We start from the raw sequence: 72,089 nt of genomic DNA, 5'->3' as shown, positions 1-72,089 counted from the left end.
GGGAGCATTTTGATGATGTAAAATACCCAGGGAGGTGATTTGTTTTTGCGAGGCTGATGGTAACGGCCCATAATTTAGGATAATGCTCCATGTTTAGCTGTAGTGTCTCCAACTTCTCCTTAGAGTGGGAAGTAATCACCAGATCATCCGCATTCATAATATGGTTTAACAATAGAGAGCCATACCATGACCGAACTGGGGCATCGATCAGCCTCCCATTATATCTATACGAGATATAGATTCTACTGGTACATCCATGGAAATCGTCTCAAACTACGTAGTCAAAAAAAATGTTAAGTCGTGAAAGGGCCAGAGGACACCCGTGTCGCACCTTACTCACATATTCTATCATCCCTTAACTCCATTACGTCGATTTCCCATGTGACGCATCAGTTGTTTTGTATTATTTATATTTGCTTTCATTACTGTAACTCTGTGTGTTTATTTAGCTTTGGTCATTTGGGTGATCCAGGTCTCTCTTGCAAATGAGACTCATCCTGGTCGCTTTAGTTCTCGCCTTGTTCAACTAAATAAACTGGTACTCACTCACTCCATTATGAACTCACCCACTTCCCTTACTCTATGACTTACATAAATGCTCCCTCTCCCTCCTCATGAGTCATATATTTACCTGATCATTCACACAATCACCTGATCATTCACTGTGTCAACCTCACTCACGCACTTTTTCATGCTCTCAAGAATGACCCACCCATCCTATCACTCACTACCTTAATCACCATCCCCTTATCTCATTGACCCACTGGTAAAATGAAAATACTCTACAGCAACAACACGTGAGATTGTACTCAGGCTTACACTCACATGTGTAAAGAAGCTCCTTTGCAGGTTCCAATTTCTTGATGATTTATTTCACAATAAAGTATTTTCAACGCAGGAGTACGACTTTTACGAACCTTCCCCCATAAAGTACCCTGTACCTGTCTCCACCCATCAACACTGACACCACTATAACCTTTGCCATCGAAGAGAAGGGAAGTAGATGACGATAGAGTTTGCTGATAGAATCTACCGGGGGCAAGTGCTGGAAGTTACCAGGGCGTGGCCGTAGGGGTATATAAGGGGGAGCAAGGCCCGCGAATGGGTTGATTCCTTGGGGACTGAAGAACAACTGCAGGTGGACGACATCGGGGCCGACTGTTGGAGATCTACATGGGAGAAACCATCAACAAAGACTGTTCGATATTACTCTATTAGAAACCACCAGGACTGCGGTAGTTATAGCCTTGTGAAACGTGTGAGTCGTACTCTCGCCTGTAAATATGTTATTGCGAAATAAATCATCATGAAAATGTACCCTGTGAATGAGCTTCTTTACACATGTCGGAATAGAGGACATGTTTCATCGCAGGCCGTTTTTTGTCTACAACAGACCTAAACACACGAAATATGAAAAATGGCATTTGATTAGGATTGCCACCTGCTACCCATTCTGAGATCGCCCAATTAGCAAAACCCTTCTTTCCATTATACCTAAGACTTTAGATTTGTACATTCCGTAATTTCAAGACGACGAGTTGACCAAAGTGGCAATGTTATTTTGTCATTTTATTCACAGTAACAAAAATGGTATAGTTTTTTTCCCTGTTAACTTATGCATACGAGTGTAACAGTGGCACAATGGTTGGCCATTGCAATATGAATCAGACCACTTTAGTTTGATTCTCAGTCATAGTTACCATCAAGCAAACTGGCCTTGAGCCTTCTCGTCATCAACCCACGTTGACAAGCATGATGGAGTATGGTCAAGCAATCTCCACGACTTATCCAGTATGGAAAGACTTCACCCATAAGTGGTATGACAAAGGGTAACAATTATTATTATTGTTGTTGTTTATTACCACCGAAGGAATAACTTCATATCTGTCAGCCAGCCTATATATACTCATAGATAAATGCTCTCCTAAACACCACCATTGGGTTGAAGCTGATTTGGTATCTTCCACTTTGAGAGCCTCGCCACAAGGACCATCCTACTCGATCCAGCGGTGTATCAGCGCTTTGTCAGGAGCGAAGCAGTCGGCAGCATTCCGGCTGTGAGACGTGAACAACGTTAGAGCGTTATATCATCCCCATTAATAGTTCAGTCATGCTATCAGTCAAGAAGGCATGAAAACAGTAGCCAGGCAGCTCCAAGGGCAGAGCGCGAAGCTGGTACTGCCAATGTCCTTCATCAGCTTCCTGTTATTGAGCGACTTTTCTAGTGCAGATATTTCATGACCTCAGCCAGGTCATCAATGACTGCACAAATAATGAAATTACATTTGAATCTGCACTTGATCTTACTAAATGTCACATATACGAATAAAACATTGGCTTGCCGATGGTATAATGTGCATTGCTCTCTGTAGCAGCCTCGTTGAGCGTGAAATTTTCAACGAGATTCAAGGCAGGACGCATTCTCTTTTGAGCTAAAATTGGACAAAGAATGGAACTGACCAACGGCAAAAAAAAAAATTTCCGTAAAAATCCTATATATAAAACTAGCTAGATAATCACCTGCCAACTAGAGTTGGCAGGTGATTATCTAGCACATCAGATGTAAGGTCAACATTAACAATGCAATGGTGGCCAAATTATGGAAGGGAAAAAGGAAGCAGATGAAAAAAATTAGTTGAGATGAGAAGATTTAGTGGAACACAGTGAATGAAGGTTGACAAGAGATTTATGCATTCTCTAAATTATTCATCTGTTGTCTTCAGAAATGTTTCCAGTGGGCAGTTATTCGTTTGAACCATGTCATATTGTTCCAAATGATTTTGATGGCCATTGTCAATAGTTTTTGGAGGGTGAGGGGTCCAATAAGACAGAGAGCTAGCATTAAAGATCATAACTTAATATCTCGATAAGGTACTGAATCATCCTTTCATCCCTCTGGAGTTGATGAGTACCTCTTTGTGGGACATTAACATGAGCTATTCCTTGGAAAGTGCCAACAATGATAGGCATTCATAATTGCCATTGACCTGGTGCCACTGCCGCAGGCTCTTTTAAACAAAGACATTTCATTTTTAATATTTACGAGATGGTTACCCCTCCGATTGCCTTTTTTTCTCAATTACTGTATTTTACAGTATTGAACTGATACAATGTGTTTTTCTGTTCACTAAAAGAAAGGCCATGATCATCATGAACGTCATCAGTCGGATGTCACAAGTCCTCCAACATGATAATGTCAGATTAGACATGAGCCTGATAACATCATGCATAGTACTGGCTTCCCTCTACTTTAGAAATGGATGAGTTCTGGAAAAAACACGAGTCAAACAAAATTTCGTGATCAGAAAATATTTTCCCATTATATTCAACACAAAAAAATTAGGGATGAGTTTCAGACAATCATTCCACCCCACTCCTAACCAAAAATTGTTCACATATTGACAAATCAGAAATAATAAGAAAGTACATAAATATTCTTAGTTTTTTCTCTTCAACGTGACTTTACCGAAAAAACTAAGAATATGGATTACTGCAGTCACGAAAGCTTTAAATCAAAAGTACATAAATGTTAAGAAGATTGAATAACAACTAATTTAAGACGAATAATTAATTCTAGATTTCAAGCTTTCGCGACTGCAAGGATCCATACTTTTAAGGGAACTCACCAAACGATCTGCATGTTGGAATGCCTAGAAAGGCGATGTGAGGCGTTACTGGTGAGCTGTAGGGATATACTGTGACAGTGTCGCGGATGGATGACGCATCCTCCTGGGTGCTTCTTCTTTGATGCTTTCATGGCGTGTGCCGTGTAAAATTTCGTTAACATGGAAATTCGATTTCGTAAATAGAAAAATGTCCATCATTTGTCAATTGCATGAACGCGAAATTCCGAAATCCGAACGTCTGTAAATCTATGGATATCTGTAGAGCCAACATCTGGAATACTCAGAATTTAATTGTTTCATCAGTTGGAGGCACTATCTACTTCAACACCGTAGGAAAAATGTCACTGCTGTATTAAGGTGATGAATTTGCAATGATTATTTGACGGTGGTACCATGGATCCAGGTTGGTGCAAGTGCACAGAGAAATATACAATTGTTAATGGCATTACCTGAACAGGATCAGGAAAATAATTTATCACAACAAGGCTGGGAGAGGGTTTTTCAATGCCAAGTGAGTGGTCGAATGTTGCTTTTTCATCATAATTCACGTTGCTGGTGAGTATGGATTGGAGAATGCAGAAGGAATATATGTGAGAGGATAGAAGATGTGTTGACTATAAGCAGTGACATTGTATTTGTGTAGGGGACTGTAAAGAGAAAGGGCTAGAGCGTACACGTTGAGATAATTAGAAACAGGTGGCCGGAAGGTACTGTATTGATGATAATAAATTATCCAATAAACAATACACTTGCCACAGTGGAGTGGGGGCACTGTCTGATAGGGGCGGGGCCAAGGGGGTATATTAGGGGAGCGAGGCCCGCGATCTCCGCACTTGCCCGGGGATGCACAAAGAACAAGGTGGACGAGATTGGGACAGACTAATTGTGGAGCGATAAGGTGGAAACCATCAGGGCTGACTGATAGCCGTAGTAATAACGCTCTAAGTTGTAAATGTGTAGTGAGTTCAACTGAGTCGCAGACGTAGACTTGGAGGCAACATATTTATTTAACTCCAACACACAGGGTAACTTCCCCTTAGAATAACAACCTATGGTGGTGACCACCAGGCTAACTACACTAATTACAACGTAACTAGCTACTGCAGACCGAGACCAACAGCTCGGGTCCAGGTACACGTGTTGGAGACTCGTTGAACGGAGAACGTAGATCATAGAACGTAGACCGTCGACGAATGTTTCTTCCAGGATGAAAAACAACAACAACAACAACCCTGGTCCCTCTCGGGACCCGGCTTATATTCTCTGCGGCATGGCTGGCTCCACCCTTGGTCACGACCACCTTACAGAATCCTAGAGCAGGATCAAGATCCCAACCACGTGACCCCCCCTAGCCCTCACTTAGTGCCCCTTTGTCAACTCCCCCTTCAATAAAAGAACAAAACGAACAACCCGTTAGTGTGCATCAACAAATAAATACTTCAACCCATCTATACAATATATACAATATATACAAAAACCGAAGAGTCTTTGATCGAGTCCTTGTGGCCAGGCTCCCAGGAGAGGTGGGCGTACTCTCCTCGGGGGTCCCAGGGGGAATTTCAAAATGTCCCATCGAGCAAAGAGCAGTCGGCCGGGCAGACGAGCCTTCCGCTCCCGAAGCTTGTGAAGACGGCGCAGGTGGCGGCTTGGGGGATGTTAAAACGTGCGGCATCTGAGGATGGGATCACATGACTCCCCTGAGAACCAACCTCAGTGAGTACACACCTCAGCTCGCCAGACACATCTGACACTTGGCCCCTGTGTAGTGTAGATGGGATGAATTCACGCAGCGTGTTGAAAGGCTTGAGGCGAGAGGGATGTACAAACCAACTCCGCCGACCCAAGCAAATTTTTTTCACACTGGAGCCAAACGACCCAAATCACGCCAAACGGCCCCCTCCAGGGTTTAAACAATTTCAGTGAAGTACCCACCAGTATGTGGGGACAGTGCAGCCAGGCTCTGTCGCCTGAAGGCCACTCATGTCCGGAAAGATGGAGACCCCTCATTTGACAATTGGCACGAATTGGAATTCTCTCTGTAAGCCTCGCGTGCTTCTGAAAGCCTCTGATGGGTAAAGCGCATGGACTCCGAAATTTTAGATTTAGCCTTGTTTGGCTCGGCTCATAATTGGACATCAATCTTGGGGTCGTGTTCTCTTCCATACATTTAAAAAATGGTGAGAAGCCGGTGGATGGGTGAGGGGCCATTCTATAGGCAGCCAGGACCCCGGTAACATGCAAGTCCCAGTCAAGCTGGGACTCACTGACCTGATGGCTCAACATGGAGGTCAGAGTCCTCTGCAGCCGCTCCACCATTCCATCCGTCTGGGGGTGGTATGGTGACGTGCGTATTTTCTTTGTTCCCAACAAGTCGTACACCTCCCGCAGCAATTTTGAAGAAAATTCCTTGCCCTGATCGGTCAGAAGATGCTCAGGGCCCCCCTTGTCCATCACATAGCAATCAAGGAATGCCTCGGTGATGGCCAAATCCGATTGGTTGGGCGGCGGCCAAGCCATCGGCTAAAATATTCGACGCCCACCAGTAAATACTTATTGCCACGAGGGGTGGTAGGAAATGGACCAAGGATAACAAGAGCGACCAGCTCATTTATGCGGGAAACCTGAATGGATTGCAATGGTGGACAGCAGAGTTTGGACGGGGGTTTCCGCCGTGCACACTGCACACACCCCTTGAATACAATAGCGACATCTTCCACCATGCCAGGCCAGAAGAAGTCGAGCTTAAGTGTGGCTAGCATCTTATGCACCCCAAGGTGCAACAGTCGCTCATGCACAGCCCAGATGACTTTACTCCGTAGGGCAGTAGGCACGACAATGTTGTAACGTGTCAATCCTCCATTCCAATGCATGAGCAATCTGCCTCTGAGGATGACAGAGGCTACACCCCGTCGATTCCCACCCCCGTCCACCTCCTTGACACGGCGTTGTAACTTGAACAGGGAAGCGTCTTCCACCTGAAGGCGTCCGAAGTCTGCATGGTTCATGCCAATAACGGCGTCATGCGCCACAGGACCGTCGGCTTTCCTCAGAGATGTCAACCTCAGCCAATGCCAGAAGGGGACGAGGCGAGTCTTCAGCAGGTGCCTTACAGCGCCCCGGCCCGAGAAACACGTTCACCCGTCGCTCGTTGGTAATCGCGAAAGGGCATCCGCGTTCGTGTGTTGGGTACCTTTACAAAAGGAAACAGTAATGGAATAGTCCTGGTGGACTTCCAACCAACATGAAAATTGGTCAGATGGTTGCTCAATATGCAGAGCATACTGTAGCGCTGCATGGTCAGAGAGCATCTCAAAGCGTCTGCCATAAAGATAGGCGCGATACTGTTGCACAAAAAAAAACAGTTGCCAAAAGTTCCGCCGGAGACATCACTCTGCTGCCATATGCTACAACACTTTCCATGCCATAACGACTTGAGACAGAACAGCGCCAATTCCGGTGTTGCTAGCATACGTATCAAGGATGAACGGCAAGGAAAAGTCGGGGTAGTGGAGGGGAGGGGCGTTCACCAAGCCATCCCAGAGCACAACAAATGTGGCCTCCTCCTACTGCCCCCAATGGAACTTCTGACCTTTTGCCGTCAGGGTGTGGAGAGGTTTGGCGATCGTGGCAAACCCGGTGACAAAACGGTGGTAATAGGATGCAAATCCAATGAAACTCCGCACCTCCTTCCCCACCGACGTGGGGGTCAGCCAAGTATGGACACATGTGGTTTTGTTCAGGTCCATCGCTATCCCTGATTTACTGACTATGTGGCCAAGATACCGAACCCATTTTTAGAGCAGGTTGACACTTCTGCAGTTTAAATTTGAGATTCGCCGCAGGCATGTTAAGAAAGACAGCACGTAACCATTCCAGATGTTTTTTAAACGTACGGCTAAAAACGATAACATCGTCCAGATATATTAGGCATGAGTCCCACTGAAGGCCTGCCAGAACTAGTTGCGTCAATCGCTGGAACGTAGCCGAGTGGAGTGAAGACCCATTGTAAGCTGATTTAATTCAAATAAGCCTTGTGATGTGCGAAAAGCTGTCTTCGGTTTAGAGGATTCATCCAAGGGCAACTGCGAAAATCAAGATAGGTCAAGAGTCGAAAAATAATATGCCCCTGCGAGAGCGTCCAAGGAATCGTCCATCCGAGGAAGAGGGTACGGGTCAGCTACAGAGATCTTATTAAGCTTACAGAAGTCAACACAGAAGTGCAAACTACCATCCTGCCTTTTTAACAAGAGCAATCGGGGCTCCCCACGGGCTGGTGGATGGTGAGATAATATCGGCGGCCAACGTTTCATCAACTACCAGCTGTACGTGTTCTTTTTCCATAGGGCTCAGCCGGTAGGGGTTCTGCTGGATGGGAGCGGCGTCGCCCATATCGATGTGGTGACTCTGGGACTCGAACAATTCCGAATTTTCGGAACAAAGCGTATCCATCCACTTTTCATCAAAAACCTGTTGCGGCTTCGTATTCAACGTGACCCCCTACACCGCCAATGATGTTTCCCTCGTGAAGCATGGACGACACGTAAGCTAGCACGGTGCCCTCCTGAATGACAAACATGTCTAACCCTGCATTCAGGACTTGAATGAGCGGTTCCTGGTAATTGGCTATGATAGTTTGGGCCCCCACCAACGGCAAACCACAAATGTCTTTGTTTGAGGATCCTAGAAGAATTCCCCCCTCAGTCGCCTCCTGGTCTAGCGGCTTGGGCAATCGTAAAGGAACCAACATTTGCGTGCTGGGGGGAATCTTTACGGTCTTACTTGCAAGCGCTTGTACAGTAGCGTTGGCAAAGAACAATCGAGTGGGAGAAGGCAAAAGGCCATTCGATGGCCCAATGGTAACTCAAGGGAACCTTGATCGATCAAAATTTTCAGGGGCATCTGCCTCAAGAAGTCAGTCCTGAGCAAGCAAGGAACAGCAAGGGACGTTGATACAAGAACTGGCCTCATCAATTTAATATCTCCAATACACACCTCCGCTGTTATTTTCCCAGTGAGGCCCAATGAGCAGCCATTTGCATAAAAGGGGACAGAATGATAAAAATCAACTTGGAAATGATAGTCGCGGATGCACCAGTATCGACGAACATTCTGATTTCAACCCCCTCTATCAATCCAATAACAGCGGATGAACCTGCGGTCACAGCAATCGCTCTATGGACCAACTCCAATCACGACCCGGTCGGAGCAGCCAGTCAGCCTGAGCAATATCTGAACCCTCATGCACCGACACACGACGGGAATGAAAACCGACCGAACGTGATGAGTGAGGTGGATTCAGGGGCCGAAGGCAACTCGCCTTCGGGTGCAGTGGAGTGGTGGACAGTCAGGTGGATGACTGTGGTGCCCGCTCTCAGAATGAGGAGAGGTATCTTGCCATCGAAGTTGTTCATCCTGTCACACCATGCCATCTCCCCCCCGCCAGCCTCCGCCTTGGGTTGAAGCACAGGCTTGGATGGGCTCCACATCTTCGGGTGTATCTCGCATCTCACTAGGCACAGTATACGCCGCCAACCCCTCATATCGTTGCAAGAGCAGGTGCGCCTGGATGCATCTTGCAACTTTGAGAGAAGACAAGTCGTCTTTGTCGACGGATGGCAGGACGATGTCGAGGTTGTTGTATACGTGGGTTATGAAAATTTGATGAAAATAATAATATTAAATGAAGTTTGAAATTTGCATAATTTATCCGCAATTATGTTAATTTGGGTAATCATGCATATAAATTATGCTAATTCGTATTAATTTATGCGAGTGGGTGTGGTTATGGTAATGACAGCCTTTATGATAATCAGGCCCTGCCTCGTTGACGAGGGTCAGTTATCAATCGGGATAATACAATTAATCGTATGCAGTTATGCTAGTATGATGCGAGTATGCCAGAGTCAACTCGGCTTCATTGTTAACTTCGTATTATCGATCAGTATAATACAATTATTCTTGCTTTAACATTTACTGAGTATGGGTTAGAGTGTGTATGTAAGGTCACCAAGTTCATATCTCAACGCAGAACCAGTTCTAATGCATAGATTTCAGGAAAGAATCACACAATCACTTTTGCGTTAATCAATTTTTTTTTCTAATTAAACTTTAATTCTAATATAATATGCGAACTCTCGATCTTAGAATTTCAACACAGTATCATCACAGTAACCATCACGACTGCGTTGTTTCACTTTGACAACAGCACCTGTGGTTAATTCCGCTGCATAACGCGAGCTCAGTTGGTGAGAGAGAGAGAGTCGTTAAACATCTAAACAAAACAAACCTTGATACTCTATTATGAAAGATTATACTGGAATTTGCACACACAGTACGGCGTTCATTCAGAGATCATAAGAAACCCTTATCACGTTGTTAGCACATTGGGTCATGGAACAGTTGAGTATTCTGTAGAGTACGCGGCGATCATTAACAAAGGTGCTTAAAGATTATATGACGAAATTCATACGAAAAGGCGATCAAAACAGTGATTATTCCCAAAGGCACAAATATATCAATAGATCCATCGGCAAGATCAGATGATTACAGAAATGGCTTGGATTGAGGTTGTGTGGTGGGATGCATGCTGTCTCACGGGAGATTATTTAATTCGTGGACGGAATTGTATAAGGAAACCGGTTTAATACGATTTCTCCCCGTGAGCGAAGCTCCATGGCGAAGGTGTCAGGAATTAATTCGGATTGATGGATCTGTTGGTAATTTATGCGATTAGAAGTACAATCCAAGACAAAATAGTTAAGATGGAAAAATTATTACTATACTTATAAACGACGGATGGTTATCACTCGGTCTGTCACGATACCTTCACGCCCACTGATGGTTCCCGTCTTGAGAATTAGGCCTTTGTCAATGACTCGTGTGTTTTTAGTGATATGGATGGTGTACAGTAGGCCAGTGTTCGGAACGAATTCTTTGCGTCAAGCAGACGCCAGACTGGTCGTGTGGTGGGGGGCAGAGTACATCATACGTATCGTTTATTTCTTCTTTCACGGCAGTCGGTTCGGGTTCGGCTGACGTAGGTTGACGAGTTGACACGTTATTGTAGTTGCGATGGTCGTCGGTAGATTGCTGGCTGCTGGCACGGTGGTGTCGTTGGCGTGATGACCACTGGTTGCACTATCGGGCGCTGGCGATACGCGTTCGTTGCGATGCTACTATTGATGGTGCGACTCGCACCGTGTAGCCCCGTCACTAAACAGTGAGTCCCGCCATTCTGGCGGCGGTAGAGACTTCTTCTGCGTCGGTGGTGGTGGATCTTCTGTAGGGATGAGTTGAGCTGGTAAGCTGGTCTTGTCCGCTTGCCGATGAGCTGCTCTGCCAGCAACAACAGCGGCTGCTGTATGTGTATGCTCTGACTTTAACGTAGCTATTTCTGCAGCAGGTACAAGCTCTATTTCTGCAGCAGGTACAAGCTAATCACTCAGCTTTCTCAATGCTAAATTCTATGCTAATTCCATTGTCAAGATGTGTAGGCCTTAACTTAGCTATTTCAATGCTAAATTCTATGCTAATCCCTTTAACAATGGGTGCCTCTGCGGGTGTGTATGCTTTAACTTTTAACATAGCTATTTCTGTGACCAGTCACAAGCTAATCATTCAGCCATTTCAATGCTAAATTATATGCTAATTCCTTTGTCAAGGCGCTTTGTTCCTCTCACACAGCTTAAAGGCCGTATCTGAACGTGGCTCTTTCACTCCAGCGCTGTCCTACCAGACAGTCTCGCCCCCTTCACCTGATGAAGGCCGCTTGTGTTGTGGCCGAAACGTCGTGAGAATATTATTGTGTTATTTTATTTTATCAATTTATTATTTTATTATCATTCTACGTGACTTTACCGAAAGAACCAAAGAAGATGAATCATTGCAGTCACGAAAGCTTTAAATCGAAAAATTTATATTGGTGTTGTGAAAATTGATGCAAAATAATAAAAAAAAATGGCAATTGTAATTTACATAATTAATCCGAAATTATGTTAATGTGTGCAATTATGCACATAATTTATGCTAAATCGGTAGATAATCATCTTAATTTATGCAAGTGGGTGTGGTTATGTTAATGATGGCCTTTATGATAATTAGGTCCCGGTTCGTTGTTTAGGGTTGTGTCATCAACGGAATTAATACAATTATTCTTATGCAGTTACGCTAGTGTGATGCTAGTACGCTAGATTGGTCAATTCGGCTTCATTGTTTATCTTCGTATTGTCGATCAGTATAATACATTTATTCTCGCTTTAATGTTTACTGAGTGTGTATTAGAGTGTTTATGTAATAGGTCACCAAGTTCATATCTCAATCGCAGAACCAGTCTTATGCAGCAATTTGGAAAGAAATCACACAACTACTTCTGCGTTAATCAATTTTATTTTCTAACTAAACATTAACTTTATAATTTATTAAACCATGCAAATGCTATGCTAAACAAAAGATTACACATTATAATATGAACGATTATTATGCTTGAAATCGTCAGCACAGTATCACAGGCGATTGATTAACATGCAACGATATTCATATAAAAACACGATAAAAACAGTGATTATTTCCAAAGGCATAAATGTAACAACAGATCCACCGGACAGATTATAGGATTACCGAAATGGCTTAGAGTGAAGGTGTGTGGTGGGACGTGCTAACTTACGGGAGATTAATTAATTCGTGAACAAGATCAGTGTAATAATTCAGTGGGTTCACATGACATTGACTTCTCCAAGACGGAGGTTCTTTGCCAGCCAACCGGCTACCATGAGAGATTCGTTCATGAGGCCATCCACATATACAAGCACAGAGACAATTTCATGCGAGAAGATGGATTCTGGTTTAGCAACCATTGGAAAGATGTTTTAAACCATTTCGGTTCTAAATTAATTGTATTTTACGGTGACCGTCAGACCGCAGCTCTTTCGCTGGCATTGTGACTGTTTCTCTCACCCCCTCCTCCCTTCCGAGCATGGAATGACTCGTCTGCCTGAATGTAGCTGTCCGTGGTGCTGGTGTTGAGGGGAAGAAAAAACCGCCACTTTTCACCATATAACATTGATATATAACGACGTATTGTTAGTTGCTCAGCTGATTGGAGAGTATATAGAGTTTATTGATAACATTGAGGAGCTTATATTTTAGTTTTTTATTGGTTTACTATATGGTATTCATTATTTAGTGTAATGTATAACCAGTTACTGTATGATTAATAGCTCAGCTTATTGAAGAATATATTAAGTACATTTATTATATTGATGTGAAATGGACTTAGTTTTTTCACATCGGTTTACTTTATGATAGTTGGTTAGTTGGAGGCCTTTATCGTCCATATACTAAATGCCTCTGTTGATATGTAAACTTTGACTTTAACACAGCTATTTCTGTCACAAGCTAATTCCTCTGCTATTTCAATGCTAAATTCTCCTGCTCTGATATGTAAACTCCTTTGTCAAGGCTCTTCACGCCTCTCACCGAGCTTAAAAGACGCTATTATTTACTTTATGATAGTTCATAGTTGGAGGCCTTTAGCGCCCATATACTAAATGCCTCTGTGGATATGTAAACTTTGACTTTAACACAGCTATTTCTGTCACAAGCTAATCCCTCAGCTTTTTCAATGCTAAATTCTCCTGCTTTGATATGTAAACTCCTTTGTCAAGGCTCTTCACGCCTCTCACCGAGCTTAAAAGACACTGCGAATCTTAGCAGCGTTAATTGAAGCTCTGTCGTTCCGACAGTTCTGTTCTTTCACCTGAAGGCTACTTGTGTTGCGGCCGAAACGTCGTTAGAATTTTATTGTCTTATTTTATTTCATTATTTTATTCTCATTCTACATGACTTTACCGAAAGAACCAAAGAAGAGGGTGCCATCTGTTGACCAGGAGAGATAATTACGGGTATGGGTGCGTTATGTAACATCCAACCATAACGGGGGGCGTAACTGCACTAAAGGTCAGAGGCGGGGATCAGTCGGGAAGCTCATAAGAAACCTGCTCGAAGGTTCTAGAAGGGGGCGTGGCTGGAGGCGGGGCTTGGCCATGACGAGGAGTATATGATCCCGGGGTACCAAATAATACCAAATGGCCGAGACAAATAAATATTTTATTTCTGGGACACTATTTTTTCCAGGGGTGTAACTTAACTATCCATCAATCTGAAATCAGTGCTCCTCCATGATGTTGAAACGCAGCGAGGACGATTGCGCCGAAACCCTGAACGCTCGTACGCACTGTAGTGCTTCGTGTACAGCTCGTCGAGATAAGTCGATTCCCGCATCGCCGACCATCAACAGACTAAAAATGATTTTTAAAGTGAGTTTTGGGGGTTTTTATGTTGTTGTTGTTTCCTATCTACGTGACTTTACCGAAAGATTAAAAAAAATTTGAAGACTAAAAATGACTGCATCACGGACATTATTCGAGAGCCGAGGTACTATGGTACCCCGGGGTACCGCCATAAGGTTCATATAAGCGGGACGTGACCGGAGGTTCGGGGCTGTGGTGGGGGTCTGAGTCCTGGCTGCCGTCACTGTCTTCGCCGCCATCTCTTCTTCATCGCCCGGCCGCATGGCCGATCTGCTGTACGTCTCCCATCGTCATCGTCGCTGTATCAGTCAGCCAGCTGTGTAGTTTAGACGCCAGCGATGGGGCCGTATGAGTGGGTCAGCCATGCGTAGCCCAGTGTGTATACGTCGCTCAGTGATTGTGCCTGTCAAGTGTGAGGAATAAACAAGGAGCCCTCTACACGTCGCTCCCTGCAGCAGTGTGGCCGTTAGCATTGCGCTGTGCTACAAACCCGGTAACCCGAGTTCAATCCTCGCTCACGGCTAACACCACCAGTGACGATGTGAACCGATCCTGTGCCTCCCCTAGGTCGACTCAGCCTCAAACGAGTACCTTGTGCGGTGTGTAAAAACATCGCCGATGGGGAGACAAAGGCGGCCGGGCGTGGTGCTGCCCACCCACTCCCTCGTGTGCCACAGTGCCGGCCTTCATTGGTGCTGCTACTCGCTAAGAGCACTTGCCCCAACAGTCTAAGACTATACGGGGTATATTTTTTGTGAGTCGGTGTTTGTCTGAGTGTGTGAGTGAGTGTGTGAGAGTGTTTGTCTGAGTGTGTGTTTGAGAGTGTGAGTGTGTGTGAGTGAAACTGAGTGTGTGAGAGTGAGAGTGTGTGTGACGATTATCTGAACCAGTCCAGGGCCTCCCCTAGGTCGACTCAGCCTCAAATGAGAACCTGGTGCAGGGTGTAGTGAACATCGCCACTGGGGAGACAAAGGCGGTCGGGCGTGTTGGTGCTGGGCACCCACCCCCTCGTGTGCCACAGTGGCGGCCCTCATAGGCACTGCTCGCTAGCAGCACTTGCCCCTACAGTCTGTTACAGGCTATAGGGAGATATTTGTCTTTGCAGAGTCTACGTGAGTCTAACTCTAAGTGTGTATCTATTAATACACAGACACAAAGGCTCCCCACATGTTATACACACGCTCACTCGCTCACACACTCACATACTCACTCACACACTCAAACACTCACTCACACGCTCACTCGCCCACACACTCACATACTCACTCACTTGGTCAGAGACATACATTCACATACTCAATCACACTCACACACTCATCTCACTCAATTACTCACACATTCACCCACTCACACACTCACCCACACACTCACACACTCACCCACAGATTAACACACACACACATTAACTCACACAAAGTGACTTAGTCACACATTCATTCACACACTCATTCACCAAACAACAACCGCCATTCGCCACTAAGTGGCGGTGATGTCACCACGACGCTTGTGCGAGGCTATGTGCACGTTGAGGTCACGTGAAGTGTTGAAAGCCTGCTGGCAGGAGGTCACGGGGCAGACCCAGGTGCCACGGGTCGAATGACTGAGATGAGTGGCCGATGCACCATCTGTGCCCCCTACTGTGCCAACTTGCTGTGCTTTAGCCACCCGGCGTTCTGCTCATTGTTGTGAGCGTCGCTCCTCCCCCTCTCCGTTGTTGTTGGAGGGCGACTGCCTCCAACTGCCCAGTAGAGTCCTTCAAGAGCCTCCTCCACAGAGGCTGATAATGACACCGCTGGTACCAGTCATCGGCAAGTCCACTCAGCTCCTCATCCTCCTGTACCATCTCTTCTCCACGTTTCACAAGCATAGAGAAGTGAGGGAATGACTGTGGCCGAGAAGACCTCAAAATTCGTTCAGAGCGACAGACCAAGTAGCTTCCACACAGCATTATGCAACCGATGAAAAGATAATGCCATACAACTGATTCGGAGCGAGACCTCTGCTGGTTAACCGAAGCCAATCATGAATACACTGCCCAGGTATGGGAAACTCCCCACAACTTCCCCATCACCAATTGGGAGTGTTCGATGGTACAAAATACCCAGGCAGGAGCTTAGTTTTGGTGGGGCTGATGATAAGGCTCCACCTCTTAGCAGGAAAGCTCAAGGTTCAGCAGCAACACCTCCAACTCCTCCTCTGAGCAAGCAGCAATTACCAGATCGGCAAACGTAACATGGTTGAGCAATAGGGAGAAATCCCTTGACCACACCTGGGCATTGATCTGCCTCCAATTGTAGCTGTAGCAGATAGAAGGCTTCAGGAAGTACGTGGTAAAAATAGATGTAAATTAATGTGGGAGCCAGAGGACATGCCTGTCGCACCCGAAGGTGTAGAGGGAATGGCTCCGACTCCCGGCCATGCAGTTTTACCCAGGCGGCAAATAATATGAAATCCTGCAGTCACAAACGCTGTAAGTGAAAATAAGTAATGTAATAATAGGAAGGTGATATTTTAAAAAAATTGTGTATTTGAACGTGAGTTCACACAATAACAAAGAAGATATTTTAACGTGAGTTGACACAAGAATGAATATGAAAGCAATGGGCAAGTTATGAGGAAAACATATTAGGTGTACGATTTGTATGGTGTGTATGGCATTGTGACAAATGCAACATTTATGAAAATGTTTTTAGCTACGTGATGTAACAGGTGAGCTGCCAGACCATTGAAAATCACCCCCTGCCCCGCAACCCTCCGCATTCCCCCTGCCACCCCTCCCCCACGAGCCCCAACATCGATTCCCTACACAACATTCATAAATACAGTTACACATCATCGGAATCACCACGCTCATCAGAATCTCGGAGCCGCGTTCACCCTTGGCTTCGTGTGGGGTTCACAGAGAGAAAGCTCCCCGCTCATTGTCGTCTCAGTCAGGCTCAGAGTCGGTGCCGGTGACAGGAGCTCTTGAGGTGAAATGCACCGGGCTGCTGTGCGAGTCGTGCGTGGGGCAGCTCCATCTGTTGCAGCGCCAGCGTCGCCTCTCCGCTTAAATCTACAAACGCAGGCCTTCTCTGGGAGTCCATTTGCTCCTCAGCTCCTGCTTCCCCTCCTCACTGAAGTCATTGCACTCCACCCTGCAGCACAGAGAGAGGCTCACGCTGACACGGGTTCACACGGAGACTCGGGCAGCTCCGCACCGTTCGAGACCCATGCAGCCCACAACAACCACTCTGGATTAAGGTCTCCTCATGCTATTAGAGCTGCTTCACCATACTTTACCACGCGGGTCAGTGCAGGTCTGTGATGGCAGAGACTGCAGATCTAGGATCGTAGAATAGTTCAAGGGTGGATTGTGCTGCACACTGCAGTCTGTTGCCCGCAACTTAGCTCTGCTGCCTATAACGCCTGTGGTTATGTGCGGTGGTTTATCTGATGACGGTTGCTTGTGTTGCAATCGAAACGTTTATTATATTATTATTTGATTTTATTTTCTACGTGACTTTACCGAAAGAACCAAAGAGAATATTAAATGGACTGGAATACACTCCACTACCCACCCCACACTTCTGGCAATGGCTCTCATAGCACACAAACATGCTATCAAGGTCTATTGCCCAAAACGTTGCCTTTTCAATGTTTTATTCTGCTAAGGCAACAGTGTTAATGACGAATCAAAGTTGTTTTGTCTGTAGCAACAATCAGAGCGCGTATGAGACACGAGCAGCATAACTTACCTGAGCTCCCTCAATGCTTTGTTGGTGATTATGATGTCATGGAGAGCTGGGATCGATTTGTCCTTCAGTGAGCAGCCTATCAGACTACAGGGAAAGAAGAGGAACTGAGTGGGGTGAAACTGGAAAATAAAGCGTGTACACACCCACAAGAAATGGAGAGCAACTCAACATCTTTTAGTACAATAAGGGTGGAAATCTCGTATAATCAGCTAAACAGAGGGAGGGAGTAATCATTTCGTACCAAGGAACGCAACCCTATTTGTCTATTAATTGTTTAATGCGGCTGTCCAAAACGGCATTTTACAGGAACGTAACCCACCGCATTTGGCGAGGTCTGCCTCTGCAATATATTGTATTAAGCATCACGCTGGTCTATGAAAGGCCACTAGATACAGGCAGAGGAGCCAGAATCTAAATCTGAATATTTATTAATAGAAAATCCGAAAATCTATAAAGCTCTTTTCACAGATGTCCACGCTAGCCATCACAAGGCAAAGGCTGGTTTAAACTGTATATTGGGCAAGGTTAAAATAATGTTCAAATGTATAGGGCTGGCGTATAAGAGCCATTGGTGACTTTATGTCTTTAATAACGGTCAGGTTGTGGTGTTATCTAATGTAAAGTTTGGGTGGGCAATTAATGCCAAGATTGCAGCCATTCATGATATTACATTCTTAATTGTAATCCATGACGTTAAACACAGACGACCATCGATTATATGCAAAGAGTGCCTATCTGGCTTCCAACATCCAGTGAAACCGGTAAAACCACTCAAAAGGCTGTACCAGTCCGGCGATCGGCGCCATGTGCGTGACAAAACAAGTAGCTATCCTTTATTTCAGTGTCAAATAATATATACAGTACATCACACGCTACATACAACTTAAACAATGAAAATACTGCACGCATATACTTTTTTCATGACTAATAACTAGTCATAGAAACAGTAAATATACAGTGCGATTTGGCGAAAATTGCGTGCAATTCGGCGTTTGCCAGAGCACTGATCTGAAGGCTGCATCAGTCTGACGATTGTCAAACACAAGATGTTGTTGTCAAACACAAGTTGTGGTTGTCAAACACAAGTTGTGGTTGTCAAACACAGGTTGTTGTCAAACAGAAGTCGTTGTCCTCAAACACAAGTCCTTGTCAAACACAAGTTGTTGTCAAACACAAGTCGTTGTTGTCAAACACAAGTTGTCAAACACAAGTCATTGTTGTCAAACACAAGTTGTTGTCAAACACAAGTTGTGGTTGTCAAACACAGGTTGTTGTCAAACAGAAGTCGTTGTCCTCAAACACAAGTCCTTGTCAAACACAAGTAGTTGTCAAACACAAGTCGTTGTTGTCAAACACAAGTCGTTGTTGTCAAACACAAGTTGTTGAACACGAGCGTCGTACGCACATCACTGCATGCAGAGTCATCGATATTGGAGTGGTGAGTGCGGTACAGTAAATGGTAACTTTTTACAGCAGGATATTTATTTAGTTTATTTGTATATTTATTTAAGCGATTTTCATATCGTAAGCTATTTAAAATATTAAATATATACAGAGCACCTATAAACATAATCGTATTCAAGAACCTGCAAAAATAAGTTGTTTTAAATAATGACGCAATTATCTGGTGTTATTGAAAATCCAGCACCCCCTTCCTCCCGATGCTGCTTGATAATCGATGATCTACTGTATTAACATAATATAGTTTGAAACAATATTATTGGTTAGAGTCGGTAGTGACAATTGTAATTGTATTATTATTTAGGTGGTTAGAAGCGTTGTCATAAGTGTGGTTAATAACTTAATTGATGAGTGCATAAAAAAGAAAGTTATAATAGATGTTAAAACACAACATTATGCTACTAGCTTCTTTGCCCATCCTAGGACGGAAGCTGTAATATTTATGAACAAAAATGAGCAGAGTATAATTGTATATTGTGTTAATTGAATGGCAGTGAATAGTGCACAAAAGTATGCCATAAAACACATTCCTGCGGAGGGAGCTGGTAGGAACGTTGGCTTGCTCGGTCAATGGCCAGGGTCAACGGCGTCGTGGTGTATTCCGCAAATATGCCCGACTGTGAGGGCGGGCACAAGCCGACATGAGTAGGTTAAACGTTGAGTTTTATAAGGGCACCACGGGGTGACCCCCTCCCCGCCCAGCCCCACCCTCCCTCCCTCCCTCCCCAGCCCCACCCTCCCTCCCTCTTGTTTTCTTTAACGATCAGAAGAAACAGAAAGATGCTCGGTCTTTCGGCACTTTGCTTCGTTCATCATGTCGTCTTTTTTGTCTTTTTTGTTTACTTATGTGCCCCTTTTTTAAATAAAAGATATAACAGGGATTTACCGTGTAACATTAATCCCATTGTATGCTACTGTGTTCATAAACACCAGCAAAACAAAAATTCAGCCTTAAAACCCCATCACCAGATCCCCTGCATTCGTCACATTACGCAAAGCGCCCTCGGTAGCCCAATGCATCGAGAAAGATGCGACACCCCCCGTCAACTGAGCGTACCGAAATTCCAGCCAAATTCTGGCAGAAACAAGGGCCTTGAAGATGCGGCAGTGGCTCGGGAAACCGCTTCCTTCAATTGCGCATTTCCTGGCCCTATAGATGGCCAGTTTGGCGTTGTTCATGATGAAGTTCGTCAACCCCTCGATATCCTTGGTACCCTCGTGCCCCCTATATCCAAACATAAGAATTGTGGGTGAGAAATGAAGATTGAATTTCAGTAGAATATTTCGTAACAGCTTATAGAGTGAGTCTAGGCTTTTGCAGCGTACGTATTGATACGCCACTCTTTCGAGCTCACCACAGAATCCGCATTCAGGATGTGTCTGTGAAAAGTGTCAGGAATGTGTTTCGTGGTCACAGTCCCATGGGCAATGCTCCAGCCAAGATCACCGTGGCGCTTGTATGATGGATTTGAGTAAAACAGCTCCCAATGAGGCCTCAAGCGATCACTGCAGGGCATCGTGTCCCTCCAAGCGTAGCCTTTACGTGACATTATTTGTTGGTGGAAATCGACCATTTGGGCCTACAGCTTTTTCCGGTCTACACCTGAGAAGCACCCCTCCTGGCCATTCCCCGATGTGTGCCCCCCGTGCTGCTGTGAGGAAGAGAGGTGAGTGTGCTCCCGTGCTGGGACGACATTCAGTTTTGGTGGCACTGGACCACCGCCGGCTGACTCGTCGCCAACACTCACCGCAGGCGCGCTTCCCACTGCTGTTGAGAAGGACCTTCATACCTCATTCACAAGTTTTGCAGCGAGTCTCACTGAGTGCATCTTGTTCATTGCAGTTATCTCGGTAAAGAGAAGCCACTGCCCCTCCATGCCTGGTTTCACTAAATCGCCCACCCTCGTGAGACGTGCGTCCACCATGCGTTTTTCCATGGCAGGGCCCACAAGAGAGGGTAGTGCCATGTTGGGGTTCTGTAACAGTGGCTCGTGAGCGAATTCTGATGCTGACTGGGGTGTATTCAGTCGAGCGGTGACAAGGGAACCCCAGGTATGTAGGATACTCCTGTAGAAGTGGGGAATCTGTGCGAGTGGAATACCTTCAATGTCCATAAAGAAGAGCTGCTTGCTGCACTGAAGGCCGAGGTTATTCAGAAAAAAAGATGCTGTGGAACACCACATGGGTGATGGGGCCGTGTAGAGAAAGCTCTGTATGGCTTGTAGACGAAAGGTAGAGAGTTGGCTCCGTACACACACCAGACCTTGCCCGCCCTCCCGCAGTGGCAAGGCCAAGATACCAGCAGCCACACGGTGCTTCCTCTGCGACCAGAAGAAGGCAGCTATCATTCTTTGAAGTTTTGCTATCAGGTATGCGGATGGAGTGAGGGAAAAGAAGCGGTGCTACAAGGTGGATGCAACCAACTGGTTCACCATCAGGGTTTCCCCTCTAAACGTGAGAGACTTGCACAGGTGCCCCCATGGCTCCAGTCGTTTCCTCACCTTCTCTTCCAGGAAATCCCAATTTTCCTGCAGTGGTTTTTCTCCTGGCCCCAGGAGTACGCCGAGATGGTGCAGACGCTCTTTGCTCCACGTTATTGTTTTGGCCAACTCAGGGAACCGCGCTTCGTCCCACTTCCCAACAAGCAGCCCACTGCACTTCTCACAGTTCATCCTGGAGGAGGCCGCACACGGGGAGGAAACCTCTTGGCACTCGTGCAGCCGTTCGATGTCGTCAAAACTCAGTAAGAAGAGAACGTCATCGTCATACGCTGTGAGGGTCACTGTCATACTGGGCTCCTTTAGAGTCAATCCGGTGAGTTGGCGTCGGAGTAAATGCAGAAAAGGCTCCACGACGAGGGTGTAGAGCTGTCCTGACATAGGACAGCCTTGAATGATACCTCTTCTGAAATCTATAGGAGCAATTAGTCCGCCATTAACTTTAACCAGACACTGGGCCATGTTGTACAGCAGACTAATCAATCCTATGAAGCGGGTCCCAAAACCAAACGCTTTCAGAGTGCCAAGAAGATACTGGTGATCAACCCTGTCAAAGGCTTTCTCTTGATCAAGGGAGAGAAAGGCAAGTGGAAAGTTCAAATGCTCCGACAGACTGATCAAATCTCTGACCAGGAAAATCCCATCATGGATGGTCCTCCCTGGAACAGTGTATGCCTGATCATCAGCAATAATCTTAGCCAACACCCTCTTAAGCCTTGCAGATGCAGCTTTCGCGAGAATCTTATAGTCCGTGCTCAGCACTGAGAGTGGACGCCAATTTTTAAGGTGTCTGAGGTCGCCCTTTTTCGGAATCAGTGTGAGCACGGCTCTCCTCCAGGACTGAGGCATCATGTTGGTCTCCACTGCTTCATCCAGCACAGCTTTGTAGTCTTTACGTATGGCGTGCCAAAAATGGTGATAAAACTCCCCTGTCAGCCCATCAATCCCTGGGGATTTGTTCCTGGCCAGGGCACTCACTGCCATGTCCAGGTCGCGTTGTTCGACCTCTTCTTCTAGAAGGTCCCTGTCTTCTTCACTCAAAGTAGGCAGGTCCTTCCAGATTTCATTCTGGGCCACTGTGGATATATGCTCTGGAGAGAAGAGATTTTCATAGCACTGTGCTATTGTTGTAGCTATCTGATTATTGTTTGAAACAAGGACCCCCTTGTCATCAAATAAATGCTCCATGGCTTTGCGTCTACCATTCTGCTTCCCCAATGAGAAGAAAAGTGTCGAGCTGGAGTCTATATCAAGGGTATCTTTAAAACGAGAGCGTTCAAATGCCCCTTTTGCCTTTTCTTTCTGCAACCCTTTTAGACATTCTAGGGTTTCCACATATTCCTGCAGCAGGCCTGGATCGTCCCCAATCTTCCGCCTTTGCTCTAAAATATGGACCCTGTTCTCCAGCTCACAAATTTATCGGTCAATATTTGTTGTGTTTCCCCAGGCGTACAACTGACACAGTTTTTTGATGTGTACTTTCCCTATGTTCCACCATTGTGCTAAGCTATTAAACCGATCTTTATTTCTCTGCCACTGTACCCAGAAGACCCCAAAAAGACCAGTGAAGGTGGGTGTCTTGCAAAAGGGCATTATTGAAATGCCAGTATGCCGATCCCCTTGGGACCCCTCGTATTTTCATTTCAAGTAGTATTAGGCGATGATCGGCCAGTGGTGCCGCCTGAATACTGGACGACACTTTACTATTTTCAAGGTCTTTTGAGATGTGACAGTGTTCTGTCAGCTCGGGTTCTCGTAAAGGTGAAACCTCGCTGCTTTGGATGTTGCGTCCGCCACACATCTACAAGACTGTACATGTGGACACATGCCGCAAGGTATTCAGGACACCGCTTTTACACAGCTCGGTGCCAGTGCGGTCGAGGACATCGAGTGTACAGTTGAAATCTCCTCCCAAAATCACAGTCGTCATTCGGGATGTTTTTGAGATGGTCCTGTAACTCATTGAAAAAAATAAGTTTTTCCGCATCATTGATGGGGGTATAGATGTTTATGAGGTGGACAGAAATGTCATCAAGTTTGATCGTTACGTCGAGGGCTCTTCCTGGTACCACCTCAACCTGGTTAACTATAGTGGGTGTAAACCCTGGTGCAAATAACGTTGCAACTCCTGAAGAATAATGAGTAAGGTGACTGAAAAACAAATCACCTTTCCATTCTGTTTCCCATTTATCATCCTCGCTGGTTGTAAGATGCGTCTCCTGCACAAAGAGCACTGATGCCTTGTGTTCTTTTGCGAGAAAACGCGCAAAGTGTCTCTTGAGTGGACCTCTACACCCATTTATATTAATTGCAGCTATCCGCAGCATTAAGTGTCCACGTAGTTATTTGCCTCAGGAAATACCTGATCCTCTTCCTTTCCTTCCCAGATGATGACTTTCCCTGTCTCTTGAAATCCTGTTCAACATGGAATAGGGAGGCTATAATTGCCTCCACATTTCGCCACCTTGACAGAGCTGCAGTCACTCGTTCTTCTGAGCCATGGACTTCATCTAAAAAGGTCCATAGCTCTGACTGTGAGAATATTGGTGCCCCTTCAGTCAGCTCAGCAGATGTCAGGTTCACTGAACTCCCTGTGCTGAGGGTTTCTTCAAATTCCTCTTCTTGGCTTCCCCCCTGAGCCCCCAGGCTTTGAGGATTTTCAGTCGTCGTGGTATCCTTCGTCGATGCTTTATTGGGTGATGCCACTTGCCCCTCCACTGATTGGCCCTCCATCATCCTCGTCCTGGTCACCCCGCGTAGTTTGGGCAGTTGGGTCCTGTTTGGGCTCCTCCGTGCTCTTGGCCGCTCGCGTTTCCTGGCAGCCCTCGGCCGCCTCACTGGGCGCGTCGTCGAGGTCTGAAGTGTGGCCCTCTTCACTTGTTTCCTCCGTCACTGCACAGATTGCGTTTTCCCCCGCTTCTATTTCAGGCTCCAGATTTTCTTCAGGCGTCCTGCGCTTGAGCTTGGTTCCTGCATGGGGCTTCTTCCCTGTGCGTGTCCCACCTCTAGGGGCATCTGGGATGGTGAAGACCCCGTCCTTGCCACCAGTGCTCTCCGCATCTCCCCCAGGCGTTGGTGCGATGTCAGACTCCAACCCTGGGAGATCTTTAAAGGGACTGACCTCATCCCCACTTGGCTCTGGAGACAACGAAGCTGAATCCTCCATAAATTTCCTCTTCAGAGGTCCGGCTGTCAATGATGGCTGGGTGGCTGGCTGAGCTTCAGTCTCCACGGAAGTAGCTGCTGTTGGAGTGGGGTCTACCGCCATCTCGGGTGATCTCCGTGGTGAGGGACCCTCTCCTGAGTCACTTGTTGGGTGTGCTTCTTTAGCACCATTTTCCACCGTTGCCTCACTGTTGGATTGGGCATTTGCTGTCTTTGGGCAGTGTTTTTAATATACCCCTCTGCTTTGCATAGGTTGCATTTTAGCACGTCCCTGCAGTAAAACAGCCTATGGGCCCTTCCTCCATGCATGACCACAAAGGAGCCCTCCTCAAGCTGCCCATTGGGCACCAGCATGTAGACCTGTCTTCTAAAAGACAAGACATGCCACGAGGAAGGATTTTTGAGGCCCAAAGGCACACGCTGTAGGTTGGAAGTCAGCGTGCCCAACTTAGCCAGGTTATCTTGGATGTCTTTATCGGGAATGTAGGGGGAGGGGGGGGGGCGTTGGATACGATTACACGTACTGATGGCGATGACAGTGGCTCTAAGGTGAGGTGCCAATTGTCAACCGTCAGCCCCTTCTCCATGGCGGCATTTGCCACCTTTTCGGACTCCATGAAGAAAACCATCCTTCCGCTCACCTTGGAGGCATACTTTATCGAGCCTCCAGGCACGATGGCGCTCAGCGCTTCCACGTAGACTTCGAGCGGGACATCGGTGGAAGCCGGGCAGCGGATCCCAGCCTCGCGTGGAGGCTTCAGCTGCGGCTGCTGTGGGCGCTTTGCAGGCCCCAGAGACCGGCCTTGCGTAGGCGCGGTAGCTTTCGCGTACGATGTTGCGGGTCGAGTGGACATCTTCACTCGTGTGAGATGTCACACACAACCACTAAAGCAAACCTCTCTATTTTCTAAAGCCAAGAAAAAAATTAACAAAATAACAACAAGAAACGAAAAAATGTATATAAAAATGTATATAAAGATGGTCAAACCTGTGTTATGACCACCTTCTCTTAATTACTATTACTGCTGTCCACCCAAAGCTCCCCTGGAGAGGGTAAAATTACTTAAGCACACCAATAAAAATAAATGTAAACACGCTCGTAGCACAAAACAAGAGGGGTCTAAAGGGGATGTTAGCACTGCACTCACACCGGCCGGTGTGGTACAGTGCTAACACGTGTGTGTAACACGTGGAAGCACACGAGACAAAGGAATGGAAAAAAACACGAAAAACCACAAAATTCTAAAATTGCTTGAGGAACAAAGGAACTCAAAATCGAAATAAAAACAAAGAAAAGCGTGAGTATGAAATCAACTATTAAATAAAAGGAGGATTGTGCGGATAACAAAGACACCTGTACACTGCAGAGAGCGCAGCCGCGCCCTGAACAGTGAAAACAGAAAAGAACAAAGAAAGAAGGACGAAGGAAGTCTAAACAAACAAACAATCTGATCACAAATTGTGTATAAAGCGAGACACTTACTGTTGATGAAATTACATCCCAAAAAAAGGTGAGAAAAATAAAGTTTTAGAGGTAAGGCCAGGAGCTTCGGGTGAAACACGTCTCTCGCCCCACCCTCCCCGCCCAGCCCCACCCTCCCCGCCCAGCCCCACCCTCCCCGCCCAGCCCCACCCTCCCCGCCCAGCCCCACCCTCCCCGCCCAGCCCCACCCTCCCCGCCCAGCCCCACCCTCCCCGCCCAGCCCCACCCTCCCCGCCCAGCCCCACCCTCCCCGCCCAGCCCCACCCTCCCCGCCCAGCCCCACCCTCCCCGCCCAGCCCCACCCTCCCCGCCCAGCCCCACCCTCCCCGCCCAGCCCCACCCTCCCCGCCCAGCCCCACCCTCCCCGCCCAGCCCCACCCTCCCCGCCCAGCCCCACCCTCCCCGCCCAGCCCCACCCTCCCCGCCAAACCCCACCCTCCCCGCCCGGCCCCACCCTCCCCGCCCGGCCCCACCCTCCCCGCCCGGCCCCACCCTCCCCGCCCGGCCCCACCCTCCCCGCCCGGCCCCACCCTCCCCGCCCGGCCCCACCCTCCCCGCCCGGCCCCACCCTCCCCGCCCGGCCCCACCCTCCCCGCCCGGCCCCACCCTCCCCGCCCGGCCCCACCCTCCCCGCCCGGCCCCACCCTCCCCGCCCGGCCCCACCCTCCCCGCCCGGCCCCACCCTCCCCGCCCGGCCCCACCCTCCCCGCCCGGCCCCACCCTCCCCGCCCGGCCCCACCCTCCCCGCCCGGCCCCACCCTCCCCGCCCGGCCCCACCCTCCCCGCCCGGCCCCACCCTCCCCGCCCGGCCCCACCCTCCCGGCCCGGCCCCACCCTCCCGGCCCGGCCCCACCCTCCCGGCCCAGCCCCACCCTCCCGGCCCAGCCCCACCCTCCCGGCCCAGCCCCACCCTCCCGGCCCAGCCCCACCCTCCCGGCCCAGCCCCACCCTCCCGGCCCAGCCCCACCCTCCCGGCCCAGCCCCACCCTCCCGGCCCAGCCCCACCCTCCCGGCCCAGCCCCACCCTCCCCGCCCAGCCCCACCCTCCCCGCCCAGCCCCACCCTCCCCGCCCAGCCCCACCCTCCCCGCCCAGCCCCACCCTCCCCGCCCAGCCCCACCCTCCCCGCCCAGCCCCACCCTCCCCGCCCAGCCCCACCCTCCCCGCCCAGCCCCACCCTCCCCGCCCAGCCCCACCCTCCCCGCCCAGCCCCACCCTCCCCGCCCAGCCCCACCCTCCCCGCCCAGCCCAGCCCCACCCTCCCCGCCCAGCCCAGCCCCACCCAGCCCTTCCCCACTCAGCCCCTCACCACCCTCCCCTCTCCACCCAGCCCCACCCCTCCCATTTTTGGATGCACGACGGACAGACGGAAACAATAATCCCCTGTTGGCTGGTGTAACCAGAGGTTCCTACCAGTAACACTTCACTGCATTTCACTGTAGCACTGTATATAACTGACCTTAAATTGGTTCTAATTCACTGCTCTCTTTTGCTTTCGGTTGCTGGGGTTCCAATAAATTGGATTGCAGTACAATATCTGGAAAATCACCGAGAAATGTCTATTTAACCAAAATGTAGAAGCATAAATTAGACTTACCTTTTGTTTAAAGTGCTGAAGAAAAAAATAAAGACCCCAAATCCACTTTGAGCTGCGTATAATTTATCATAAAATTCACTTTAAAAAAAGAAACGTCTAATTTAAAGTGAATTTGCGAAAAATATATATATTTCCGCTCGACCTTCTAAATGACGGGGGGTGCGGCATGTGGAGTGAAGTCACGCGCACGACGCAACTCCCTCATCAATAATCATGAGCGGATGACGTCACTCCACATGGAGCTTCCCCCCTCATCAATAATCATGAGGTGATGATGTCACTCATGTGGACCACGCCCCCCCACTCCCTCGTTAATAATCAAGAGCGGATGACGTCATTCTACATGGAGCTCCCCACCATCAATAATCATGAGTGGATGACGTCACTCATGTGGACCCCGCCCCTACTCCCTCAATAATCATGAGCGGATGACGTCACTCCACATGGAGCTCCCCCCCCCCCCCGTCACTTTCTGTAAAGAAACGTCTGCGTAGAGTTATTTATTTGGTTAACTTTCAATAAAGAAACGTCAAATTTAAAGCGAATCTGCGTTAAAAAAAATTCCGCTCGACCTGCGTGAGTGTAAAAATCCACCTGCTCATGATCATTTTATTATTAATGACGGGGGGGGGGGGGGGGGTGCGGCACGTGGAGTGACGTCACGCGCGTTACGCACATTTCTGGGCTATTATAGTAGTAATACTGTGTTTTGTGTCCGTATATGTGTGTGTATATATATTTGTTTAGGTGTACTTATATAAATATGTGTGCATCAGGACATTACTCACAATAACGTCTCCAAACTCCCTTCTCTCCTAAACATCCCGTCCGCTATAAGCTGGAGTCCGCTGTCTCCGATCTTGTTGTAACTCAGCCTAAACCCGGGTGGACGGGAGAAGGGACAGCGCTGACTCACTGAGCCCACGGGAACCGCGGAGTCAAACACGCGGTGAGTGAGGGACACTCACAATGGCGGTGCACGTGACCAGAGCACACACAGCAAAGATGCTCATTGTTTAATGCTTCTGTGTTAGACATTTTATATATAATAGGTGACATTCACAAATATCAGTTTACTCACAATCATCCATTCAATTATACTGCACTGTACCTTTATAATATGAAAAATGTTTGCATTTATATAAACACAAAGTTGCAACAGAGGATCACACACAAGTGAAGTACATTTTCATCGCAGAACACAGGGAGATGTTTACAATTAATATATCTGATACAATATGTTGTGAAAATGAATATTGCTTTAGCCTATGTGTTAAATTAAACGAAATGTGTTTAAGGTTACAGTAAAACACTTTTAAAGTGGACTCGATTAAGCAGGACATTTGGGTAAGCCCGCCTCCTGTAAATGGTTTAACATGAAATAATCATTTATGGTAATTAAATTTGAGATTTCGATTTAAAGCTTTCGTGACTGCAATGATTCATCTTCTTTGGTTCTTTCGGTAAAGTCACGTAGAATGATAATAAAATAATAAATTGATAAAATAACACAATAATATTCTCACGACGTTTCGGCCACAACACAAGCGGCCTTCATCAGGTGAAGGGGGCGAGACTGTCTGGTAGGACAGCGCTGGAGTGAAAGAGCCACGTTCAGATACGGCCTTTAAGCTGTGTGAGAGGAACAAAGCGCCTTGACAAAGGAATTAGCATATAATTTAGCATTGAAATGGCTGAATGATTAGCTTGTGACTGGTCACAGAAATAGCTATGTTAAAAGTTAAAGCATACACACCCGCAGAGGCACCCATTGTTAAAGGGATTAAGTAAGCATCTGTATGGGTAGCTTTCCTGTAGACAGAGTGGCTCGTTGAACCATCATGTCTTCTTTTAATTAAGACATCCAAAAAGGGTAGTTTGCCATCTTTTTCGACCTCCATGGTAAATCTGATGGCTGGGTGTATGGAATTGATGTGGTCGCGGAATTGAAACCGGATTCCCACCACCATCCATCCCAGAAGAACTCCCTCATCAAGACTCTATACCATAGAGCCCAATGCATTTCCGACCAGGAACACATTACCAGTGAACTCAAGCACGTACACCAGGCTCTCAGGGTTAATGGCTACTCCGACTACACAATCTGCAAAGCCATCACTCCAGTCATGAAGAAGGATCCTCTTGTGGAGCCACTCAAAACCATCACCTTACCCTACATTGCAGGGGTCACTAAAAAGATCTCCAAAATCCTGAACAAACACAAGATCCAGGTCCGATTCAACACAGTACATAAAATCCGTGATTTAGTTCCATCTGTAAAAGATGCTGTTCCAGACATAGAGTACCCGGGCGTTTACAAACTAAAGTGCCTCTGTGGTAGTAGCTACATTGGAGAAACCAAAAGACATATCTCGGACCGCATCCGCGAACACAAAGCAGACTTGAAACACGGTAGGACGAACTCCTCTGCCGTGGCAGATCACTGTTATAATTCAGTGGGCTCACATGACATTGACTTCTCCAAGACGGAGGTTCTTTGCAAACCAACCGGCTACCATGAGAGATTCGTTCATGAGGCCATTCACATATACAAGCACAGAGACAATTTCAACCGAGAAGATGGATTCAGGCTTAGTAACCACTGGAAAGATTTAATTTTGATTTGGAAAGATGTTTTAAATCATTTCTGTTCTTAATTAATTGTATTTTTACGATGACCTTCAGACCGCAGCTCTTTCGCCAGCATTGCCTCTTAATACCTCTCACACCACGGTTAATGGTATAGTTTTACAATATGGAGCATACTAGGGCCTCGCAGCTGTCTCTCTCCCCCTCCTCTGTTCCGACCATGGACGAACTCGTCCGTCTGAACGGGGCCCGTAGCTATCCGTGGTGCTGAAATTTGAGGGTAAGAATCCACCCATTTTTTCGCCATATAGCATTGTGATATATAACGACTTATTGTTGGTAGCTTAGCTGATTGGAGAATATAGAGTTTATTGATAACATGAAGGTAATTTATATTTTAGTTTTTATTGGTTCACTATATAGTACTGTGAATAGCTCAGATGTGTAGTCATTTCTGTGACCAGTCACTAGCTAATCACTCAGTTGTTTCAATGCTGGATTCGCCTAGTTATTTCAATGCTAAATTCTCCTGTTTGATTTGTACTAAGGGCCTCGATGAATGTGTATGCTCTGACTTTAACGTAGCTATTTCTGCAGCAGGTACAAGCTCTATTTCTGCAGCAGGTACAAGCTAATCACTCACCTATCACAATGCTAAATTCTATGCTAATTCCATTGTCAAGATGTGTATGCCTTAACTTAGCTATTTCAATGCTAAATTCTATGCTAATCCCTTTAACAATGGGTGCCTCTGCGGGTGTGTATGCTTTAACTTTTAACATAGCTATTTCTGTGACCAGTCACAAGCTAATCATTCAGCCATTTCAATGCTAAATTATATGCTAATTCCTTTGTCAAGGCGCTTTGTTCCTCTCACACAGCTTAAAGGCCGTATCTGAACGTGGCTCTTTCACTCCAGCGCTGTCCTACCAGACAGTCTCGCCCCCTTCACCTGATGAAGGCCGCTTGTGTTGTGGCCGAAACGTCGTGAGAATATTATTGTGTTATTTTATTTTATCAATTTATTATTTTATTATAATTCTACGTGACTTTACCGAAAGAACCAAAGAAGATACATTTGAGATGTCTCTATATTTTGCTTCCCTGCCCTCTACTGCCTACAGTTCATGGTGGACTCTCATACAGGCTCTATCCAGGCTGAATTCTGATTCAGTTTGGTGCATTCTGCATGATTTTGGCGTAGACAAAGATATTGCTCAGCCTTGCCATGTAGAGACAGCAAGATTGTATATTGACATTTAAATGTTTTCTTCACGACGCGTTGCACCAACAATTAGCACAGTTAGGGCACAGAGCACAAGTGAGAAACGAACAGCAGAGCTTACCTGAGAATCTTCAAACCTGTGTTGAGGATGACACTGAGAGAGGAACCCGACTTGTCTGTCAGTGGACAGCGACGCAGGCTGCAGGGAGAGAAGAGACTGTTCGTGGGGGTAGAGGGGATAGGTGGAGGGTCTGGGCAGAGAGTGGGAGATGGTGAGGGGTGGTGGTGGTTGATGGGACAGTGGTTGAGGGTCGTGTTTGTGGACACGGTGCACAAATGAACCTCATGGCAACTTTAATAGGAGCTTGCAAATAGCAACTGCAGTTTCGGTTTTTGGGTTGAATGTGATGTGTGAATGTTTACTTTGTGTATATTTGCGTTTGTCCATCTCTATGCGTGTTTGTGCTTGTGTATCTTAGTGTATGTGTAGTGGGTTCACGGGACACGGAAATGGTGGAGTAGAGGCAGCACTGTTTATTCAAGCTTGGCAAGGGTTACACTGGAAGGGGTAATGGCCCCTTCACCCGTATACACGCTGGGACACCCCCTAGGCTATCTGGCCTAATTCCTGTCCTCCCAGTTCCTCCGCTACAGGTGCTAGAGGAGGCTATCTGACCTGGCCCTGGTCATGGCACAGGTCACGGCACCCCACCAACCAGACCGACCCTTAAAAGGGCTCCGGCTCTGAGGCTCTGGGGCCGCACCACTGGCTTACCCTGCCGGCCCTCAAAAGGACAGCGGTCAGGGGAGTCCCAGGGTCTATCTAGCCGGCCTTCCTTCTTCACTGGTTCTTCACTCTTGGCTCCAACACACTGCCCCAAACTCTCTAGCTCCCTGCCCTTTATACCCATACACCACTGAGGGGCGGGGCTATAGCGGACGTTGTTGTAGCCACCATGATGTGACTGTGTGTTCCCTTCCCGCAACACCCCTACATCTGCATATTTGTGTGCATGCACGTGGGAAGTAGTGGTGCAGTGGTTAGCACACTGCGCCACAAACCTGGTTCGATTGCCGCTCACGGCTAACTTCATTGATGAATATCTAAAACGGCCATGGACCTCACCTAGGTCGACTCGGCCTTAATTACTACCTGGTGTAGTAAGTAAACATCAGTTGGCTGAGTGTGGTGCTGGCCTCCCAACCCCTCATGTGCCGTTCTGGCCTTCATTAGGTGTTCCCGAACAGTATACGGCCAAAAGTCTGCTAAAAGCTCTCTGTAGAATCTCTGTGCATGTATATATAGATCAAATAATCATGATTTCTCTTCGATATTGCATCATCCTATAAGCGGTCACATTTGAAAGCGTTTCATTTAACATTTCAACACAATGTAATTGAAAGGAAACCCCCAGTGACAACTGTCTGAGCACAAGGTAACTTTGCACCTGGCCTGCATATCGGCATTTCCACTACAACTCTTCCCATATCCTCTCATTCGTAATTTCCTCAGAACTTCCTCGCATTTCCGCGTCAAATAATATATACAGTACATCATACACTACAGTAAAACCTTGGATTGTGAGCATAATTCGTTCCGGAAACGTGCTTGTAATCCAAAGCACTCTATTTTATAGCGAAATTCCCCACAAAAAATAATGGAAACTCAGATAATTCGTTCCACAACCCAAAAATATTCATATAAACATGATTAATACAAAATACTGTACCTTTACATATTTTTCTTTAAATTTAATATAAAGTAATCAAATTTATTAATTAAATTTAATCGTGGCTGGTGTGAGGGAGACGAGAGAGAGGAGAGGAGGAGGAAGGTTATTGTGTAGGACGACTTTCACTGTCACTAACGGAATCACTGCTATTTGTTGGCTCACTAGAATATTTTTCTTATTGTGCGACTTTAACAAGGAACCTATCCAATGACGCTTGCTTTTGCCTCCTTTTGAGGATTTCATTGGGGCCATTATTGCAGTACAGTTACTAAAGAACAGTCACTAAACTTGGACACAAAATAAAAAAATGTTTTACGCACACATTTGGTGCCACGGCCGCGAAGCCGCTCCGCCGAGGCCGGGCCCGCCACTGGGATGCCGCAGCAGCAAAGCCGTTCTGCGGACCCAGTGGCCGCGACGCCGCCACCTCCGAGCGACGGGGCCGACACTGCTCGTCCCTCACCAACTCCCACCTGAACACACGCATACCCCCCACGTAGAGCCCCGAGGAGAGGTCACCTGGCCGGCAGGTTTTCACCCAGAAGCCCCTCATGGGATCAAGCTTCACGGTTTCCTGCGACCAGGGAATTGGGCGACCTACCCCGAGGCTAAGGTGCACCGCGGCGCCGTGACCTGGATTGTAATTACATGGTCACGACAGGGGCTGCTGAGCCACCGCAGATAGAAAACATCCACACTCAACACGGGTCAGCAGGCAGGTCGAGGGTGGGGCAGAGTAACGAACGGCAGGGAAGATATGGGGCCCTCCTCTCCGTGTAGGACGTGTGCGCTTGTTCAAAGGGGCAAAAAGCGGACGTCAGAGAGAGCACGAATCCGATTATCAAAAGAGCGGGAAATCCGGGGGCCCTGATTGGATGGGAGACCAGGGGAGCGGGCAGCGCGGTGCCTTTGATGTGAGGACAATAAAAGGGGGTGAGAACCAGGGAGTGAGGGCAGTCGTGTTCTTCAAGGGGTCAAGATCGGAGGAGTGATTGCGCCAGCCATTGGATCGTCCGTGAGACGAGTCCCAACACAGCCAGGCCCCGTTCCCCACGAAGGTTACGTGCAGCATCGCCCTTCCATGGCTTCCTGCACATCAGAGTAGAGCCGCAAGTACGTAAGAGAGAGGTGAGTTTGGGCTTGATAACTAGGGGAGAGTAAGTGGAGCGAGAGGCAAGAGATACTGAGTCCCAGACCACCGGGGGATAGGCTATACCTGCCCTGCTGACCCACATTGACACACGTAGTTTAGTTTGTTTATTCGCAGGGAATAAATCGTCAGTAGAGGATAAACCGTGTCGTGTGGTCTCTATGAGTGCGAAGAGGAGGGTGGGGTGGGGTGTCGTGAGTCGGATCGCTGGGGTGCACTGTATTTACACCCAACTGTTTGGTGGAGTGCCCTGTGTTTGCGCGCACGCGCGGTTGTTTACACGGCCTTTAAATCGGCTCCGGGGTATCTCCTCCAATTAGCTGTGCGCGCACGCGCGCGGGGGACGCCCCTGCCCTCTGACCCCCGACCCCGAGTCCCGCGCATGCGATTGGTGTGCGGCGCCGGGCAGGTAGCGGTGTCGGGTTTCTTGGTGCCTGGGTACTTAAGAGTGTGTGTGGACTGACCCCGGTGGCTAAGCGCCAGCCGCGGACCATGCCTCGAGCAGCAGAGGTGAGGGTAGGAGAGCCGGAGGGAAGTAACCCTCCCCCGAGTAACGAAGAGGAGAGCCTCGGATCCCCAGGGAGCGGGGAGATGGAGGGCAGCATCCCCCCCACACACACGTGGTCACAACACTATAGTAAACAGTACTGTATACACTCGCACGGATGTTGACTGTACGAGTGAGGCACGCCGACTGAGACCGAGCGTGGGAGACGATTACCCACAATCCCGCAGCGAGAGAGCGAGAAGAACCATTGGCTCAGTTGTGATCACGTGACGCTCAGCAGACAAAGCGTATACTGTACGTACTGCTCGTATTGCAAGACCTTGCTCGTTTATCAAATTAATACTTATTTAAAATGTTTGCTCGTCTTGCAAAACACTCGCAGACCAAGTTACTCGCAATCCAAGGTTTTACTGTACATACAACAAATTAAACAATGAAAATACTGCACTTATATACATTTTTCATAACTAATAACTGCAGAAATAGAAAAGTGAATATACAGCGCGATCCGGCGAAAATTGCATTGCAATTCGGCGTTCGCGAGAGCACCGATCTGACGCCTGCATCAGTCTGACGAGTGTCAAACCTAAACATTAGTTGTTGCCAAACACAAGTTGTTGTCAAACACATGTTGTCGCCAAACACAAGTTGTTGTTGTGTAACACAAGCTTTTGTCAAACAGAAGTTGTTGTCAAACAAACACAAGTTGTTGTCAAACACAAGTTGTTGTCAAACACAAGTTATTGTTGTCAAACATAAGTTGTTATTGTCAAACACAAGTTGTTGTTGTCAAACACAAGTTGTTGTTGTCTAACACAAGTTGTTGTTGTCTAACACAAGTTGTTGTCAAACACAAGTTGTTGTCAAACACAAGTTGTTGTTGTCAAACACAAGTTTTTGTTGTCTAACACAAGTTGTTGTTGTCTAACACAAGTTGTTGTTGTCTAACACAAGTTGTTGTCAAACACAAGTTGTTGTTGTCAAACACAAGTTGTTGTTGTCAAACACAAGTTGTTGTCAAACACAAGTTGTTGAACAAGAGCGTAGTACACACATCACCCCATGCAGAGTCTTCGATTTTGGAATGGTGAGTGCGGTACAGTAAAATACTGTCATGTTTTACAGGATATTTATTTAGTTTATTTGTATATTTATTTAAGCGATTATCATATCGTTAACTATTTAAAATATTATATATATATAAAGAGCACCTATAACATGATCTTATTGAAGAATGTGCAAACATAAGCTATTTTAAATAATGACGCGATTATCTGGTGTTTTTGAAAACCCAGTAACCCCTTCCCTCCGAAGCCACTGGATAATTTAATTTATCTACTGTATTACCATAATATAGTTTCAAACAATATCATTGGTTAGAGTAGGTAATGTGACATTTGTAATTGTATTGTTATTTAATAGTGGTTAAAAGTTCTGCAATAAGTGTGTTTAATAACTTAATTGATGAGTGCATTAGTTGTTGCCAAACACAAGTTGTTGTCAAACACATGTTGTCGCCAAACACAAGTTGTTGTCAAACACAAGTTGTTGTCAAACACAATTTGTCAAACACAAGTTGTTGTCAAACACAAGTTGTTGTTGTCAAACACAAGTTGTTGTTGTGTAACACAAGCTTTTGTCAAACAGAAGTTGTTGTCAAACAAACACAAGTTGTTGTTGTCAAACACAAGTTGTTGTCAAACACAAGTTATTGTTGTCAAACATAAGTTGTTATTGTCAAACACAAGTTGTTGTTGTCAAACACAAGTTGTTGTTGTCTAACACAAGTTGTTGTCAAACACAAGTTGTTGTCAAACACAAGTTGTTGTTGTCAAACACAAGTTGTTGTTGTCTAACACAAGTTGTTGTTGTCTAACACAAGTTGTTGTTGTCTAACACAAGTTGTTGTCAAACACAAGTTGTTGTTGTCAAACACAAGTTGTTGTTGTCAAACACAAGTTGTTGTCAAACACAAGTTGTTGAACAAGAGCGTAGTACACACATCACCCCATGCAGAGTCTTCGATTTTGGAATGGTGAGTGCGGTACAGTAAAATACTGTCATGTTTTACAGGATATTTATTTAGTTTATTTGTATATTTATTTAAGCGATTATCATATCGTTAACTATTTAAAATATTATCTATACAGAGCACCTATAAACATGATCTTATTGAAGAATGTGCAAAAATAAGCTATTTTAAATAATGACGCGATTATCTGGTGTTTTTGAAAACCCAGTAACCCCTTCCCTCCAAAGCCACTGGATAATTTAATTTATCTACTTTATTACCATAATATAGTTTCAAACAATATCATAGGTTAGAGTAGGTAATGTGACATTTGTAATTGTATTGTTATTTAATAGTGGTTAAAAGTTCTGCAATAAGTGTGTTTAATAACTTAATTGATGAGTGCATAAAAATTAAGTTATAACAGACATTAAAATACAACATTATTATGCCATCTTTGTTTTTGTATATATTTGTTTAGGTGTACTTATATAAGTGTGTGTGCATCAGGACATTACTCACTCTAACGTCTCCAAACTCCCTTCTCTCTCCAACATCCCGTCCGCTAAAAGTCGGAGGCCGCTGTCTCCGATCTCGTTGAGAGTCAGCCTAAACCCGAGTGGACGGGAGAAGGGACAGCGCTGACTCACTGAGCCCACGGGAACCGCGGAGTCAAACACGCGGTGAGTGAGGGACACTCACAATGGTGGTGAACATGACCAGAGCGCACACGTTCATGAGCAAAGCTGCTCATTGTTTAATGCTTCTGTGTTATACATTTTATATATATAACAGGTGACATTCACAAATATCAGTTTACTCACAATCATCCATTCAATTATACTGCACTGTACCTTTATAATATGAAAAGTGTTTGCGTTTATATAAACACAGTTGCAACAGAGGATCACACACAAGTGTAGTACATTTTAATCGAGGAACACAGGGAGATGTTTACAATCAATGTATCTGCTAACAATATGTTGTGAATATGAATATTGGTTTAGCCTACGTGTTAAATTTAACAAATGTGTTGAGGTTACAGTAAAATATTTATAAAATGAACTCGATTAAGCAGGCATTTTTGTGAAACCAGCCTCCCGTAAATGTTTAAATATATTATAAGAATGTTATGGTTATTAAGTGTAGGAAATGTGAGATGTCTCTAGATTTTTCTTCCCTGCCCTCTACTGCCCACAAAGTTTTCCTGTAACCCATAGCACCTACTAATGCATGGTGGCCTCCCATCCAGGCTCTATCCAGGCTCAATTCTGATTCAGTTTGGTGCATTCTGCGTGATTTGGGCGTACACAAAGATATTGCTCAGCCTTGCCATGTAGAGACAGCAAGATTGCTGGGTTTACATTTCAATGTTTACTTCACGAAGCGTTGCACCAACAATTAGCACAGTTCGTGTACAGAGCACAAGTGAGAAACGAACAGCAGAGCTTACCCAAGATTCTTCAAACCTTTGTTGGCCTTGAGGATGACACTGAGAGAGGAACCCGACTTGTCCATCAGTAAGCACCGATACAGCCTACAGGGAGAGAAGAGACGATTAGTGGGGGCAGAGAGGATGGGTGGAGGGTCTGGGCAGAGAGTGGGAGATGGTGAGGGGTGGTGTGGGGAGGTGGTGGTTGATGGGACAGTGGTTGAGGGTCGTGCTTGTGGAGATTGTGCACAAATGAACCTCGTGGCAACTTTAATAGGAGCTTGCAAATAGCAACTGCTGTTTAGGTTTTTGTTTTTGGGTTTAATGTGATGTGTGTGAATGTCTACTACGTGTGCATTAACATTTGTCCATCTCTATGCATCTTTGTACATGTGTGTCTTAGTGTATGCATGTATGTGTGCATGCACGAGGTAAGTAGTGGTGCAGTGGTTAGCACAGTGAGCCACAAACCTGGTTCGATTGCTGCTCACGGATAACTTCATTGATAAATATCTAAAACGGCCGTGGGCCTCACCTAGGTCGACTCAGCCTTAATTAGTACCTGGTGTAGTAAGTAAACATTAGTTGTCTGAGTGTGGTGCTGGCCTCCCAACCCCTCATGTGCCGTTCTGGTCTTCATTAGGTGTTCCCTAACAGTATATGACCAAAAGTCTGCTAAAGGCTATCTGTAGAATCTCTGTGTATGTATATATAGATCAAATAATCATGATTTATTTTCGATATTGCATCATCCTATAAGCGGTCACATCTGAAAGCATTTCATTGAACATCTCATCACAATGTAATTGAAAGGAATCCCCCAGTGACAACTGTCTGAGCACAAGGTAACCTAGCACCTGGCCTGCATATCGGCATTTCCACTACAACTCTTCCCATATACTCTCATTCCTAATTTCCTCTGAACATCCTCCAATATCCTCGTCAAATTATATTTACATTACATTATACACTACATACAACAACTTAAACAATTACAATACTGCACGTAAATACATTTTTCATGACTAATAACTAGTCATAGAAATAGTAAATATGCAGTGCAATCCGGCAAAAATTCCGTGCAATTCGGCGTTTGCCAGAGCACCGATCTGAAGGCTGCATCAGTCCGACGATTGTCAAACACAAGTTGTTGTTGTCAAACATAAGTTGTTGTTGTCAAACACAAGTTGCTGTTGTCTAACACAAGTTGTTGTCAAACACAAGTTGTCAAACACAAGTTGTCAAACACAAGTTGTTGTTGTCAAACACAAGTTGTTGTTGTCAAACACAAGTTGTCGTCAAACACAAGTTGTTGTTGTTGTCAAACACAAGTTGTTGTTGTCAAACACAAGTTCTTGTCAAACACAAGTTGTTGTTGTCAAACACAAGTTGTTGTTGTCAAACACAAGTTGTTGTTGTCAAACACAAGTTGTTGTTGTCAAACACAAGTTCTTGTCAAACACAAGTTGTTGTTGTCAAACACAAGTTGTTGTTGTCTAACACAAGTTGTTGTCAAACACAAGTTGTTGTCAAACACAAGTTGTTGTTGTCAAACACAAGTTGTTGTTGTCTAACACAAGTTGTTGTTGTCTAACACAAGTTGTTGTCAAACACAAGTTGTTGTCAAACACAAGTTGTTGTTGTCAAACACAAGTTTTTGTTGTCTAACACAAGTTGTTGTTGTCTAACACAAGTTGTTGTTGTCTAACACAAGTTGTTGTCAAACACAAGTTGTTGTTGTCAAACACAAGTTGTTGTTGTCAAACACAAGTTGTTGTCAAACACAAGTTGTTGAACAAGAGCGTAGTACACACATCACCCCATGCAGAGTCTTCGATTTTGGAATGGTGAGTGCGGTACAGTAAAATACTGTCATGTTTTACAGGATATTTATTTAGTTTATTTGTATATTTATTTAAGCGATTATCATATCGTTAACTATTTAAAATATTATATATATAAAGAGCACCTATAAACATGATCTTATTGAAGAATGTGCAAACATAAGCTATTTTAAATAATGACGCGATTATCTGGTGTTTTTGAAAACCCAGTAACCCCTTCCCTCCGAAGCCACTGGATAATTTAATTTATCTACTGTATTACCATAATATAGTTTCAAACAATATCATTGGTTAGAGTAGGTAATGTGACATTTGTAATTGTATTGTTATTTAATAGTGGTTAAAAGTTCTGCAATAAGTGTGTTTAATAACTTAATTGATGAGTGCATTAGTTGTTGCCAAACACAAGTTGTTGTCAAACACATGTTGTCGCCAAACACAAGTTGTTGTCAAACACAAGTTGTTGTCAAACACAATTTGTCAAACACAAGTTGTTGTCAAACACAAGTTGTTGTTGTTGTCAAACACAAGTTGTTGTTGTGTAACACAAGCTTTTGTCAAACAGAAGTTGTTGTCAAACAAACACAAGTTGTTGTTGTCAAACACAAGTTCTTGTCAAACACAAGTTGTTGTTGTCAAACACAAGTTGTTATTGTCAAACACAAGTTGTTGTTGTCAAACACAAGTTGTTGTTGTCTAACACAAGTTGTTGTCAAACACAAGTTGTTGTCAAACACAAGTTGTTGTTGTCTAACACAAGTTGTTGTCAAACACAAGTTGTTGTTGTCTAACACAAGTTGTTGTTGTCTAACACAAGTTGTTGTCAAACACAAGTTGTTGTTGTCAAACACAAGTTGTTGTTGTCAAACACAAGTTGTTGTCAAACACAAGTTGTTGAACAAGAGCATAGTACACACATCACCCCATGCAGAGTCTTCGATTTTGGAATGGTGAGTGCGGTACAGTAAAATACTGTCATGTTTTACAGGATATTTATTTAGTTTATTTGTATATTTATTTAAGCGATTATCATATCGTTAACTATTTAAAATATTATCTATACAGAGCACCTATAAACATGATCTTATTGAAGAATGTGCAAAAATAAGCTATTTTAAATAATGACGCGATTATCTGGTGTTTTTGAAAACCCAGTAACCCCTTCCCTCCAAAGCCACTGGATAATTTAATTTATCTACTGTATTACCATAATATAGTTTCAAACAATATCATAGGTTAGAGTAGGTAATGTGACATTTGTAATTGTATTGTTATTTAATAGTGGTTAAAAGTTCTGCAATAAGTGTGTTTAATAACTTAATTGATGAGTGCATAAAAATTAAGTTATAACAGACATTAAAATACAACATTATTATGCCATCTTTGTTTTTGTATATATTTGTTTAGGTGTACTTATATAAGTGTGTGTGCATCAGGACATTACTCACTCTAACGTCTCCAAACTCCCTTCTCTCTCCAACATCCCGTCCGCTAAAAGTCGGAGGCCGCTGTCTCCGATCTCGTTGAGAGTCAGCCTAAACCCGAGTGGACGGGAGAAGGGACAGCGCTGACTCACTGAGCCCACGGGAACCGCGGAGTCAAACACGCGGTGAGTGAGGGACACTCACAATGGTGGTGAACATGACCAGAGCGCACACGTTCATGAGCAAAGCTGCTCATTGTTTAATGCTTCTGTGTTATACATTTTATATATATAACAGGTGACATTCACAAATATCAGTTTACTCACAATCATCCATTCAATTATACTGCACTGTACCTTTATAATATGAAAAGTGTTTGCGTTTATATAAACACAGTTGCAACAGAGGATCACACACAAGTGTAGTACATTTTAATCGAGGAACACAGGGAGATGTTTACAATCAATGTATCTGCTAACAATATGTTGTGAATATGAATATTGGTTTAGCCTACGTGTTAAATTTAACAAATGTGTTGAGGTTACAGTAAAATATTTATAAAATGAACTCGATTAAGCAGGCATTTTTGTGAAACCAGCCTCCCGTAAATGTTTAAATATATTATAAGAATGTTATGGTTATTAAGTGTAGGAAATGTGAGATGTCTCTAGATTTTTCTTCCCTGCCCTCTACTGCCCACAAAGTTTTCCTGTAACCCATAGCACCTACTAATGCATGGTGGCCTCCCATCCAGGCTCTATCCAGGCTCAATTCTGATTCAGTTTGGTGCATTCTGCGTGATTTGGGCGTACACAAAGATATTGCTCAGCCTTGCCATGTAGAGACAGCAAGATTGCTGGGTTTACATTTCAATGTTTACTTCACGAAGCGTTGCACCAACAATTAGCACAGTTCGTGTACAGAGCACAAGTGAGAAACGAACAGCAGAGCTTACCCAAGATTCTTCAAACCTTTGTTGGCCTTGAGGATGACACTGAGAGAGGAACCCGACTTGTCCATCAGTAAGCACCGATACAGCCTACAGGGAGAGAAGAGACGATTAGTGGGGGCAGAGAGGATGGGTGGAGGGTCTGGGCAGAGAGTGGGAGATGGTGAGGGGTGGTGAGGGGAGGTGGTGGTTGATGGGACAGTGGTTGAGGGTCGTGCTTGTGGAGATTGTGCACAAATGAACCTCGTGGCAACTTTAATAGGAGCTTGCAAATAGTAACTGCTGTTTAGGTTTTTGTTTTTGGGTTTAATGTGATGTGTGTGAATGTCTACTACGTGTGCATTAACATTTGTCCATCTCTATGCATCTTTGTACATGTGTGTCTTAGTGTATGCATGTATGTGTGCATGCACGAGGTAAGTAGTGGTGCAGTGGTTAGCACAGTGAGCCACAAACCTGGTTCGATTGCTGCTCACGGATAACTTCATTGATAAATATCTAAAACGGCCGTGGGCCTCACCTAGGTCGACTCAGCCTTAATTAGTACCTGGTGTAGTAAGTAAACATTAGTTGTCTGAGTGTGGTGCTGGCCTCCCAACCCCTCATGTGCCGTTCTGGTCTTCATTAGGTGTTCCCTAACAGTATATGACCAAAAGTCTGCTAAAGGCTATCTGTAGAATCTCTGTGTATGTATATATAGATCAAATAATCATGATTTATTTTCGATATTGCATCATCCTATAAGCGGTCACATCTGAAAGCATTTCATTGAACATCTCATCACAATGTAATTGAAAGGAATCCCCCAGTGACAACTGTCTGAGCACAAGGTAACCTAGCACCTGGCCTGCATATCGGCATTTCCACTACAACTCTTCCCATATCCTCTCATTCCTAATTTCCTCTGAACATCCTCCAATTTCCTTGTCAAATTATATTTACATTACATTATACACTACATACAACAACTTAAACAATTACAATACTGCACGTAAATACATTTTTCATGACTAATAACTAGTCATAGAAATAGTAAATATGCAGTGCAATCCGGCAAAAATTCCGTGCAATTCGGCGTTTGCCAGAGCACCGATCTGAAGGCTGCATCAGTCCGACGATTGTCAAACACAAGTTGTTGTTGTCAAACATAAGTTGTTGTTGTCAAACACAAGTTGCTGTTGTCTAACACAAGTTGTTGTCAAACACAAGTTGTCAAACACAAGTTGTCAAACACAAGTTGTTGTTGTCAAACACAAGTTGTTGTTGTCAAACACAAGTTGTCGTCAAACACAAGTTGTTGTTGTTGTTGTTGTCAAACACAAGTTGTTGTTGTCAAACACAAGTTCTTGTCAAACACAAGTTGTTGTTGTCAAACACAAGTTGTTGTTGTCAAACACAAGTTGTTGTTGTCAAACACAAGTTCTTGTCAAACACAAGTTGTTGTTGTCAAACACAAGTTGTTGTTGTCTAACACAAGTTGTTGTCAAACACAAGTTGTTGTTGTCAAACACAAGTTGTTGTTGTCAAACACAAGTTGTTGTCAAACACAAGTTGTTGAACAAGAGCGTAGTACACACATCACCCCATGCAGAGTCTTCGATTTTGGAATGGTGAGTGCGGTACAGTAAAATACTGTCATGTTTTACAGGATATTTATTTAGTTTATTTGTATATTTATTTAAGCGATTATCATATCGTTAACTATTTAAAATATTATATATACAGAGCACCTATAAACATGATCTTATTGAAGAATGTGCAAAAATAAGCTATTTTAAATAATGACGCGATTATCTGGTGTTTTTGAAAACCCAGTAACCCCTTCCCTCCAAAGCCACTGGATAATTTAATTTATCTACTGTATTACCATAATATAGTTTCAAACAATATCATAGGTTAGAGTAGGTAATGTGACATTTGTAATTGTATTGTTATTTAATAGTGGTTAAAAGTTCTGCAATAAGTGTGTTTAATAACTTAATTGATGAGTGCATAAAAATTAAGTTATAACAGACATTAAAATACAACATTATTATGCCATCTTTGTTTTTGTATATATTTGTTTAGGTGTACTTATATAAGTGTGTGTGCATCAGGACATTACTCACTCTAACGTCTCCAAACTCCCTTCTCTCTCCAACATCCCGTCCGCTAAAAGTCGGAGGCCGCTGTCTCCGATCTCGTTGAGAGTCAGCCTAAACCCGAGTGGACGGGAGAAGGGACAGCGCTGACTCACTGAGCCCACGGGAACCGCGGAGTCAAACACGCGGTGAGTGAGGGACACTCACAATGGTGGTGAACATGACCAGAGCGCACACGTTCATGAGCAAAGCTGCTCATTGTTTAATGCTTCTGTGTTATACATTTTATATATATAACAGGTGACATTCACAAATATCAGTTTACTCACAATCATCCATTCAATTATACTGCACTGTACCTTTATAATATGAAAAGTGTTTGCGTTTATATAAACACAGTTGCAACAGAGGATCACACACAAGTGTAGTACATTTTAATCGAGGAACACAGGGAGATGTTTACAATCAATGTATCTGCTAACAATATGTTGTGAATATGAATATTGGTTTAGCCTACGTGTTAAATTTAACAAATGTGTTGAGGTTACAGTAAAATATTTATAAAATGAACTCGATTAAGCAGGCATTTTTGTGAAACCAGCCTCCCGTAAATGTTTAAATATATTATAAGAATGTTATGGTTATTAAGTGTAGGAAATGTGAGATGTCTCTAGATTTTTCTTCCCTGCCCTCTACTGCCCACAAAGTTTTCCTGTAACCCATAGCACCTACTAATGCATGGTGGCCTCCCATCCAGGCTCTATCCAGGCTCAATTCAGATACAGTTTGGTGCATTCTGCGTGATTTGGGCGTACACAAAGATATTGCTCAGCCTTGCCATGTAGAGACAGCAAGATTGCTGGGTTTACATTTCAATGTTTACTTCACGAAGCGTTGCACCAACAATTAGCACAGTTCGTGTACAGAGCACAAGTGAGAAACGAACAGCAGAGCTTACCCAAGATTCTTCAAACCTTTGTTGGCCTTGAGGATGACACTGAGAGAGGAACCCGACTTGTCCATCAGTAAGCACCGATACAGCCTACAGGGAGAGAAGAGACGATTAGTGGGGGCAGAGAGGATGGGTGGAGGGTCTGGGCAGAGAGTGGGAGATGGTGAGGGGAGGTGAGGGGAGGTGGTGGTTGATGGGACAGTGGTTGAGGGTCGTGCTTGTGGAGATTGTGCACAAATGAACCTCGTGGCAACTTTAATAGGAGCTTGCAAATAGCAACTGCTGTTTAGGTTTTTGTTTTTGGGTTTAATGTGATGTGTGTGAATGTCTACTACGTGTGCATTAACATTTGTCCATCTCTATGCATCTTTGTACATGTGTGTCTTAGTGTATGCATGTATGTGTGCATGCACGAGGTAAGTAGTGGTGCAGTGGTTAGCACAGTGAGCCACAAACCTGGTTCGATTGCTGCTCACGGATAACTTCATTGATAAATATCTAAAACGGCCGTGGGCCTCACCTAGGTCGACTCAGCCTTAATTAGTACCTGGTGTAGTAAGTAAACATTAGTTGTCTGAGTGTGGTGCTGGCCTCCCAACCCCTCATGTGCCGTTCTGGTCTTCATTAGGTGTTCCCTAACAGTATATGACCAAAAGTCTGCTAAAGGCTATCTGTAGAATCTCTGTGTATGTATATATAGATCAAATAATCATGATTTATTTTCGATATTGCATCATCCTATAAGCGGTCACATCTGAAAGCATTTCATTGAACATCTCATCACAATGTAATTGAAAGGAATCCCCCAGTGACAACTGTCTGAGCACAAGGTAACCTAGCACCTGGCCTGCATATCGGCATTTCCACTACAACTCTTCCCATATCCTCTCATTCCTAATTTCCTCTGAACATCCTCCAATTTCCTCGTCAAATTATATTTACATTACATTATACACTACATACAACAACTTAAACAATTACAATACTGCACGTAAATACATTTTTCATGACTAATAACTAGTCATATAAATAGTAAATATGCAGTGCAATCCGGCAAAAATTCCGTGCAATTCGGCGTTTGCCAGAGAACCGATCTGAAGGCTGCATCAGTCCGACGATTGTCAAACACAAGTTGTTGTTGTCAAACATAAGTTGTTGTTGTCAAACACAAGTTGCTGTTGTCTAACACAAGTTGTTGTCAAACACAAGTTGTCAAACACAAGTTGTCAAACACAAGTTGTTGTTGTCAAACACAAGTTGTTGTTGTCAAACACAAGTTGTCGTCAAACACAAGTTGTTGTTGTTGTCAAACACAAGTTGTTGTTGTCAAACACAAGTTCTTGTCAAACACAAGTTGTTGTTGTCAAACACAAGTTGTTGTTGTCAAACACAAGTTGTTGTTGTCAAACACAAGTTGTTGTTGTCAAACACAAGTTCTTGTCAAACACAAGTTGTTGTTGTCAAACACAAGTTGTTGTTGTCTAACACAAGTTGTTGTCAAACACAAGTTGTTGTCAAACACAAGTTGTTGTTGTCAAACACAAGTTGTTGTCAAACACAAGTTGTTGTTGTCAAACACAAGTTGTTGTTGTCAAACACAAGTTGTTGTCAAACACAAGTTGTTGAACAAGAGCGTAGTACACACATCACCCCATGCAGAGTCTTCGATTTTGGAATGGTGAGTGCGGTACAGTAAAATACTGTCATGTTTTACAGGATATTTATTTAGTTTATTTGTATATTTATTTAAGCGATTATCATATCGTTAACTATTTAAAATATTATATATACAGAGCACCTATAAACATGATCTTATTGAAGAATGTGCAAAAATAAGCTATTTTAAATAATGACGCGATTATCTGGTGTTTTTGAAAACCCAGTAACCCCTTCCCTCCAAAGCCACTGGATAATTTAATTTATCTACTGTATTACCATAATATAGTTTCAAACAATATCATAGGTTAGAGTAGGTAATGTGACATTTGTAATTGTATTGTTATTTAATAGTGGTTAAAAGTTCTGCAATAAGTGTGTTTAATAACTTAATTGATGAGTGCATAAAAATTAAGTTATAACAGACATTAAAATACAACATTATTATGCCATCTTTGTTTTTGTATATATTTGTTTAGGTGTACTTATATAAGTGTGTGTGCATCAGGACATTACTCACTCTAACGTCTCCAAACTCCCTTCTCTCTCCAACATCCCGTCCGCTAAAAGTCGGAGGCCGCTGTCTCCGATCTCGTTGAGAGTCAGCCTAAACCCGAGTGGACGGGAGAAGGGACAGCGCTGACTCACTGAGCCCACGGGAACCGCGGAGTCAAACACGCGGTGAGTGAGGGACACTCACAATGGTGGTGAACATGACCAGAGCGCACACGTTCATGAGCAAAGCTGCTCATTGTTTAATGCTTCTGTGTTATACATTTTATATATATAACAGGTGACATTCACAAATATCAGTTTACTCACAATCATCCATTCAATTATACTGCACTGTACCTTTATAATATGAAAAGTGTTTGCGTTTATATAAACACAGTTGCAACAGAGGATCACACACAAGTGTAGTACATTTTAATCGAGGAACACAGGGAGATGTTTACAATCAATGTATCTGCTAACAATATGTTGTGAATATGAATATTGGTTTAGCCTACGTGTTAAATTTAACAAATGTGTTGAGGTTACAGTAAAATATTTATAAAATGAACTCGATTAAGCAGGCATTTTTGTGAAACCAGCCTCCCGTAAATGTTTAAATATATTATAAGAATGTTATGGTTATTAAGTGTAGGAAATGTGAGATGTCTCTAAATTTTTCTTCCCTGCCCTCTACTGCCCACAAAGTTTTCCTGTAACCCATAGCACCTACTAATGCATGGTGGCCTCCCATCCAGGCTCTATCCAGGCTCAATTCTGATTCAGTTTGGTGCATTCTGCGTGATTTGGGCGTACACAAAGATATTGCTCAGCCTTGCCATGTAGAGACAGCAAGATTGCTGGGTTTACATTTCAATGTTTACTTCACGAAGCGTTGCACCAACAATTAGCACAGTTCGTGTACAGAGCACAAGTGAGAAACGAACAGCAGAGCTTACCCAAGATTCTTCAAACCTTTGTTGGCCTTGAGGATGACACTGAGAGAGGAACCTGACTTGTCCATCAGTAAGCACCGATACAGCCTACAGGGAGAGAAGAGACGATTAGTGGGGGCAGAGAGGATGGGTGGAGGGTCTGGGCAGAGAGTGGGAGATGGTGAGGGGTGGTGAGGGGAGGTGGTGGTTGATGGGACAGTGGTTGAGGGTCGTGCTTGTGGAGATTGTGCACAAATGAACCTCGTGGCAACTTTAATAGGAGCTTGCAAATAGCAACTGCTGTTTAGGTTTTTGTTTTTGGGTTTAATGTGATGTGTGTGAATGTCTACTACGTGTGCATTAACATTTGTCCATCTCTATGCATCTTTGTACATGTGTGTCTTAGTGTATGCATGTATGTGTGCATGCACAAGGTAAGTAGTGGTGCAGTGGTTAGCACAGTGAGCCACAAACCTGGTTCGATTGCTGCTCACGGATAACTTCATTGATAAATATCTAAAACGGCCGTGGGCCTCACCTAGGTCGACTCAGCCTTAATTAGTACCTGGTGTAGTAAGTAAACATTAGTTGTCTGAGTGTGGTGCTGGCCTCCCAACCCCTCATGTGCCGTTCTGGTCTTCATTAGGTGTTCCCTAACAGTATATGACCAAAAGTCTGCTAAAGGCTATCTGTAGAATCTCTGTGTATGTATATATAGATCAAATAATCATGATTTATTTTCGATATTGCATCATCCTATAAGCGGTCACATCTGAAAGCATTTCATTGAACATCTCATCACAATGTAATTGAAAGGAATCCCCCAGTGACAACTGTCTGAGCACAAGGTAACCTAGCACCTGGCCTGCATATCGGCATTTCCACTACAACTCTTCCCATATCCTCTCATTCCTAATTTCCTCTGAACATCCTCCAATTTCCTCGTCAAATTATATTTACATTACATTATACACTACATACAACAACTTAAACAATTACAATACTGCACGTAAATACATTTTTCATGACTAATAACTAGTCATAGAAATAGTAAATATGCAGTGCAATCCGGCAAAAATTCCGTGCAATTCGGCGTTTGCCAGAGCACCGATCTGAAGGCTGCATCAGTCCGACGATTGTCAAACACAAGTTGTTGTCAAACATAAGTTGTTGTTGTCAAACACAAGTTGCTGTTGTCTAACACAAGTTGTTGTCAAACACAAGTTGTCAAACACAAGTTGTCAAACACAAGTTGTTGTTGTCAAACACAAGTTGTTGTTGTCAAACACAAGTTGTCGTCAAACACAAGTTGTTGTTGTTGTCAAACACAAGTTGTTGTTGTCAAACACAAGTTCTTGTCAAACACAAGTTGTTGTTGTCAAACACAAGTTGTTGTTGTCAAACACAAGTTGTTGTTGTCAAACACAAGTTGTTGTTGTCAAACACAAGTTCTTGTCAAACACAAGTTGTTGTTGTCAAACACAAGTTGTTGTTGTCTAACACAAGTTGTTGTCTAACACAAGTTGTTGTCAAACACAAGTTGTTGTTGTCAAACACAAGTTGTTGTCAACCACAAGTTGTTGTTGTCAAACACAAGTTGTTGTTGTCAAACACAAGTTGTTGTCAAACACAAGTTGTTGAACAAGAGCATAGTACACACATCACCCCATGCAGAGTCTTCGATTTTGGAATGGTGAGTGCGGTACAGTAAAATACTGTCATGTTTTACAGGATATTTATTTAGTTTATTTGTATATTTATTTAAGCGATTATCATATCGTTAACTATTTAAAATATTATATATACAGAGCACCTATAAACATGATCTTATTGAAGAATGTGCAAAAATAAGCTATTTTAAATAATGACGCGATTATCTGGTGTTTTTGAAAACCCAGTAACCCCTTCCCTCCAAAGCCACTGGATAATTTAATTTATCTACTGTATTACCATAATATAGTTTCAAACAATATCATAGGTTAGAGTAGGTAATGTGACATTTGTAATTGTATTGTTATTTAATAGTGGTTAAAAGTTCTGCAATAAGTGTGTTTAATAACTTAATTGATGAGTGCATAAAAATTAAGTTATAACAGACATTAAAATACAACATTATTATGCCATCTTTGTTTTTGTATATATTTGTTTAGGTGTACTTATATAAGTGTGTGTGCATCAGGACATTACTCACTCTAACGTCTCCAAACTCCCTTCTCTCTCCAACATCCCGTCCGCTAAAAGTCGGAGGCCGCTGTCTCCGATCTCGTTGAGAGTCAGCCTAAACCCGAGTGGACGGGAGAAGGGACAGCGCTGACTCACTGAGCCCACGGGAACCGCGGAGTCAAACACGCGGTGAGTGAGGGACACTCACAATGGTGGTGAACATGACCAGAGCGCACACGTTCATGAGCAAAGCTGCTCATTGTTTAATGCTTCTGTGTTATACATTTTATATATATAACAGGTGACATTCACAAATATCAGTTTACTCACAATCATCCATTCAATTATACTGCACTGTACCTTTATAATATGAAAAGTGTTTGCGTTTATATAAACACAGTTGCAACAGAGGATCACACACAAGTGTAGTACATTTTAATCGAGGAACACAGGGAGATGTTTACAATCAATGTATCTGCTAACAATATGTTGTGAATATGAATATTGGTTTAGCCTACGTGTTAAATTTAACAAATGTGTTGAGGTTACAGTAAAATATTTATAAAATGAACTCGATTAAGCAGGCATTTTTGTGAAACCAGCCTCCCGTAAATGTTTAAATATATTATAAGAATGTTATGGTTATTAAGTGTAGGAAATGTGAGATGTCTCTAGATTTTTCTTCCCTGCCCTCTACTGCCCACAAAGTTTTCCTGTAACCCATAGCACCTACTAATGCATGGTGGCCTCCCATCCAGGCTCTATCCAGGCTCAATTCTGATTCAGTTTGGTGCATTCTGCGTGATTTGGGCGTACACAAAGATATTGCTCAGCCTTGCCATGTAGAGACAGCAAGATTGCTGGGTTTACATTTCAATGTTTACTTCACGAAGCGTTGCACCAACAATTAGCACAGTTCGTGTACAGAGCACAAGTGAGAAACGAACAGCAGAGCTTACCCAAGATTCTTCAAACCTTTGTTGGCCTTGAGGATGACACTGAGAGAGGAACCCGACTTGTCCATCAGTAAGCACCAATACAGCCTACAGGGAGAGAAGAGACGATTAGTGGGGGCAGAGAGGATGGGTGGAGGGTCTGGGCAGAGAGTGGGAGATGGTGAGGGGTGGTGAGGGGAGGTGGTGGTTGATGGGACAGTGGTTGAGGGTCGTGCTTGTGGAGATTGTGCACAAATGAACCTCGTGGCAACTTTAATAGGAGCTTGCAAATAGCAACTGCTGTTTAGGTTTTTGTTTTTGGGTTTAATGTGATGTGTGTGAATGTCTACTACGTGTGCATTAACATTTGTCCATCTCTATGCATCTTTGTTCATGTGTGTCTTAGTGTATGCATGTATGTGTGCATGCACGAGGTAAGTAGTGGTGGAGTGGTTAGCACAGTGAGCCACAAACCTGGTTCGATTGCTGCTCACGGATAACTTCATTGATAAATATCTAAAACGGCCGTGGGCCTCACCTAGGTCGACTCAGCCTTAATTAGTACCTGGTGTAGTAAGTAAACATTAGTTGTCTGAGTGTGGTGCTGGCCTCCCAACCCCTCATGTGCCGTTCTGGTCTTCATTAGGTGTTCCCTAACAGTATATGACCAAAAGTCTGCTAAAGGCTATCTGTAGAATCTCTGTGTATGTATATATAGATCAAATAATCATGATTTATTTTCGATATTGCATCATTCTATAAGCGGTCACATCTGAAAGCATTTCATTGAACATCTCATCACAATGTAATTGAAAGGAATCCCCCAGTGACAACTGTCTGAGCACAAGGTAACCTAGCACCTGGCCTGCATATCGGCATTTCCACTACAACTCTTCCCATATCCTCTCATTCCTAATTTCCTCTGAACATCCTCCAATTTCCTCGTCAAATTATATTTACATTACATTATACACTACATACAACAACTTAAACAATTACAATACTGCACGTAAATACATTTTTCATGACTAATAACTAGTCATAGAAATAGTAAATATGCAGTGCAATCCGGCAAAAATTCCGTGCAATTCGGCGTTTGCCAGAGCACCGATCTGAAGGCTGCATCAGTCCGACGATTGTCAAACACAAGTTGTTGTTGTCAAACATAAGTTGTTGTTGTCAAACACAAGTTGCTGTTGTCTAACACAAGTTGTTGTCAAACACAAGTTGTCAAACACAAGTTGTCAAACACAAGTTGTCAAACACAAGTTGTTGTTGTCAAACACAAGTTGTTGTTGTCAAACACAAGTTGTCGTCAAACACAAGTTGTTGTTGTTGTCAAACACAAGTTGTTGTTGTAAAACACAAGTTCTTGTCAAACACAAGTTGTTGTTGTCAAACACAAGTTGTTGTTGTCAAACACAAGTTCTTGTCAAACACAAGTTGTTGTTGTCAAACACAAGTTGTTGTTGTCAAACACAAGTTGTTGTTGTCAAACACAAGTTGTTGTTGTCAAACACAAGTTCTTGTCAAACACAAGTTGTTGTTGTCAAACACAAGTTGTTGTTGTCTAACACAAGTTGTTGTCAAACACAAGTTGTTGTCAAACACAAGTTGTTGTTGTCAAACACAAGTTGTTGTCAAACACAAGTTGTTGTTGTCAAACACAAGTTGTTGTTGTCAAACACAAGTTGTTGTCAAACACAAGTTGTTGAACAAGAGCGTAGTACACACATCACCCCATGCAGAGTCTTCGATTTTGGAATGGTGAGTGCGGTACAGTAAAATACTGTCATGTTTTACAGGATATTTATTTAGTTTATTTGTATATTTATTTAAGCGATTATCATATCGTTAACTATTTAAAATATTATATATACAGAGCACCTATAAACATGATCTTATTGAAGAATGTGCAAAAATAAGCTATTTTAAATAATGACGCGATTATCTGGTGTTTTTGAAAACCCAGTAACCCCTTCCCTCCAAAGCCACTGGATAATTTAATTTATCTACTGTATTACCATAATATAGTTTCAAACAATATCATAGGTTAGAGTAGGTAATGTGACATTTGTAATTGTATTGTTATTTAATAGTGGTTAAAAGTTCTGCAATAAGTGTGTTTAATAACTTAATTGATGAGTGCATAAAAATTAAGTTATAACAGACATTAAAATACAACATTATTATGCCATCTTTGTTTTTGTATATATTTGTTTAGGTGTACTTATATAAGTGTGTGTGCATCAGGACATTACTCACTCTAACGTCTCCAAACTCCCTTCTCTCTCCAACATCCCGTCCGCTAAAAGTCGGAGGCCGCTGTCTCCGATCTCGTTGAGAGTCAGCCTAAACCCGAGTGGACGGGAGAAGGGACAGCGCTGACTCACTGAGCCCACGGGAACCGCGGAGTCAAACACGCGGTGAGTGAGGGACACTCACAATGGTGGTGAACATGACCAGAGCGCACACGTTCATGAGCAAAGCTGCTCATTGTTTAATGCTTCTGTGTTATACATTTTATATATATAACAGGTGACATTCACAAATATCAGTTTACTCACAATCATCCATTCAATTATACTGCACTGTACCTTTATAATATGAAAAGTGTTTGCGTTTATATAAACACAGTTGCAACAGAGGATCACACACAAGTGTAGTACATTTTAATCGAGGAACACAGGGAGATGTTTACAATCAATGTATCTGCTAACAATATGTTGTGAATATGAATATTGGTTTAGCCTACGTGTTAAATTTAACAAATGTGTTGAGGTTACAGTAAAATATTTATAAAATGAACTCGATTAAGCAGGCATTTTTGTGAAACCAGCCTCCCGTAAATGTTTAAATATATTATAAGAATGTTATGGTTATTAAGTGTAGGAAATGTGAGATGTCTCTAGATTTTTCTTCCCTGCCCTCTACTGCCCACAAAGTTTTCCTGTAACCCATAGCACCTACTAATGCATGGTGGCCTCCCATCCAGGCTCTATCCAGGCTCAATTCTGATTCAGTTTGGTGCATTCTGCGTGATTTGGGCGTACACAAAGATATTGCTCAGCCTTGCCATGTAGAGACAGCAAGATTGCTGGGTTTACATTTCAATGTTTACTTCACGAAGCGTTGCACCAACAATTAGCACAGTTCGTGTACAGAGCACAAGTGAGAAACGAACAGCAGAGCTTACCCAAGATTCTTCAAACCTTTGTTGGCCTTGAGGATGACACTGAGAGAGGAACCCGACTTGTCCATCAGTAAGCACCGATACAGCCTACAGGGAGAGAAGAGACGATTAGTGGGGGCAGAGAGGATGGGTGGAGGGTCTGGGCAGAGAGTGGGAGATGGTGAGGGGTGGTGAGGGGAGGTGGTGGTTGATGGGACAGTGGTTGAGGGTCGTGCTTGTGGAGATTGTGCACAAATGAACCTCGTGGCAACTTTAATAGGAGCTTGCAAATAGCAACTGCTGTTTAGGTTTTTGTTTTTGGGTTTAATGTGATGTGTGTGAATGTCTACTACGTGTGCATTAACATTTGTCCATCTCTATGCATCTTTGTACATGTGTGTCTTAGTGTATGCATGTATGTGTGCATGAACGAGGTAAGTAGTGGTGCAGTGGTTAGCACAGTGAGCCACAAACCTGGTTCGATTGCTGCTCACGGATAACTTCATTGATAAATATCTAAAACGGCCGTGGGCCTCACCTAGGTCGACTCAGCCTTAATTAGTACCTGGTGTAGTAAGTAAACATTAGTTGTCTGAGTGTGGTGCTGGCCTCCCAACCCCTCATGTGCCGTTCTGGTCTTCATTAGGTGTTCCCTAACAGTATATGACCAAAAGTCTGCTAAAGGCTATCTGTAGAATCTCTGTGTATGTACATATAGATCAAATAATCATGATTTATTTTCGATATTGCATCATCCTATAAGCGGTCACATCTGAAAGCATTTCATTGAACATCTCATCACAATGTAATTGAAAGGAATCCCCCAGTGACAACTGTCTGAGCACAAGGTAACTTAGCACCTGGCCTGCATATCGGCATTTCCACTACAACTCTTCCCATATCCTCTCATTCCTAATTTCCTCTGAACATCCTCCAATTTCCTTGTCAAATTATATTTACATTACATTATACACTACATACAACTTAAACAATTACAATACTGCACGTAAATACATTTTTCATGACTAATAACTAGTCATAGAAATAGTAAATATGCAGTGCAATCCGGCAAAAATTCCGTGCAATTCGGCGTTTGCCAGAGCACCGATCTGAAGGCTGCATCAGTCCGACGATTGTCAAACACAAGTTGTTGTTGTCAAACATAAGTTGTTGTTGTCAAACACAAGTTGCTGTTGTCTAACACAAGTTGTTGTCAAACACAAGTTGTCAAACACAAGTTGTCAAACACAAGTTGTTGTTGTCAAACACAAGTTGTTGTTGTCAAACACAAGTTGTCGTCAAACACAAGTTGTTGTTGTTGTCAAACACAAGTTGTTGTTGTCAAACACAAGTTCTTGTCAAATACAAGTTGTTGTTGTCAAACACAAGCTGTTGTTGTCAAACACAAGTTGTTGTTGTCAAACACAGGTTGTTGTTGTCAAACACAAGTTCTTGTCAAACACAAGTTGTTGTTGTCAAACACAAGTTGTTGTTGTCTAACACAAGTTATTGTCAAACACAAGTTGTTGTCAAACACAAGTTGTTGTTGTTGTCAAACACAAGTTGTTGTCAAACACAAGTTGTTGTTGTCAAACACAAGTTGTTGTTGTCAAACACAAGTTGTTGTCAAACACAAGTTGTTGAACAAGAGCGTAGTACACACATCACCCCATGCAGAGTCTTCGATTTTGGAATGGTGAGTGCGGTACAATAAAATACTGTCATGTTTTACAGGATATTTATTTAGTTTATTTGTATATTTATTTAAGCGATTATCATATCGTTAACTATTTAAAATATTATATATACAGAGCACCTATAAACATGATCTTATTGAAGAATGTGCAAAAATAAGCTATTTTAAATAATGACGCGATTATCTGGTGTTTTTGAAAACCCAGTAACCCCTTCCCTCCAAAGCCACTGGATAATTTAATTTATCTACTGTATTACCATAATATAGTTTCAAACAATATCATAGGTTAGAGTAGGTAATGTGACATTTGTAATTGTATTGTTATTTAATAGTGGTTAAAAGTTCTGCAATAAGTGTGTTTAATAACTTAATTGATGAGTGCATAAAAATTAAGTTATAACAGATATTAAAATACAACATTATTATGCCATCTTTGTTTTTGTATATATTTGTTTAGGTGTACTTATATAAGTGTGTGTGCATCAGGACATTACTCACTCTAACGTCTCCAAACTCCCTTCTCTCTCCAACATCCCGTCCGCTAAAAGTCGGAGGCCGCTGTCTCCGATCTCGTTGAGAGTCAGCCTAAACCCGAGTGGACGGGAGAAGGGACAGCGCTGACTCACTGAGCCCACGGGAACCACGGAGTCAAACACGCGGTGAGTGAGGGACACTCACAATGGTGGTGAACATGACCAGAGCGCACACGTTCATGAGCAAAGCTGCTCATTGTTTAATGCTTCTGTGTTATACATTTTATATATATAACAGGTGACATTCACAAATATCAGTTTACTCACAATCATCCATTCAATTATACTGCACTGTACCTTTATAATATGAAAAGTGTTTGCGTTTATATAAACACAGTTGCAACAGAGGATCACACACAAGTGTAGTACATTTTAATCGAGGAACACAGGGAGATGTTTACAATCAATGTATCTGCTAACAATATGTTGTGAATATGAATATTGGTTTAGCCTACGTGTTAAATTTAACAAATGTGTTGAGGTTACAGTAAAATATTTATAAAATGAACTCGATTAAGCAGGCATTTTTGTGAAACCAGCCTCCCGTAAATGTTTAAATATATTATAAGAATGTTATGGTTATTAAGTGTAGGAAATGTGAGATGTCTCTAGATTTTTCTTCCCTGCCCTCTACTGCCCACAAAGTTTTCCTGTAACCCATAGCACCTACTAATGCATGGTGGCCTCCCATCCAGGCTCTATCCAGGCTCAATTCTGATTCAGTTTGGTGCATTCTGCGTGATTTGGGCGTACACAAAGATATTGCTCAGCCTTGCCATGTAGAGACAGCAAGATTGCTGGGTTTACATTTCAATGTTTACTTCACGAAGCGTTGCACCAACAATTAGCACAGTTCGTGTACAGAGCACAAGTGAGAAACGAACAGCAGAGCTTACCCAAGATTCTTCAAACCTTTGTTGGCCTTGAGGATGACACTGAGAGAGGAACCCGACTTGTCCATCAGTAAGCACCGATACAGCCTACAGGGAGAGAAGAGACGATTAGTGGGGGCAGAGAGGATGGGTGGAGGGTCTGGGCAGAGAGTGGGAGATGGTGAGGGGTGGTGAGGGGAGGTGGTGGTTGATGGGACAGTGGTTGAGGGTCGTGCTTGTGGAGATTGTGCACAAATGAACCTCGTGGCAACTTTAATAGGAGCTTGCAAATAGCAACTGCTGTTTAGGTTTTTGTTTTTGGGTTTAATGTGATGTGTGTGAATGTCTACTACGTGTGCATTAACATTTGTCCATCTCTATGCATCTTTGTACATGTGTGTCTTAGTGTATGCATGTATGTGTGCATGCACGAGGTAAGTAGTGGTGCAGTGGTTAGCACAGTGAGCCACAAACCTGGTTCGATTGCTGCTCACGGATAACTTCATTGATAAATATCTAAAACGGCCGTGGGCCTCACCTAGGTCGACTCAGCCTTAATTAGTACCTGGTGTAGTAAGTAAACATTAGTTGTCTGAGTGTGGTGCTGGCCTCCCAACCCCTCATGTGCCGTTCTGGTCTTCATTAGGTGTTCCCTAACAGTATATGACCAAAAGTCTGCTAAAGGCTATTTGTAGAATCTCTGTGTATGTATATATAGATCAAATAATCATGATTTATTTTCGATATTGCATCATCCTATAAGCGGTCACATCTGAAAGCATTTCATTGAACATCTCATCACAATGTAATTGAAAGGAATCCCCCAGTGACAACTGTCTGAGCACAAGGTAACTTAGCACCTGGCCTGCATATCGGCATTTCCACTACAACTCTTCCCATATCCTCTCATTCCTAATTTCCTCTGAACATCCTCCAATTTCCTCGTCAAATTATATTTACATTACATTATACACTACATACAACAACTTAAACAATTACAATACTGCACGTAAATACATTTTTCATGACTAATAACTAGTCATAGAAATAGTAAATATGCAGTGCAATCCGGCAAAAATTCCGTGCAATTCGGCGTTTGCCAGAGCACCGATCTGAAGGCTGCATCAGTCCGACGATTGTCAAACACAAGTTGTTGTTGTCAAACATAAGTTGTTGTTGTCAAACACAAGTTGCTGTTGTCTAACACAAGTTGTTGTCAAACACAAGTTGTCAAACACAAGTTGTCAAACACAAGTTGTTGTTGTCAAACACAAGTTGTTGTTGTCAAACACAAGTTGTCGTCAAACACAAGTTGTTGCTGTTGTCAAACACAAGTTGTTGTTGTCAAACACAAGTTGTTGTCAAACACAAGTTGTTGTTGTCAAACACAAGTTGTTGTTGTCAAACACAAGTTGTTGTTGTCAAACACAAGTTGTTGTTGTCAAACACAAGTTGTTGTTGTCAAACACAAGTTCTTGTCAAACACAAGTTGTTGTTGTCAAACACAAGTTGTTGTTGTCAAACACAAGTTGTTGTTGTCAAACACAAGTTGTTGTTGTCAAACACAAGTTCTTGTCAAACACAAGTTGTTGTTGTCAAACACAAGTTGTTGTTGTCAAACACAAGTTGTTGTAGTCAAACACAAGTTGTTGTTGTCAAACACAAGTCGATGTCTAACACAAGTTGTTGAACAAGAGCGTAGTACGCACATCACCCCATGCAGAGTCTTCGAGATTGGAGTGGTGAGTGCGGTACAGTAAATAGTCAGTATACAGCAAGATATTTAATATGTCTTTGTATATTTAGTTAAGCGATTTTTATATTGTAAACTATTTAAAACAGTCAATATATATACAGACCACCTAAAAACATAATCTTATTCAAGATTGTGCAAAAACAAGCTATTTTAAATAATGATGCGATAATCTGTTTTTCAAAATTCAGTAACCCCTTCCCTCCCAAGCCGCTGGATAATCGACGATCTACTGTATTAACATGACATAGTTTAAAATAATATCATTAGTTATAGTAGGTAATGTGACAATGGTAATTGTATTGTTATTCTTTGGGTCTTTCGGTAAAGTCACGTAGATATAAAAATAATAAAATATTATTTTCTATCTACGTGCCTTGACCAAAAGACCTAAAGAGTATGCATTCCTGCAGTCACGAAAGCTTTAAGTAAAGATTTATTTGTAGTGTTATTTAATAGTGGTTAAAAGTGCTGTAAAAAGTGTGGCTAATAACTTAATTGATGAGTGCATAAAAATGTAGTTATAAACGACGTTAAAATACAACATTATTATGCTATACTGAGTATCTTTGTGTTTTGTGTCTGTATGTATATATATTTGTATAGTTGTACAGTACTTATATAAGTGTGTGTGCATCAGGACATTACTCACTGTAACGTCTCCAAACTCCCTTCTCTCTCCAACATCCCGTCGGCTAAAAGTCGGAGTCCGCTGCCTCTGATCTCGTTCTCACTCAGCCTAAACCCGGGTGGACGGGAGAAGGGACAGCGCTGACTCACTGAGCCCACGGGAACCGCGGAGTCAAACACGCGTTGAGTGAGGGACACTCACAATGGCGGTGCACGTGACCACAGCACAAACGTTCATGAGCAAAGCTGCTCATTGTTTCATATATAACACAGAAGCATATGATATTTGTGGCATTAACAAATATCAGTTTACTCACAATTATCCATTCATTTATACTGCACTGTACCTTTATAATCTGAAACGTGTTTGTGTTTATAAGGGTGTTGTTTTGCAAGACCTCGTCTCCAAAAAAATACAAAGATCCCCCTTATAGCCTTAACAGACTGTAGTGGAAAGTGTTGTTAGTAAATACCTATGAAGGCCGGAACGGCACACGAGGTGAGTGGCCTGCAACACGCCCGACCGTCTTTGTCTACCCAGTGGTGATGTTTACACATCGCACCAGGTGCTCATTTGAGGCTGAATCGACCTAGGGGAAGTCCAAGTCCTGTTCAGATAATCGTCACTGGTGTTGGCCGTGAGCAGGAATCGAACTCGGGACACCGGGTTCATAGCGCAGCGTAGCGCTAATCACGACACTACCGCTTGTCGTCTACAACAACAACCGCCATTCGCCACTAAGTGGTGGTGACGTCACCACGACGCTTGTTCCAGACTATGTGCACCTTGAGGCCACGTGAAGTGTCGAACGCCCGCTGGCAGGTCACGGGGCAGACCCAGGTGCACCGGGTCGACTGACTCAGATGACTGGCTGATGCACCACCTGTGCCCCCTACAGTGCCAACTTGCTGTGGTTTAGCCACCCGGCGCTCTGCTCGTTGTTGTGAGCGTCGCTCCTCCACCCTCCGTTGTTGTTGGTGGGCGACTGCCTCCAACTGCCCAGTAGCATCCTTCACGAGCCTCCTCCACAGAGGCCGATCTTGACACCACTGGTACCAGTCATCGGCAAGTCCACTCAGCTGCACATCCTCCTGTACCACATCACTCCATCTCTTCTCTAGCCCGTGCCACCCCCATTTAGCCCCCTTGATCCGGCCAAACCTAAGCTGTTTGGGCATGCGGTGATTGGACATGCGGGCTACATGGCCCAGCCAACTCAGCCTTGCCTGCTGGAGGAGCTCACCGATTGGACTTTGTCCAGATCTTTCAGGGATTTGTGAGCTCCTCACACAATCCAGCCTGGTTAAACCCAAGATTGATCATAGGCAGGCCAGCCTAAATGTTTCTAACCGGCGAAAATGTTTCATTAGGGGGGTCCACATTTCACAAGCATAGAGAAGGGAGGGAATGACTGTGGCCTAGAAGACCTGAAGCTTCTTGCGGAGCGACAGACCAGGTAGCTTCCACACAGCATTACGCAACCAATGAAAAGATAATGCCGCTCGACTGATTCAGAGTGAGACCTCTGCTGTTAAACCGGAGCCGGTCATGAGCACACTGCCCAGGTATGGGAATCTCTCGACTCTCTCCACAACTGCCCCATAACCGATTGGGAGTTGTGGGGGTGGAGTGCCCGATGGTACAAAATACCCAGGCAGGTGCTTCGTTTTGGTGGGGCTGATGGTAAGGCCCGACCTCTAAATGGCACACAGTTTCAGCAGCAGCGCCTCCAACTCCTCCTCTGAGTGAGCCGAAATGACCAGGTCATCGGCATACACAACGTGGTTGACCAATAGGGAGCCATCCTTTGACCGCACCCGGGCATCGATCAGCCTCCCATTGTATCTGTACCAGATGGAAATTCCTCCGGTACAACTACTGAAGGCTTCACGAATTACGTGGTCGAAATAGATGTTAAATAATGTTGGAGCCAGAGGACATCCCTGTCACACTCCAATGTTAACAGGGAATGGTTTCCGACTCCCGGCCACGTAGTTATACCCGGGCCCGCTCACCATCATGAAGGTCCTTAATGATCGTGAGCAGCGTGTCAGGGACTCCGAAAGCACAAAGAACAACCCAGATCCCAGGCCTACTGATGGTATCATGGGCCTTGACCAGGTCAATAAAGCAGAGATGTAGGTCTTGTTTGCTGTAGCAGACGGACAGAAAATATGGCATCTGTGTAGGACCGCCCGTTCCTGAATAATCCTTGCCAGGACCTTTCCTGGTACACTGAGGAGTGAGATGCCCCTGTAGTTGTTACAGTCTGTGCGGTCTTCCTTCTTAAAGATGGGGACCACCAGGGCATCCTTCCAGTCCTGGGGAACCCGTCCAGTGGTCCAGACTGTTGTTATGATGTCATGTAGGGCAGTCTGTGCACAAACGCCGCCCTCCCTCAGCATTTTGCTGGGGAGATCATCTCTGCCCGGTGCCTTTCCTTGTCTCGGACTCTGGATCGCCTTCAGTACTTCCTCAACAGATGGCACCTCAGACAGCCAGACAGGGGGTGACTTCCTCTTCCAATATTTGAGGCACCGCAGCCTCAACAGGGTCATCCCCACTTTGTCCCACGATGTTTTCCTGGTGGAGGGATTTCCCCTCCCCCAGGACTTCACAGAAATGCTCGGCAAATCTGAAAACCTGTTCCTGGTGGTCGGAGATTGGATCACTGTTTTTTCCCCTAATGTTGGTAATAAGTGTGGCGCTGCAGGTTACTTTTTGATGGAATTAAATATGGATTTGTGATCATGGGCCATTGAGGCAGATTACTTCTCCTCAGCAACCCGCGACCACCACCCATCCTTGCAGCGCCTCACAGCTCTCCGAACCTCCGAGCGAAGGCTGCGGTAAGCCTCCTCATTCTCCGACGTGGGATGCTGTAGCCAATGAGAGTGGGCCTGTGGCTTTTTCTCAGCCAGCTTGAACACCTCCTCTGTCAGCCAGGGTCTCTGGGGAGGTCTGGACCATGTATCCAAAGCAGCCATTGCAGCTGCCTGAGTCACAGTCCTAAATCTCACCTATTTACCCTCGACATCTGCAGGAATGGGGGACGATGCCAACCCCTGCCACAAGCGATGCAACTTTCATCAGCTAGCTGAGACCAGGCCACCTTAGATTGGAATGGGGTCCTGGGTGTACACCCACCACCGGAGTGGAATAATGGAAGGCGCATCGTACAGATGACTAGTCGATGGTCAGAGGGTAGATCAGCTCCACGGTAGGTCCTGGTGTCAAGGACATGGGCCCGCATCCACTGTTCTGTCACTACGTAGTCCAGCAGATGTTCTTGCTTGGACTCGGCATGCATCCATGATGTTGTATGGATGTGCCGATACCGGAACAGCGTGTTGGTAATTACAAGCCCATGGGCTTTACAAAAATCTAGCAGCCTCCTACCGTTGTTACTGAGCTGATCTGGCCCATGCCTTCCAATTGCTCCAGACCAGGTGCCAGCATCATGACCAACTCGGGCATTAAAGTCACCTAACAAGATGACTCCATCCCAAGGGGTCACTTAGCTAGCACCTGTGACAGGAGGTCATAGAAGGCATCTGACTCATCAGCCTTGCCTGCATCCCTCCACGGATGTTCGTCTTCAGTGGGGGCATAAGTAACCACGACCACCACTCCTCGCCTCCGGTTGATGGGAAGGCAAGCCCAAAATAGCCTGGGGCTTACAGCATCCCACCCCTCACCACCACGCTCCCACGCCCCCTTAATTCTTTTGTCCGGAAGAAGAGCCACTCCCTGTTGGTTGGCAGTCTCCTGCCCCGAGTATAGGACTGCCCACCCCTCATGGTGGCAGAAACCAGAGCCGGTTCACCGGACCTCCTGAATACCACAGAGATCCAGGCAGTACTGGTCCAGCTCCCGACAAAGGAGTGGCAGCCTCTCCTTAGCAGTGAGCATTCGAACATTCCATGTGGCCATCCATAGTGGCATTTTTTGTTTCTGGAGGAGCCCCGAGGGTAAAGATTCAATCTCCTGGCTCCGCCAAATGGGGTTTGGCCAGGAGACGTCATAGACGCCTGTCCCCCCGGGGACTCCGGCACAAGCTTGTTCGTAAAAAATTTTGGTCGTAGTTTAGTGGTTAAATGAAGGTGGAGGGGTTACCAGCCCCTCACACCTGTCCAGCCCCCCCATTTAGCCGCTGTGGTGGTCACTGACACCAAGAGAGGAAAGGCCAATCGGAATTGGCCCTCCCCCCCACAGCACTGTCCATGACAGCGTTGCCCGTCCGACACCACGCGGAGGTAGGGGGTTGTTTTACCTCGTCTACACACCTACATACACACACAGTAATTAAAGTAAATAACTCAAGAAATGAACTTAAAATGAAAACCAGCAATAAAAACATGGGAATATATAGTTCTCAGCATAGAAAACAAGCAAATACGTAATGCTACAAAAGGAAAATAATTATATAATACAATATTAAAAAAATACCTTAATCCTCGTGAAGCTCGGGCTCGGTGAAGGCGACATTTTGGTTGCAGCGGGGCTTAAGCCTCGCTCCGCAGTATTAATATCCAACCTCAACGCGCTGCACTAGTTGCACTTATGTAACTAACGCTAACATTTCCACACGTTGAGTTTTTTTACATTATTTATGGTTGCATTTCCGTAAATTCGGATTTCTATAAACCTGGGACTGCCTGCACATACATGCGTATATTAACTAATTTTGTCAATGGCGCAATCAGATCACTGGACGAATTGAGCCTTATGAATGCTAATCCTTATTATATGAAGATTGCTTGCATTTATTTTAACGTAAAAAAATACTGTCACATTAAAACTGCAGACTCAAACAGGGGTGTGTATAAGTGTGTGTGTGTGAGTGTGTAGCAATGTGCAAATATACGTGTATATGGATATTAGTGTTTATGTACATGTGAGTGTGTGTATTCATATATGAAAGTGTGTATATTAGTGTACATGTAAGATCTAATAAATCTGAAAATCTATAAAGTATCGAGCCTGGATGGTGCTTCTACTTCTACCCGTGACTAACATGCATAATAACAGTTATTGTAGCCTGCGGAGCTGCGTTATGGTAATGGAACAACATTCATCTCTATGCTCTACACCAACCCACACTGACTTGAGTGGTGATGTATGGTCAAATAACCCCCAAGACCTGCATGGTGTGGGAGTGCTTTATCCAGCAGTGGAGTGACCAAAGGCTTTACTTGTACATGTGTAGGAGTGTGTGAGTTTATATGTACACTGTGTACATGTCTGTGTGTGTATATACGAGTGTCTTTCATTGCGTATTTGAATGTGGTTATGGAAATTGTGGGGAAGTCCTTGGCACCATTCCATTACTAAGTGACCTGGGTTCAATATCTGGTAACAGCATCAGTGGTGAGTGATAAAAAAAAAATCTGGTCCTGGAAGTCCTCTATGGTGCCTGAGCCTTAAATGAGTACCTGGTATGGTGTGTAAACATCAGCAATGGGGAGAGAAAGACAGCCAAGGACGGTGCTAGTCAGGGAAGTGTGATCAGCACTTGCCTCAAAAGTGTATGCAGGCTCCACGGGGAGATTGTCTTTGTGCTCTAAAGTGCAGTGTAGTTGTGTGTGCTTGTTCTCTGTCACGGGCTTCACTTTCCCCAACAGTTTGTATGGGGTACTTGGGGGATATCTGTCTCTTTAATGCTTTACAACTAAGAATGACACCCATTACATATCAGCTGTCTCTGTAGTGGGGGCAACCATAACTGACCATGGTCCACTGTAAACAAGGGACTTGAATCGGCCACGTGAATCAAACCGTTACCCTCACTCTCCACCGCAGAGTCGCTATCAGGGCTCCATTTTCTAAATGTGGCCTACGGTCACCTCACTTCCTGCGCCTAGTGTGAGGGCTATAATTATTGCGAATTAAATGTTGCTGAAGATGATGGAAAGCGTTACAGCAGCCACCCATATGCATAACTTTTCTTCCTTCTGTACTTTAATGTACAGTGAGTGCAGCATTCACTGTGGACCCACCTACTCAGTATACATTTACTCACCCACTCACATTAATTATCTCATTTACCAAACCACTCACACAGCACTGACCCACCTACTCACTCACATCATCACCTAACTCAACATACTCACTCATCGATCCATCCCCCAAGTCACCCACCAACTCAAGCAGGCACGCATTTACTCACCAAACATTATCCCTCTATGGATGAGTGGGCGTGAGTATGGGGGCAGAGTGAAGAGATGGGCAAGGGACGGGTGGGGTTATGGGAAAAGTGAAGGCAGGAGCAAATTGGGGGGGTTAATGGGAGGTATAAGGAAATGGGTGAGCGTGGAGTGCGGGGAGAGGAGTGAAGTGAGGAGTGAGGACAATGATGGCAGTGGCAAGGGGAATAATTTCGTCACAAGTTGTATTCATGCATGGGCTACGCAAGACCGAGTGTTTACATGAGTATGGCATATGATGGCGTCGGTGACCAGCATCGTGCCCGGCCGCCGTTGTCTCCCGAGTAGCAATGTTTTACACAACGCACCTGCTACTCATTTGAAGACGAGTTAATATCACACACACCCACACATACATATGCGTGCACAATTTGTGAAGTAGTGAATGCGAGGTGTGTCAGTCTTACACTAGCTCTTTACATCTGTGCAGTCCACGCTGGAGTCTCTTCATTTCCTCGGTGCCGATGCCGCAGCCCCACAGGTTGAGTGTCTCCATAGGTTCTTCTCGATGCATCAAGATCCAGGAGAGGGCAGCGCAGTCTGGCAGGGACAGCTTTGTGCATGAAGCAGAACCAGGACATAAGTTTGTCAGACAACACCTGCATCGCCATGAAGATTCAAGAGGATGGAGTGGTGTCAAAAGCAGCCCAAAGGTCAACAACTAGAAGCAGCATCCATAGTTTAACAGAAATGGTCATTTGCCCTGCATAGGGGAATAGTTTCAATGACATGGCCTTGGTGGAATCCAGATTGTACCAAGTCATGGAGACCATGGCAGCAGATGGGTTTGCTGCCATTGCCAAACATCTTGGGCTTGACACTTGAAAGAGAGCTTCATAGGTCATTACATTATTACAGCTTAAATACCATGTCTGTGTCTGAAGAGGAGGTAGAAAATCACCATGTTTACGTCTTTTCCAAGGAAAGGGAGGTGTGGGATATGACGAATTAATGAATGTTGGGGTCCAGTGTGGATGTAAGTTTTTGATATTTACACACATTTTCATTATCCATCTATCCTTTCCTCCCAATTGCTGATAAATTGTAGTTTCCCTGCTATGGAATGGAATATAAATGTCCTCCTTCTGAGAGGAATGTTGTCATGCAAGGGTGGTGCAGTTTGCTAATATTAAATGACAATCTCAGTTCAAAGCAATTCCTTCACCTAAACTTGCCAGAGACATGTGAATGGCTATGTGAAGTTTAGCATCACTCACGAGAAGCTGCTCCAGGGATGGCTTTACCCGCAGTTCTGCTCAGATCGACACCGATCACGTTGAGCTGCTGCTCATGCTGTGAGATCCACTGATCCAAGAGAGGGATCTCGGATCTCAGTCGCACGAGCACATCTTAAAGAAATATCATGCAGACTTGTTCTCCCTTTATGAGCACCAGGTTAACCAGACGCCGTGTTTGCACAACGGGGTCATTCTCGCTGTTAAGAGACGTGTATTCACTGTCCAGGACTATCCCTGTTTGATAGGAATGGTCAAGCACTTCTGAAGACTTCGCCTGGAGGTATTTCTGCAGATTCACTTCGTTGGTTTTAATGATCTCATATGCAGGATCTTTTGATGCCATCACGACAAATGCATCGAGTCACCTGAAGAAAATGAAAACAAACCACGTGTCACCTGTAAGCATAGTCGTGTAATTTTATCCAGGTACAGGGAAGAATAATTCTAAAAAAATAAAATGTTGCTACTAAAATCTGAGAGGTCTCGGTTAGGTACAATTGTGACTTTAGGTATTTGATTGTGAATACATTGACTTATTTAAATTGTAATGAAAGCTTAAAATTGTTATTGGAATATTCACATCAACACAACACAACGATAAAAAAAGTAAAATGTGAACCTAATTCAAAACGCCACACAGTTTTAGCAGATTAAGCAGCTGCGTGACACCACGTGCTCACTGCCTCGACCATCGTGATGCCACGCAGACGGCAAATTGCGTTGTAATGTGCAATGATCGGGATAGCGTCACCTCTAGTTGAGTGACGATTAGAGGGTGGGAGCCAGGTTTGATCTTGGGTAGTCCCTATGTAGTGGGCACTCCCATGCTCTCAATGTATGGGTAGAGGGTACTCTGAGATTGTCTAGCAGTGTTATGACGTCACATACCGCGCTCCCAGCAGCGGCTGGCGGGGCCGTTTGTGAGGGGGCCGGGGGAGCCGACGGAGGGAGCCGATGGAGCCAGGGGGCCGACGGGACGGGGGAGCCGGGGGTGGGGGGGGCGACGGAGCCGGGGGGAGGAGGGGGCGACAGTGCGAGCAGAGGGAGCCGACACTGACTTTCTCATACATCATACACTGACTCACTCACACCATGCACTGACTCACTCACACATCATGCACTGACTCACTCACACATCATGCACTGACTCGCTCACACATCATGCACTGACTCGCTCATCATGTGCTTACTCACTCACACATCATACACTCGCACAACCACTGACCCATTCACTCATCATACACAGGTTCACTCATCGTGTGCTGGCTCACTCGCACATCATACACTCACTCTGCCGCTGACTCGCTCACACATCATACACTGACTCACTCATCATGCGCTGACTAACACATCGTGCGCTGACTCACACATCATATACTCACTCAACCTAATACTGACTCAATCATCATACGCTGACTCGCACATCATACGTTGACTCGCACATCATACACTCACTCACGCTGCTGCTGACTCACTCACACATCATACACTGGGAGTGTCGTGTTGCCAGCTATGGCTGCAGGTTTTGTCGTACATGTTATGTTTATTCTTAATTTTAAAATCACAGTTCCTATGATTACTGCTGTTACATTGTTTTTGTAGCTTTATTTTGGTCTGGTTGTGGTTTAATAGTTTTCTGCAATGTAGATTCATATTTTGTTTGTTGCGGTTGCACCCGACTTAAGAGCGGCATGGCTCACAGGGCTATACCTAATAAATTAAACTTGAATACGCTTCACAGAAATGAGTAAACATGACCTTTTGTGGAGGTAGTGTGTTTGTGTGGGGAAGCCAAAACTTAAAGTACACACATGAGGCAGCGTCAATGTTACTGTAATGTTCATTATGTTAAATAAATCACTTATACAGGACAGCAGTGGTCCAGGTGTCTGTGCAACCACCTTCCTATGCCTTTGAATCTCCACTTGCACTGTCTCTTAGGAATCCTTCAAAATGAGCGGCACGTTACATCATCAGCAGCCATTGTCTCTCTACCGCTGGATGAACGCCCTATATTTGTTTAACATGAGAAATTAATGAAAAAAATTCTTAATTTAACATTTTTTATTAGTATAAATAATAATGAAGCATCTGGTCAGTGAGTATGCACCACGTGCATTTACAACAGCATGCAGAGCATGAGACTATAACGAGTTTTGTACATCATGTTTGTAAACCCAAGTAATCCATTCTTTAGTATGAGATATTTATACATTTAACTCTTTGTGCATTGAGCTGTGTGTATTACATTGCTGCAAACTAAATATCTATACTGTACATATACAGGCCGGTCTGACTTAACCAGCGTTCTTTCTACAAGAATGTGCTATAACAAGCAATATTAATTTATCCCTGGGGTGTCACTATATACGTATGATTTTATGAGTAGTCAAATAGTAGGAGGAGATAATGCAATAGGGAGAAGGGGGTGAGGGCGTGGGCTCAGTCGCTTTTTCTCTCATACAGAACACATCTCCACAGGAAATGAAAAAAATAACACCTGGCAAATGGACATACATTGATGTTTACGCCCAAGGCGCAACAACTCTATTGGTTTCACTATCGTACAGCTCCACGCTACACACAGCAGATGCGTGCTCCCTACAGAGGATAAACTGTCGAGCGTCTTCTACGCCGACAGCACGAGCTTCAACACAAACATCCCCCATGTAGCTCCACAGACTGGTGGGTCAAGTGCTGTTAGTGAGCCCCTTTGAAGACCCGCACGCAAAGTGGGGTAGAAATGGCCAGCACCACACCTGGCCACGTTTGTCTCATAGGTTATACTGATTACCCATTGTACCAGGCACTCATTTAATGCAGACACAACCGAGAGGACCCAAAACCAGTGTAGATATCACGTGCTATTGATAACTGTGGCTGAGTTTGTTGTGCAGCATGGCTCGCCACAAACACACATAGGCGATGTACACAAACATACAAGATACAAATGAGAAAAATCTCCCATATCGTTTTTTACATTATTGGGATTAGTTCTGCTAGCGAGCATCTAAGAAGGCCAGTACGGCACATGAAGGGGTGGGTACATAAACACAATAACAATAAAAGCCATTCGCCAGTCAAAATTGGTGACGTCAACGAAGTGTTTGTGCCAGGCTAAGTGCACATTGAGGTCATGTGGACTGTCGAAGGCTCATGGGCAGTAGGTTACAGGATAGATAAAGGTGTCATGGGTTGAGTGACAGGGATGACTGGCAGATCTACCACCTGTGCTCCCTACTGTTCCACCTTGCTGCATTTTACTCATTCTGCACTCCGCTCGTTGTTGTGAGCATCACTCCTCCGCCCTCCGTTATTGCTGGAGGCGGACATCCTTCACAAAACTCCTCCAGAGACGCTGATCTTGAAACCACTGGTCGAGCTGTTGGCAAGCCCAAACAGCTCCACCATCCTTCTGTTACACAGCAGTCAAACTCTTGCCTATAGCGATACGCCCCTTATATCTGGACAAACAGAAGGTGTTTGGGTACACAGTGACTGGGCATTTGGGCTACATGACCCAGCCAATGCTGCCTCACCTGCCTTAGTATCTCACTGATGGGCATTTGTCCAGATCATTCAAGGATCTAAGCTGCTCACATAATCTAGTTTGTTAAGCCCACGGTGGATCGTAGACAACTTGAATATGCAAAACCAGTGTGGATGTTTCTTTAAAAGGGATCCAAATTTCTCAAATGTAGAGAAGGGAGGGGATATCTGGCTGAGAAGAACCAAAGCTTTACATGGAGTGACAGGCAATGCAGCATTCACAGTGTGTTACGCAGCTGAGATAATTATGTTCAACCGATTCGGAGCATGACCTCTGCTGCCAAACTGGAGCTAGTCACATGCACCGTTTCCAGGTATGGAAAATTGTTCTGCTCTGTCCAAAACTGCCCCACTGCTCATGAGGAGTGGAGGGATGGGAGAATACGATGACACAGAATACCCAGGCAGGTGCTTTGTTTTATGTGGGGATGCACATAAACCCCATTTCTTAGCAGTGCTCTCGAAGGTCAACAAAAGCTTCTCCAGC

The 72,089-nt window shown here is 44.4% G+C and overlaps 1 protein-coding gene across 2 annotated transcripts; it reads right to left on the bottom strand.

Moving 5' to 3' along the window:
• Nucleotides 1–16,440: 16,440 nt before the first annotated feature.
• Nucleotides 16,441–69,019, bottom strand: LOC142908469 (ribonuclease inhibitor-like). 2 transcript variants are annotated; one of them, XM_076059172.1, is made up of 21 exons: nt 68,033–68,954; nt 67,223–67,368; nt 60,631–60,717; nt 58,250–58,333; nt 57,319–57,405; nt 55,149–55,232; nt 54,218–54,304; nt 51,977–52,060; nt 51,046–51,132; nt 48,879–48,962; nt 47,948–48,034; nt 45,778–45,861; nt 44,847–44,933; nt 42,745–42,828; nt 41,814–41,900; nt 38,543–38,626; nt 37,612–37,698; nt 31,809–31,886; nt 28,662–28,748; nt 17,671–17,754; nt 16,441–17,070 (listed from the first exon to the last, which is right to left on the bottom strand). In XM_076059172.1, exons 2-21 carry the CDS (start codon nt 67,327–67,329, stop codon nt 16,989–16,991), a joined length of 1,722 nt encoding a protein of 573 aa, XP_075915287.1. In that variant the 5' UTR covers nt 67,330–67,368; nt 68,033–68,954; the 3' UTR covers nt 16,441–16,988. The 2 variants fall into 2 exon arrangements, with proteins under 2 accessions (XP_075915287.1, XP_075915288.1); XM_076059173.1 differs by lacking the exon at nt 16,441–17,070 and having other exon boundaries at nt 17,670–17,754; nt 31,809–31,938; nt 67,223–69,019.
• Nucleotides 69,020–72,089: the final 3,070 nt, after the last annotated feature.

This window comes from Petromyzon marinus (genome assembly GCF_048934315.1).
Source record: "Petromyzon marinus isolate PM22_M1 ecotype Great Lakes invasive population chromosome 84 unlocalized genomic scaffold, UKy_Petmar_22M1.pri1.0 chr84_unloc.4, whole genome shotgun sequence".
NCBI classification, from domain to species: domain Eukaryota; kingdom Metazoa; phylum Chordata; class Hyperoartia; order Petromyzontiformes; family Petromyzontidae; genus Petromyzon; species Petromyzon marinus.
Note: the sequence above shows the minus strand (reverse complement) of the source record. Positions and strands in the feature narration are given on the sequence as shown.

What these genes read in the sequence shown, in the direction of transcription:
- LOC142908469 (XM_076059172.1), bottom strand. Translation starts at nt 67,329, where the DNA reads ATGCATCGAGAAGAACCTATGGAGACACTCAACCTGTGGGGCTGCGGC. An exon ending in GGGAGTTTGGAGACGTTACA is followed by an intron (nt 58,334 to 60,630) that starts GTGAGTAATGTC and finishes CTCTCCCTGTAG; the next exon opens with GCTGTATCGGTGCTTACTGA. An exon ending in GGGAGTTTGGAGACGTTAGA is followed by an intron (nt 45,862 to 47,947) that starts GTGAGTAATGTC and finishes CTCTCCCTGTAG; the next exon opens with GCTGTATCGGTGCTTACTGA.